This window comes from Saimiri boliviensis, chromosome 3 (assembly GCF_048565385.1).
Source record: "Saimiri boliviensis isolate mSaiBol1 chromosome 3, mSaiBol1.pri, whole genome shotgun sequence".
Taxonomy (NCBI): Eukaryota; Metazoa; Chordata; class Mammalia; order Primates; family Cebidae; genus Saimiri; species Saimiri boliviensis.
Window position 1 is genome coordinate 170288162 of NC_133451.1, and position 72089 is coordinate 170360250.

Here is a 72089-nt window from a genome sequence, read left to right on the forward strand (position 1 = left end):
TCTGTTCTTTCCTGGGCCATAATTGTGATTACACACTCATTACTTCCTTTAACGTAAATACATTCACTTTCATATACCAGTTTGAACATCAATAATGTCTCATACTAGTCTACGCTCCTCTAAACCATTTTGCTATCTCTATGTATCCCATAACACCATGTTGTAAACTTCAAATACATACAATTCAGTTTTTTTTCTTTTTAATAAAAATAAACATAGGTAATCAAGGCAATTCTGGGTCTCTCAATTGCATTAAATTTATTGGGCTTGCATGCCGGCAAATTGTGTCAGCCTTAAGGATGAACATCAGGTTTGGCTGCATCTGAGTCTCTTTTTGTTGTACTATGCCCGTGATTCTTAAACTGAGATTATTCTCTTGGGTGCTCAAACTCTCCTGAAAATTGTTTAAGTTACTTAATTTAAATTAAAAACTAATAAAATTGCCACTGATACTGCCACAAAACATCACCACACATGCCTGTATTGGTCTTTAAGTTTGCTTTGGTTAAACATAAATCCAAATATAATTTAAGTATGATGATGATTTTTTCTTTTTTTTTTTTTTTTTTTTTTTTTTTTTTTTTTTTTTTTTTTTTTTTTTTTTTTGAGACGGAGTTTCGCTCTTGTTATCCAGGCTGGAGTGCAATGGCGCGATCTCGGCTCACCACAACCTCCACCTCCTGGGTTCAGGCAATTCTCCTGCCTCAGCCTCCTGAGTAGCTGGGATTACAGGCACGTGCCACCATGCCCAGCTAACTTTTTTGTATTTTTAGTAAAGACGGGGTTTCACCACGTTGACCAGGATGGTCTCGATCTCTTGATCTCGTGATCCACCCGCCTCGGCCTCCCAAAGTGCTGGGATTACATGTGTGAGCCACTGAGCCCGGCCTGATGATTTTTTCTATTTCAAGTGCTAAAAAGCAGTGGAAAAAATGAGCTTTCACGTAACATATGAATGTTGTATGGTGAACTTAAAAGGATCCAGATTATATCATTCAGTACTCTCTTAATTTTGAAACAAAAGACATTACAATTTTTTATTGTGCTGTTTTGTAACAGTTTGTTGTAAGTAATTGAAATGTGATCAGTAAAGTGAAAAAATTTAATTTAGACTTCTAGCAATAATTGAATTAGACTTAATGCATACTTCAATTATAATGAAACACTAATTATTTCTTGAGTAGAATAGAGAGCTTGAAAAAATTATTAAGAATAATGAAGTTCAGAGCCAAAATCATTGATGCTGCTTTGCAAGCATGCAGACGGTTAAATGATTTTGCTAGTACAGTTCGCATCCTAGAGGCTGTTAAGGACAAAGCAGGACCTCATAAGGAAATCTACCTGTATGTCATCCAGGAACTTAGACCAACTTTAAATGAACTGGGAATTGCCACTCCGGAGGAACTGGGCCTTGACAAAGTGTAAACCCGATGGATGGGCTTCCCAGAGATTTATTGATATTGCTACTTGAGTGTAAACAGTCACCTGGAAATACTGATGATAACATATTACCTCATTTGAACAAGTTTTCCTTTATTGAGTACCAAGCCATGTAATGGTAAGCTGTACTTTAATAGAAGAGAAATGAGTTCGAACTTAAAAAAAAAAAAAAAAAAAAAAAAAGAATAATTAAGTTGATGATACATTTATCATCAAAATAGAATTTGAGCACTGATAACTTAAAATGTATTTTGGTTAGGAGTGTTTTCTTATTTCACCTAATTAGCAAATAAACATAGACTTCATTAATATTTCATAAAGCATTTCATGACTTTAAGAGGAGAGGTGCTATTTTCTACCTTCCTTCTCTCTGGGCTGTATTTCAGATCATGTAGTTGTCATAAGCCTTTTGAATAGTGAGAGCAAAGGTGACAAGTACTGTAACAGAAGCAAAATAGAAATAAGGTCCACCTAGGCACTGAGGCTCACAGCTGTAATCCCAGTACTTTGGGAAACCAAGGCAGGCGGATCACGAGATTAGGAGTTCAAGACCAGCCTGACCAACATAGTGAAACCCTGTCTCTACTAAAAATACAAAACTTAGCCTGGTGTGGTGGTGCATGCCTGTAATCTCAGCTACTCAGGAAGCTTAGGCAAGAGAATTGCTTGAACCCAGGAGGTAGAGGTTGCAGTGAGCCGAAGATCTGGTCACTGCCTCCAGCCTGGGTGACACAGGGAGACTCTGTCTCAAAAAAAAAAAAAAAAAAAAAAAAAAAAAACAAGGAAAGAAAGAAAAGAAAAGAAATAGAAATGGTCTGGATCTCCAACATAGTGAAGTTTCCATATACACACTCGCAAGCTTATGCATAACCTTGTAACATGTGAGAGAAATAAAGTTCTTTCTTACTTTGACCATCCATTGGGGTCCCATCCAAAGGATCCCCAACTATTTCCTAATTTGATATGCTGTTGTAAAAATGGTCACAGCCTTAAGAGGCTGTGAAGTCACATATACTTCATGTTGGAAAGTAACAACACTTGTTTGCTGTGGGAAAACCATTGAAAATGTTTGTATAAACAACTTTTACACACTTTACTATCTCCAAATTTGGAATTCCTCTAATATATGATAGATTTTTACAATTATATTCAGCCAGGGGCAGAGTCTTGGCATAGTCAACAGAAATCACTTCATAATATTCAGTTAGTCTTAGATTTCCATTAGCTGACCTATGAAGAGGGAGTAGTTGACTCAGAGAGGCTGCTATGACAGAAAAGATATTCACTGTGAGATTAGTGGCATCTCAACTAGTAGCTCCTGAATATTTGGGACTGTTGTAGAGGACGATAGTTGTCCTCATTAACTCTATTACTTTTCACTCATCACAGTAACAATTCTAGATAGCAACATCTTTCAGCTTATAAGATGAACATAATAGGTAAGGCAGATGAGTGTGTTAGTTGGCTTACTCTGAAACTGCTATTTGATAGAAAGATAAACCATTGAGCTTAAACTTTGGTTATTCTAAAGTCTGTACCAGAGCAAAGAAACTATAGCCTAACTAAGCATACTTCAAAATGGATTCAAACATTACTTAAAGTGGACTATAAGAAAATCTATTTTTTTTTTAGGATTAGTATAAGTGTTTCATGTAACATAAGATGTTTAAAAGTAAGTTAAAAAGAATAATATAATCTCTGCATATACCAATTTTATTATTACTATGGTAAATTCTCTGATAATTAAATGCATTTATAAACCCATTCAAAAGTGGGCAAATAATATGAACAGGCACTTCTCAAAAGAAGATATATATAAGGCCAACAAACGTATGAAAAAATGCTTATCATTACTGGTCATTAGAGAAATGCAAATCAAAACCACAATGAAATGCCATCTCAAGCCAGTTAGAATGGTGATCATTAAAAAATCTGGAGACAACAGATGCTGGAGAGGATGCGAAAAAATAGAAAGACTTTTACACTATTGGTGGAGCATAAATTAGTTCAACCATTGTAGAAGACAGTGTGGCAATCCCTCAAGGACCCAGAAATAGAAATTCCATTTGACCCAGCAACCCCATTACTGGGTATGTACCCAAAGGATCATAAATCATTCTGTTATAAAGACACATGCACATGCATGTTCATTGAGTCACTGTTTACAATAGTAAAGACTTGTAACCAACCCAAATGCCCATCAATGATAGACTGGGCAAGGAAAATGTGGCACATATACACCATGGAATACTATGCAGCCATAAAAAATGATGAGTCTGTGTCCTTTGTAGGGACATGAATGTATATGGAAACCATCAATCTCAGAAAACTGACACAAGAACAGAAAATCAAAGACCACATGTTCTCACTCATAGGCGGGTGTTGAACAGTGAGAACACATGGACACAGGAAGGGGATCATCACACACTGGGGTCCATTGGGGTGGGTTGGGGAAGGATGGCATGGGGAGAAATGCCAGATAGAGGTGACAGAGGGATGAAAACAGCAAACCATATTGCCATGTATGTACCTATGCAACAATCCTGCATGATCTGCACATGTACCCCAGAACCTAAAGTACAATTTAAAAAAAGAAATAATTAAGCAGTGTATCAGTCTGTTCTCAAGCTGCTAATAAAGATATACACAGACTGGGTAATTATAAAGGAAAAGATTTAATTGGCACACAGTTCAACATGGTGTGGGAGACTTCAGGAAATTTACAATATGGCAGAAGTGGAAGCACACACTTCCTTCTTCATTTGTCAGCAGGAAGGAGAAAAATGAGAGCTAAGCAAAAGAGTAAACCCCTTACAAAACCATCAGCTCTCGGAAAACTTACTCACTATCATGAGAATAACATGGCAGGAATCACCCCCATGATTCAATTTTCTCCAACCAGGTCCCTTCCATGACACATAAGGATTATGGGAACTACAATTCAAGATGACATTTGTGTGGGGACGCAGCCAAACCATATTGAACACATGTTGTGATTCTGGGACCAACTTGTCTACTTAAGGATCTGATGATATTTCTAGTATAAATATCAACTTTGATAGGCTTATTCATCTTACTATTTCAAACAAAATTGGCTTTTTGAAAAATGATGAATGTGAGACTTTTTGGTTCCTACATTTAATTCGTGCACTCTGATCTATTTTACATGTGGTCAAAAATCATAGACTAATAGCACTAAAAACACCTTGTAAATGAATGTTGTTTATTACTTTGATAGGAACAAAACTATACATAAACCAATGCATAAGGTCAGCAGGAGTTTGTTATTATTTCCTTAGAACTAGTATATGTATATTATTTGAGAATTATTTCTGGGTAAAGTAATCCAAGTTTATTCAACATATGTTTTCTAGGTTGTTGTCATGAAAGAGATATACTGAAAAGAAAATTGGAAATTACGATACAAACAAAAGGATAATTTGATTTATTGATGTCATGACACTGCTATAGGTCATAAAGTTTATGACCTTGCAGAATACATTTCTCAGAAATTTGTGGCAACAATTGTAGAAGATAAAAGATATGTCTTCTAGATTAGTTAATTTATGTTTCCAATAAATCCTGGTTAATAACATATGCCTATAATTACAGTCATAAAAATGACTTTATGGGATAAATGCTAGCATTAAAGACTGGTCAAGAAAAAAAGTAGAAGAAAGTTTTAAAAATGTGGACACATTTGTTTAAATTGATAATATTTTATTTGAGATTGGCATATGAGAAGCTCTAGAGAAAGAGATACTGCAGAGATGTGACACAACAACAGACTCGGTTGATCTACTCCATGTGTAATTCAGGAATGTTGCTGTGTGAATAAACAAATATTAGCCAATAAAATGGAATATTCATCTGAACAGAGCCATCAAAATATAAACGTTACTAATTTCAGGATATTAAATTAACAACAGTTGTTTCAACATTGTGTGACAAAATGGAATAAATTCAAAGGAAGTTGTTGCTTCATTCAGAAGTATTATGGTTCTCGTCGGTATATAATTTCACTTAATTTAAATATTTATTTAATTTAAAATTTGAAGTTGGGCTTTATATGATAGAACATAAGTCTGATAAAGTTGATTGATTTTATAGTAAAGATTGGCTTTGCAAATTAGATTGAAGAGCCAAATCTTCTTATGCATTATTTAAGTAAAATCTATTTGGCTATGATTTTGCTAAAAATAAATATAAAGAATCAGTCTGAGTTCCCACTAGCTGATTAATGGATAAAGAAAATATGATATATATGTATATGTTATGTTATGTATATATATCAAAATGTTATATATACATATGCATATATATATAGATACACATACACATATGATATATATACACACACCATAGAGTTCTACTCAGCCATAAAAAGGAATAAAATGATGGCATTTGTAGCAACCTGTATGGAATTCAAGACTATTATCCTAAGTGAAGTAACTGAGGAATGGAAAATCAAACATTCTATGTTCTCACTCATATGTGTGAGCTAAGCTATGAGAATACAAAGGCATAAGAATAATACATTGGACTTGGGAACTCTAGTGAAAGTTGGGGGTGAGTGCATAAAAACTACACACTGGGTACAGTGTACACTGCTCAGGTGATGGGTGCACCAAAATTTCGGAAATCACCACTAAAGAACTTATTCATGTAACCAAACACCACCTATTCCCCAAAACCTATTGAAATAATAATAATAATAATAATAATAATAATTTAAAAATTTTAAAATGAAAAGTAAAAATAAATAAATACACCTCTTATCTCCAAAGGAAGGAAATCCTTTATTTGTTACAATATGTATAAACCTGTTGAACACTACGTAAAGTGAGATAAGACAGGTACAGTAAAACAAATACTGCTTTATCTCTCTTATATGTGGAATCTAAAAATGATGAACTCATGAGATGGTTGCCAGGGACTTTGGATAGTAAAAATGGGGAAATTTTGATCAAAGGGTACAAATTTTCAATTTTGCAATATGAATACATTCTTGAGATCTAATGTACAGGATGATGACTATAGCTATTAATACTGTATTGTATCATAAATTTGCTAACAGATTAGATCTCAAATGTTCTCACCACAATGAAAATAACCATATCATGCAATGGATATGTTAATAAGCTTGATGGTGACAATCATTTTACAATATGTATTTACAACATGTTATATACCTTAAATACGTACAATGTGTATTTGTTAATTATACCTCAATAAAGCTGGGAAAATGTCTAACAGAAAAAGTCACACGCAAAAATATGCACTAATCAAGGTCTCCAAATCTCTCTCTGGATTTTCTTGGAAAGAGGGTGTTACTCATAGAATGGCAACAGTATCCAGCACTTATTTTACTTTTTGTAGAGACAGTGTCTCACTGTGTTGCTCAGGCTGGTCCTGAGATTCTGAACTTAAATGACGCTATTGCTTTGGCCTTGCAAGTCACTGGGATTATAGGCCTGAGCCACGATGTCTGGCCATGATGTGCTATATGATATTGCTATACATAGTGATGCACTTTTTGATATTGAGTTATGCACTGATAAGTACAATTAATTAGTTATTCTAATCTGAAACAAATATATTGAATGTCATTTGATAAAAGTTAACCTTTATTCCTACTCTGTACTTTTGATTACATAATCTCCATGACCAGAATCTATACTCCATTAAGCTCCATATGAAAAAAGACTGCCTAGTATAAAGAGACTTTTTACTTTAGCATCAGGAACAGAATCTCATATGTTTAAGCACTCAAAAAAAGAGTATTAAATAATTTACCACTTTTCTATGATGCTGAATTTGACCTGGCATTATTTTGTTTTGCTTTCAATATGCAATTTTAAATAGTTGAGATTTTTTGGTACTCTCTTTTGTTTGAATTTTTATATTTGCTAGTTAAAATAAAGTAATTGTGATAGATTTATCTTCTCTTTAGATTATATGGCTTGATAATGTAGTATTTTCTGAAACTTTAGAGGTTTTACTAATAAAATTATTTGGATTTGAAAATTTTTCTAACTTTTCAGGTATTTTTAAAAATAAATATTTATGGAGATATACTTGACATGTAATATATAGTATATACTTACGTGTGCTTGAATAGACATTCTTTTCTCTTTTTTTTTTCCTTTCTTTTTTTTTTACTTTAAGTTCTGGGGTACATGTGCAGAATGTGCAGGTTTGTTACACAGGTATACATGTGCCATGGTGGTTTGCGGCATTCATCACCCTGTCATCTACATTAGGTATTTCTCTTAATGCTATTCCTCCCCTAATCCCCACCCCCTGCTATCCCTCCACTATCCCGCCACCCCCCAACAGGCCCCAGTTTGTGATATTCCCCTCCCTGTGTCCATGTGTTCTCATTTATAAGTGAGAACATGCAGTGTTTGGTTTTCTCTTCTTGTGTCAGTTTGCTGAGAATGAAGATTTCCAGCTTTGTCTATGTCCCTGCAAAGGACATGGACTCACATTATTTTTTATATATTATTATATTTTAAGTTCTGGGGTACATGTGCAGATCTTGCAGAATTGTTATATAGGTATACATATGCCATGGTGGTTGGCTGCCTCCAGTCCAATGTATTATTCTTATGCAAGGGGTGCTCTGTTGTAGGAAATGAAAGATAACGTAGCTACTGTGAAACACAGTTTGGAAATTCCTCTAAGAATTAAAAATAGAACCCATAGAATTGAGCAATTTTACTCATCTGCACAAAATGAATTGAAAATAGGATACTCAAACAGATATTTTGTACACTCAAGTTTATAACAGCATTATTCACAATAGCTAAAAGGTGAAAGCAACCCAACTGTCCATTAGTGAATGAATAAATAAACAAAATATAATATATACATTCAGTGGAATATTAGCCAATCTTTAAAAGGAAGGAAAATCTGGCCTATGCTACAATATGGATGGACTCTGAATACATTATGCTAAGTGAAATAAGCCAGTCACTAAAGAATAAATATAATTATACTTACAAGAGTTGCCTAAAATAATCAAATGCATAGAAGCAGAAAGTAGGAATTACTGTTTATTGAGTAGTTTCAGTTTGGCAAGATGAGAAAAGTTCCAGTGATGACGGTTGATAGAAATAATTGCACAGTGTGATGTACTTAAAACCACTAAATTGTAGTCCTATAAATGTTTACAATGGTAAATTTTCTATTATATATATTTTACCTCAATTTTTACAAATCTAAAAAATTGCATAGGAGGCTGGATGTGGTGGCTCATGCCTGTAAACCCAGCACTTTGGGAGGCCAAGGTTGTCAGATCACTTAAGGTCAGGAATTCGAGTCCTGCCTGGCCAACATGGTGAAACCCTGTCTCTACTAAAAACACAAAAATTATCTGGGCCCGGTGGCACATGCCTAAAGTCCCAGCTGCTCAGGAGTCTGGGGCAGAAGAATCATTTGAACACTGGAGGAGGATGTTTCAGTGAGCTGAGATCCTGCCACTGCACTCCATCCTCGGTGACAGAGCCTTAAAAAAAAAAAAAATTATAAAGGAAAGAAATATCTATAATTATAGCTAAAATACATATGTCCAAACTTGTTAAACTTTAGTACTATATGAAAAAAGCTATTTCAACTAAATTTGTTATGTTTTTGCACTTTCTTTCAGGCATAATTACATTGTATTGATCAAGAACTATAGAGCTATGTCTCACAGAGGAACTTTTCAATGCTCATGACTTTTAGCATATATGTAATACATACCGTTTTATATTTCTAAGAATTTTTTTCATCATGCAGTCTATTGTCTGTCTTGCTTCACCAACTGGGTTATATTTTTCCTACTAATAAGAATTAGTTTTGATTCTTCTATGCATGCAGAGAGTGGTATAGTGATATTCATGGTATAGACAAGGAAAATGAATACATATGGATTCATTCCAATCAGGTTTATCCTTAACTCTTTAGAATTATCAAATTCCAAATTAACTAATAATATTAAACACCATATATACAAGAGAGAAAGACTCAAAACTGTTTAAGATTATTTATTAAAAAAACAGTGACAGATGCTGATAACACTTTTTAAAAGTCATCTGAATTTGCAAGGAGCTCTGATATTCTGACAAGATAATGGGAAGGGGTGAAGAAGTTTTATTCTCTATGTGTATTTTACCTTATCTTTTATTTTTCTGTTTTTGTCATAGTTTTTTCTTATGAGATTATGGCTGAAAAGCTCTTCATCCTGAATTATTACTGGCAACTGCTTTTCAATACCAGTTTAGGCCTGTAATATTACAAAGGAAAATTTCATGGATCTTTTGGTAACTATGTTTTTAATGAGTATGTGTAATGGTATATGTCCTCAGAGACAAATGCAAAGACAAAAAAATTAACTCAAGAGCATAATATATAGTCACCAACTTTCAAGCACAGACTACATTTGCCACACTGATTGTTATATGTTTCTAATCCTTATCTAACTTAATACTTGCATGGAATAGGAATTATTATCTTTATTCTAGGGATGAAGAAATAGAAATTCAGGAACATATTTTTTAAATACATGCAATTTTTGTACCTTATACATCAAGTAAACATTTTTTAAAAAAAGATTATTGTTGTTGCTTATTTTTGTTAATGCAAACTATTTGATCTCTGCACCACATTCACTGCTTCTCACAGTGTTTGTGTGTGTGCACATTGATGACATTTTTTAAAGATATTATTTGAGCATGTTCTCAAATATTTTCTAGAAATTTTAGATCAATAAAGAATTGGCAAAATCAAACAGTTATATTTTTTTCTTAAATCTGTCTTATTTATACTAGTCTTTAGCTTCAAACCTTAACTTGGAGAAAGTTACTCTTTTAAGAAAAAAGTGCTTTTAATGTCAGTAGGCAACATGCAACGGGCTTGTATTCACTTCATGCAACTTTTTATTTAGAAATGAAAACTTGTGTTCCCCAAAGAAATGGCTCACTTTCCGTATCTAGTATTACATTTTTGTGATTTACTGGGATATTAACATGGAAATAGTGATGCTAAACAATAGTTTCAATAGCTTTAAAAGTGTAATGGGAATCATGATTTCATAAGAAGAAAATTAGTTATGTAGGTAACATTATTGTATAATTTCCCACAGGATTTCTACATTGGGATAGGTTTTATTATATCCTAAAACAAGTTTCCTACTTTCACTCTAGATATAAAGTAATGCTGAATATAACAATATCATAAGGCAGCGCACAGTGTGAGCAAAGACATCTGTTAATGGTACCATGAATAGTTATGAACTGAGGTGCTCAAATGGCTTTGCCAGCAAAGCATTGCCTCTTAATTTATTTTTATAGCAAATGGAAGCCTCATTTTTCATGGTTGGGTAGTTTGCATTCAAATGTACCAATAACTTCAAATGCAATCACTTCTACACAGCATGTTTTATTGTAGAACATAAGCTGGAATTGCTAATGGTTTGTTGATGGGTAGACATCTTCTCCATCAGCACTTTGTCTCATTCTGCATTTTGCTGTTTTGAAAATTACTTTAAGTAATGTGTATTTTATTCATAGTAATATTTTAAAACATAGATTTTTATATGAAGAGTTAATATAATTCCAAATTGTGTAAATATGAAAAAATGTAAATATTTTCCTCTTCAAACCATAGAATTGTTTAACATATATTCCATGATACTGATACTGAAAGTTAGCTAAAAAAAAAAAAAAAAAAAAAAAAAAAAGGTAAATGTTTTTCTCTTAGAACCATGGAATTGTTTAAAACATATTCCATTATATTGATACTGAAACTTAGCTGAAAGGAGGTTTACATCAAAAGATGTATGTATTTGCTATGAACTGAAATGTGTCCCCTCACCCACAATTCATATATTGGAAGCTCTAACCTCAAATGTGACTATTTGGATGTGGGACCTATATGGAAGTAATTAAAGCTAAATAAGGCCATAAGACTGGGGCTATAATCTGCTAGGATTAGTGATTTTGTAAGAAGAGACCTCAGAGAACTAGATCTTGTCTGCTCATTCTCTCTCTCTCTCCCTCTCTTCCTTGCCCCCCTCTCTCTTGCTCCCTCTTTTTTTTCTCTTCTCTGTGTGGACACACGAAGAAGAGGTAATATGAGCACACAGCTAAATGACAGCCACCTGCTAGCTAAGAGAAGAGATCTCAAAATAAACCTGCCTTGCCCGTACCTTGACCTTGGACTTCCCAGCCTTCAGAACCGTGAGAAATACATTTCTCCTCTTTAAGACCTCCGTCTGTGACATTTTGTTATGACAAACTGAGCAGACTAAAGCTGTATTAAACTATTTTCAAAATTAAGCTTTAATAAACAGGAATTCAGCTATAAATCTAAAAATCTATGGAAATGACAACTTCGTTCATAAAACAGTTATAGATGACTGGACAACTACTACAACTATTACCAAAGTTGCAAATTTAAAGTATTTCAATAAGCCACTTCTTCCACCACTTTGAATAACTATTTAAAAGATATTATTTTAAGTATACACATATTTATATTTATTCTTGAGTCAGAAATAGAAAAACAAAATTGTATTTTTTCCAGAAGTAATTAAATTTATTGTGGATTATAATTTTTTAAGTTGCTAACAATGCTCTGCAACCTCTGAAAAAGCAACTAAAATTTTGTTACCAAATCAGCAATCTTGAGATTCCATCTTTGATACAGTAAGGAAAGGACACTAAAGGACTTTCATCTACTTTCTACTATGTAGAAAGGATAGAATGATGTTAAATTTATTGAAATGAATGTCCTCTGTGAACATGATACCAGTAATGTCAACCGCAATATTATGGTAAGAAAATATACTTACATTCACATTAAATATCTTGTTAGTAAAGGAATTGGTAAAATTAACATGTATTTCACTAGGCTTTCCCTTTTTGAAATATAACTATATTTATTAACTTATGTTGTAGTTACACACAGTATTGGTTTTCTTATGTATTTATTAATGTATTTTGATTTTTAATTGCTATATCATAATTATACATATTCATGGGGTACATATGATGTTTTGATACATATAATGTATAGTGATCAGGTGGGATAATTAACATACCCATCATCACAAACATTTTTTATTTCTTTGTTTTAGGAACATTTTATATCCTTCTTCTATCCAAAACAATAAATATATTCTTGTTAACTGCATTCATTTTACAGTGATAAAGGATGCTAGAATTTATTCCTTCTATCTAGCAGTAATTTTGCATTCTTTAACAAATGTCTTCTTATTTTCCTTTCCCTATTCTTTAGTGTTCTCTGTTCTACTTTCGACTTCCATGGTATGAAAGCTTTTTAGCTTCCAGGTATGAGTGAGAACAGGTGTTTAGCTTTCTCTTCCTGGCTTATTTTACTTAACATAATGTTCTCCAGTTCCATCTATGTTTTCACAAATGACAGAATTTTCAGGTGATTTTTATCCTAAACATGTAAATAATGACTCCCAGTCAAATATTATTTGTTTGTCTAAATAACTGTATATTAAAAAATAATTGACTATAGTGTAACAAATCATTGAATTATTTTGTCTATGAATCTATAACAATGACAATACTATGAATACACATTTGAGTATATTTAAACACGAGTTATTGCATTTTATAACCTTCAAAGTTGTAAACAGCAATGGTTTAATCAAAACTAAACAAGATAGAATTATTGAATAAAATTATAACAAGTATGACGTGATGATAGGAGACATGTATTTAGTCAGCAACAAAATCAGCATTGCAATTTTCGGGGAAAAAGAGGTAGGTTGAATCTACAGCTCAAGAAGATGATAGAAAATAACAATAACACCTACTACCATTATGTTTTACCTATTTTTTCATTTGCAATTTGCTATAATTTTAAATCTTATTTATTTATATATAGGCATACATTTAATTTCTCAAAAATTCATGACAGTTATCATCATTAATCACACTCTAATTCCTAAATTTTACCTTCTTTGGAGAGAGCAGGTTTGGAAGTGAAAATTTCCCATCCAATGCAATACATTTGGAAAAAGATGATGAAACTAGAATTTCAGCTCAGATTGGCTTTTAGCAAACAGTACTGAGAATCATGTATGGTAATTTTTAGTATTTGGTCACAAACTTTCTATATTAAATGTATTTCTTTTATATCTCACAATTCTAAACTTATCATTTTTGTTCACTTACAACAAATAAAACCCAAAAAAGACAACAAATACTAAGATTTGTGAAAAATTATGTTTGAAGAAAATAGTCAACATTATCTTTACTGACATGTCTTGGAATATGTACTCAAAGGTTTAGAAACGATTTTATAAGCTGCTAACTCATTCATAGATATCTCATCAGACTTACGACTGGCATTCTTATCAAAGAAAAATTTACACTATATAACATTAATTAGTTTGAAGTGAACGATTAAATGGCATTTGCTAGATTCAGTGTTTTGGAAACTCTATCACACCAAAAATAAACCTATACCCAATAAGCAGTTTCTTTTTTTTTTTTTTTTTTTTTCTTGAGACAGAGTTTTGCTCTTGTTACCCAGGCTGGAGTGCAATCGAGCGATCTCGGCTCACCGCAACCTCCGCCTCCTGGGTTCAGGCAATTCTCCTGCCTCAGCCTCCTGAGTAGCTGGGATTACAGGCACGCACCACCATGCTCAGCTAATTTTTTGTATTTTTAGTAGAGACGGGGTTTCACCATGTTGACCAGGATGGTCTCGATCTCTTGACCTCGTGATCCACCCGCCTCGGCCTCCCAAAGTGCTGGGATTACAGGCTTGAGCCACCGTGCCCGGCCAATAAGCAGTTTCTAAACCAAGCTCTCTTTCCAGCTACTGGCAAAGCCAATGTACCTATTCTAGTCATTTCACATAAGTGGATTCATACAATAGATGACCTTTTGTGTCCAGTGCCTCTCATTTAGAATAATGCTTTTGAAGTTCATCAATGCTCAAGAATATATCAGTACCTCATTCCTTTTTTATGAAGGAATAATATTTGATTGCATAGATTCATCACAATTTATTTATATATTCATTTATGAACATTTGAGATGGTTCCTCTTTTTTTAAATTAAACATTAATGAATACAAATCTGTTTGTGTACCTCTTCAATTCTTTTGGATAAATATCTAGGAACAAAACAAATAGATCATGTGGTCATTGTATCTTTAACTTTCACAGGGACCACCAAACTCTTTTCCACAATTGTTACACAATTTCACATTCTCATCAGAAATGTGCAAGGATTTTAATTTTTTTAGATTATTGCTAACACTTTTTACCTTCTATATTTTAGTATAGTTATCCTAGTGAGTGTGAAATGGTATCTTACTGTGATTTGCATTTGTGTTTCTCAGACAAATGATGTCATCTTTTCATAGTTTTGGCAACCCTTTATATTTCTTCTTTTGAGAAATGTCTATTCAAGTCTTTTATCATTAAAAGTTGGGTTATTTGTCTTTATGTGAATACGTTGAAAGCATTCTTCATTTATTATGAGTATTAGACCCTTATGTGATATAACAATTACAAAATTTTTTCCCAGTCTGCAGTTTGTCATTTTACTTTTCAAAAATAATTTCAAATTTATTTTAGATATGAGGAGTATATTTGGAGGTTTGTTATATGGGTATATTACGTGATGCTGAAGTTTGGGGTACAGATCATGTCTCTCAAGTAGTGAGAATAGTACCTAATAGGCAGTTTTCAAACCACACTCCCATCTCTCCCTCCTGCCTCTAGTAGCCTGAAGCGCCTGTTGTTCCCATATTTATGACCATGTATGTTCAATGTGTATATCCCACTGATAAGTAAGAACATTCACTATTTGGTTTTCTGTACCTCCATTAATTTACATAGAATAATGGCCTCCAACTGTATCCATGATGCTGCAAAGGATATGTTTTTATCCTTTTTATGGCTGTGTAGTATTCTACACATTGTTACAGAATATATATAACACGTTTCTTTATCGAGTCTACCATTCATGCGCACTTGGATTGATTCCATGTTGCTGCTATTGTAAATAGTGCAGTAATGAACATACACGTATATGTGCCTCTTTGGTAGAATGATTCATTTTCCTTTGGGTATATACCCAGTAATGGATCTAATGGGTTGAAAATAGTTATTTTAATTTCTTTGAGAAATCTCCAAACTACTCTCCACAGTGGCTGAACTAACTTGCATCACACCAACTATGTATATAAGCATTCCCTGTTCTCTCAGCCATCATCCGCATCTGTTGTTTTTTGACAGTTTAATAATACTCATTCTGACTGGTATGAGATGGTATTTCATTGTGGTTTTGATTTGCATTTCTCTGATGACTACTAATAATGATGAACATTTTAAAAATATATTTGTTGGTTGCTTGTATGTCTTTTTCTCATAATTTTTTTTATATTCTCTGCCCATTTTCTAATGGGGTCATTTGTTTTTGCCTCTTGATTTCTTTAAGTTCCTTACAGGTTATAGATATTAGGCTTTGGTTGGGTGGATGATTTGCAATTGCTTTCCCTTTCTGTAGGTTTTATGTTTTCCCTGTTGAGAGTTTCTTTTGCTGTGCAGAAGCTCTTTGATTTAATTGGGTCCCAACTGTCAATTGTTTGTTTTTGTTTCAATTGCTTTTTAGCACTTAGCCAAAATTTTTTTGTGAAAGGTAAATGTTAAAATGGGTAGTCTCGAGGTTTTCTTCTAGGATTTTTATAGTTTTTGTATTAAATTTAAATATTTAATCCATCTTGAGTTAAATTTTTCATGTGGTAAAATGTGTCTACTTTGATTTATCTGCGTATGGCTAGTTATCCCTTCACTATTTATTGACTAGGGAGTCCTTTGCCTATTGCTTGTTTTTCTCAGCTTTATTAATTAACAGATGTTTGTGGGTATATGGCTTTATTTCTGAGTTTTCCATTCTGTTCCTTTGGTCTCTATGTCTGTTTTTGCAACAATATCATCCTTTGGGGAGAGTATAGTTGTATTACATAGTTTGACATTGGGCAGTGCGAGGCCTCTACCTATGCACTTTTTGCTCATGGTAGCCTTGGCTATTTGAGCACTTTTAGTTCCATATATGTTTTTTATAGTGTTTTCTATTTCTGTGAAAAGTGATGATAGTTTGATAGAAATACCATAGAATCTGTAACTTGTTTCTGGACATACGAAATAAATTATAACGATATTGATTGTTCAATTCATGAAAATATTTTTTTTTATTTGTATCATTGCTGATTTCTCTCAGGAGTGTTTTGTAGTTCTGCTGGTAAGATATTTCACCTCCTTGGTTAACTGTATTCTTACATATTTCAATTTCTTTGTGGCTATTGGAAATGGGATTATCTTCTTGATTTGACTCAGCCTTGACAACATTGGTGTATAGAAATGCTACTGATTTATTTTTCATTGATTTGTAGCCCAAAACCTTACTAGAATTGTTTTTCAGTTCTAGCAGCCTTTTTGGCAGAATATTTCGGGTTTTATAGGTAAAAATATAAAGTCTGTGAGAAAAGATAGTTTGACTTCTTCTTTTCCTATTTTGATACCTTTCGTCTCTGTCTCTTGCCTGACTTATCTGGCTAGGACTTGCAGTATTATGTTAAATAGTGGTGATTAGAGTGAGCATCCTTGTCTTGTTCCAGTTCTAAAAGGGAATAGTTCTAGCCTTTGCCCATTCAGTATGATATTGGTTGTGGGTTTTTCACATATGGGTCCTACTTTAAGGTATTTTGTTTGTCTGGAGAAGTCTTATTTTTTCTTCATGTTTGAAGGATATTTGTACTGCATATACTATTCTAGGGTGACATTTTTCCTTCAGACTTTAAATATGTCATGCCACTATCTCCTAGCCTATAAGATTTCCACTAAAATGTCTACTTCCAGATTTATTGGAGCTGCCTTGTATATTGTATGTTTCTTTTCTTTTGCTGCTTTTAAAATTCATTTTCTATCCTTGTTCTTTGGGAATTTGGTTATTAATGTCTTGAGACAGTCTTTTTTGAATTAAATTTGCTTGGTGTTCTATACCCTGTTTGTACTTGGATATGGATATCTTTTTTTTTTTTTTTTTTTTTTTTTTTTTTTTTTTTTTAGGTTTAGGAAGTTCTCTGTTATCCCTTAGAATAATCTTTCTACCCTTATCTTTTCTCCTACCTCTTCTGTTGGGCCAGTCATTCTTAGATTTGCCAATTTCAGGTCATTTTCTAGATTGTAGGTGTGTTTCATTCTTTTCTATACTTTTGCTTTTGTCTCCTCTGACTGTATTATCTAATAGCCCATCTTTGGGCTTATTATTATAATTAGTGCTTGTTCAAGTCTGCTATGAAGAGACTCTACTGTGTTATTCATTATGTCAAATGCATTTTTTAACTTCAGAATTTCTGTTGATTATTTTTTAATTATTTCAATGTCTTTGTTAAATTTATCTGGTAGAATTATGAATTCCTTCTCTGTGTTATCTTGAATTTCTCTGAGTTTCTTTAAAACAGCTATTTTGAATTCTCCGTCTGAAAGATCAAATATCTCTCTCCACCAGACTGGTCCCTGGTGCCTTATTTAGTTTGGTAAGGCCTTCTTTACATGCATGGTCATGATGCTTGTGGATGTCTACTGGTGTCTAGGCATTGGGGAGTTACATGTTTATCATAGTCTTTGCAGTCTGGGGTTATTTTTATCCCCCAATCCATCTTGGGATGTCTTTCCAGGTATTTGAAAGGACTGGGCGTTGTAATCTAAGCTGTATCTGCATTGGGGAACACCTAAATGCCAGTAACATTGTGGCTTTTGCAGGCATATACTGTAACGCCTTGGTGGTCTTGGATAAGATCTGGAAAACTTATCTGGATTACCAAAGACTCTTGTTCTCTACCTTTACTTTCCCCCAAACTGTGTGTCTCTCCTTGTGTTGTCTAGAATTGAGGGTGGAGTGACACAAGCACCCCTGTGGCCACCACCACTGAGCCTTCAGGCACGTGGGGTTTACTGGCAGGCTACCTCCAATGTTCACTCAAGTACCAACAATTCTCTGGTTAGCCTGTGATGAATGCTGCTAGGCATGAGACTCACCTTTCAGGAGAATGGAATCCCCTCTGGGCCAGGACAGGTCCAGAAGTGCCATCTAATAGCCAAGGCCTAAAATTTGGGCACCCCAAGAGCCCACTTAGTGCTCTCCCTTTCGTGGCTGACCTGGTACCTATGTTGCAAAGCGAAGACCTCTTCACTTTTCCCTGTGCTTTTTTCAAGTGGAAGAAGTCTCTCACCATAGCCACTACAACTTGGATAGAATGTTCTGGATCTCAGCTGAAGCAAACACATCTCGGAGTTTACCTAAAGCCCATGGCATATTGTTGCTGTTATTTAGGGCCCATGGTCCCTTTAGTCAGCAGGTATTGTATTCTGCCAGGAATGCATCTTCTTTTCAAGGCAGTGGATACCCTTCTCGTCCAGGGTGTGTCTAGAAACGTCTAGGTACTAGCCTGAAATGGGGGTCTCATGACTCTACCTGGTTCCCGGTCCTGGTAGGTACCCTATCCTTGATTGAATACGAGAGTTGATATCCAAGATGCAAGGCAAAGTTATCTTTATTCTTCCATCTCCTCTTCTCAAGCTGAAGGCAGAGGTCTCTTCTGGAGTTGTGAACTGTGCTACCTGGGGTTGGGAAATGGGTGCCACATACAGTCCCACAGTCACTCCAGCTGTTGTCTTGGTGGATGACCTCAGACCAACTGGCTCCAAGGCCAGCCCAGCAATAGGACTTTCCTAGGAGTTATAGCCCTCATGGCCTGGACTGCTTTTTGAATTTAATTAGAGCCCCAGAGTGCATTAGCCACGGTGGTGAAGCTTCCCAAAACTCATATTCAGACCACTGGGATAGGCAATTCTCTGGTTGGGGCTCAGCTATGTGAAGCCCAGTTTCATTTTCTGCTGTGGCTGGGCAGTGCTGGTTTCAATGCCTAATCTCACAATTGCTGTGTTCTCCCTCTCCCAAGTTCATAGATTCTCTCTCTGCCCCACACAACTGCTGTGGGAGCATGAGAGATGGGTGTTGTCAGCAACACAAGAGTGTGTTATCTACCTGCTTCAGTGCTTCTTTCAGTGATACAAAGTAAAAATTGGATACGGTGAGTTTTCACTTGATTTGGGGTTTATATAAAAGTTATTTTGTTGTTTAGATGGTTGTTAATTGGGTGTTTCTGTGGGAGAAACAATTGTGAAGCCTTGCATTTTGTCATCTCACTTCATCCTTTTTCTTTTTTTTAAAGAAAAACAAGAGACGTTCTCAAATTTAGTCAAGTGTGAATCAAAGACGTCTTGTCAAATAAAAAACTAAGACAAAAATTAATTTGAATTTACGGTCATGTGTTCTTTCTAGTTCTATAATGTACTTTCAGTACTTCTAATTTATCTACTTATTTATGCATATGTAAAATTCAATCATTAAAAAAACTTCAAGGGGATAATTACAGCATTCATAATACCAATTTCTAAATAAAATAATTGTCTTTGGCTTATTCTGGTGATATTCAACTAAAATTGCATTGCCATTAGGCATTACTTTCGAAATAATTATATGTATAACATACTATTATAAAGCATGTGTATGACTGGTTAGATAATACTAGTTACTATTTTCCAATTTGTATAAAATAAACAATGCTTGTTGAATTTATAATATTCAATTTAAAAATTAGGTTTTAGGAATTCTGTTTGTGTTTTATGAATATAAAACTGCAGAGTTAAACAGTAATTATATGCAAACATATTAATATTAACCAACCATTAATACAAAATATTTTTTGCCATTTGAGATTAATTTTTCTATACAAAAATATATTTACATTAACAATAATGGAAACTCTTTAACAATCTTAAACTTTATGTCATGTTAGTGATGGGCAGTAAACTGACATCATTTTAACAAACAGTCGATTAAGTAGGGATAGAGATTACTGTCTCCCTGGTTTCTCCAGGAGACCACATCTAACACTGAGGAGGTGTGGGTATTTTCTTTTGCAATATAACAACTTTGCTTTTTGTTTTACCATCTACTCCAGAGAGATAAATTTACATAATTGGAAAAAATAATGTTAATAATTATTACGACATAAATGTTATTACAAGGTTTTCAAGGAATTGTAATATTGGCAGCACAAGTTCAGCAAAGTCAGCTGATGCTATATAGTTTCCAACTGTTTAATGAACCTGAGAAAACATTAAATGAAACTATGTTAGGTACATAATTTAGTTCCAATTATTTTTTCTATGCATAAGCACATAAGTTTATCAATAAAAATCTTGCCTAATACAGTTTCATTGTCATTTATATGCCAAAACATTTGAAATATATAAAGTTTTTACTTGAAATACATTGTTGCAGAAAGAGGAGCATGTAAGAAAACACGAGTTTTGTCTGAAAGTCAAGGAATAATAGAAATAGAAATTATGACATTATGTTTTGCATATTTCTATCAATGGCATCCAAAGAAAGAAAAAAAAATCAAGAATCAAAGCATGGTCTATGCTAATTTTGAATGCTGCTGAGAACCAAGCAATTTGTATTGCCTTTAGTAAATTCAAGGACATTGAGAATTCTGTCAAAAATTATGATATGTAAAATATGTAGGGAATAAGAAACTAGAAGCCATAAGAAACACTTTTTTTAAAAAAAATCTTATGTTCTATGTATGTTTCTAGACTACTTAATCAAAAACAAAAGCTTTTTGTTTCGTATTGTCAGAGGTTTTATGACATATTTTTTATCTGACCCTAAATAGTCATACAATTGTTTGAACTCTGCTTTATTAATGATGCTTAGCATTTGCCCAAAAATATAAAAATATGTGTGGGATGCCATTATTTAGCAGCTACAATCCATTTTGCTGCTGTCAGATTCTCTCTTCTGGCATATGCTCATAGTAGAAGGCTGATGTTTATAACATTTAGCTTAATTTCTATCAAGACCTTGATGTGAAAGGTTTAGCAAGACTTAGATGGAACTACCAGTTGGGTTCTGTAGATGTGTATCTCTGGTCTTTCCAAGACATTGTTGCAAAACTAATTATTTTCTTCTTCTTTTTTTTAGCAGTAATAAGGTCTCACTATGTTGTCCAGGCTGGTCATGAACTCCAGTACACAAGTGATCCTCCTACTTCTGCCTCCTAATGTGCTAGGATGACAGGCATGAGCCACCACACTCTGCCCAAAACTAATTATTCTCAAAAACTCTACCAAAATTGTTCCTGTTCTTATACTTGAACCAATTTAAGGTTGTTATGAGAGGTTGTTTTTTCTGAGAGAGATAAAGTTCTGTTCAGACAAAAGAGACAAAGATTCCAGCTGCCACTGAAAACAACCTCATGCAGAAGGTGGATCATTCATTTTCTGATTCTGATATGGTATAGACAGTGTCTACTGGTGACAAACAGAATAGAGTTAAATCAAAATACCTTTTTTAAAAACCTTTTTTTGTTGTTGTTGACATCTTTATTATTTCTGATTCAAAGTATAAAGTGACTCACCCAGGATTATGGTTTTAAATTCAACCCATATTACTGGTAGTGGATTGTCAGACATTAGCTTCTTATGAGCTCCTCTTTTCAGAGCTATTATCAAGTTTTGGGGATATTAAACTTTTAATGTGTAAGGTTAAAGCATCTCTCATACATCTGTTATGATGAGCCATAGATGTCAATTCTTTTGAGATGGTAAAAGCAATGCATTTGGGGCTTAAAAATACTATCTAAAGAAAATGTATGAATGAAATAATTTTACTGTAAATATTTATATAAGCTAAAGCTAGATACAGCAGACCTATACACAACAAATTACTTTCTAATTGTACAATTAAGTCAATTCAGTCATATTGAGGAAACCAATATTAACTGATGAAAATATGTATTCCAAATCTACTGCCACCAGAGTGACATCAGCAAACATGATGAGATAGGCAGCTACTATGATTCATCAGTTCAAAAAGACATCAACAAATCTTGCAAAAAGTGTCAGAATCAGCTTTGCCAGAATTCTGGAAAAAAGCCAAGGGCTAATACTAATCCAAAGAACACTGAAACAATAAAAAGAGCCTTTAAAATACACACACACACACACACACACACACACACGCACACAAGATTTGAGACATTTTTATTTGCACTGGCTCCACCTTCCTCCTCTGCTTGGCACTGTCTTGAGCAGCCTGCATTCCTAGTTTGGGAATCTAGTCCCTGGATCTGAAGGCAACTGAGGATATATTATTTGCAAGCCATATTGCCCATTTTAATGTGTCTGGGACTACTTGGAGAATTTAAGTAAGGAGAAAATATCTGAAAACTACCAATCTGACGACAGATTAATGACCACAATAGGAGTTCAAATATCTCTGTAGGAGAAAATTTAATAAGCTTATTTAAAAATGGACAAAAGACATAAATAGACATTTCTCAAAAGAAGACAAGCAAATGTCAAACCGGCATAAGAAAAGGTGCTCAACATTACTGATCATTCAAGAAATGCGAATCAAAATTGGAACGAGATATCTTACCCCAATTAAAATGACTTTTATCCAAAAGATAGGCGATAACGAATGCTGAAGAGAATGTGGAGAAAAGGGAACACTTGTACATTGTTGGTAGGAACGTATATTAATACAACCACTACAGAGAACACTATGGATGTTCCTCAAATACTAAAAATAGAGCTACCATATGATCCAGCAATCCCAATGCTGTATATATACCCACAGAAAGGGAAAACAGTATATTAAAGAGATATCTCCACTCTCATATTTATTACAAAACAAGTCAGAATAGCCAATATTTGGAAGCAACTTAAGTGTCTATCAGTGGATGAATGGGGGCATGGGGAGAAATGCCCGATATAGGTGAGGGGGAGGAAGGCAGCAAATCACACTGCCACGAGTGTACCTATGCAACAGTCTTGCATGTTCTTCACATGTACCCCAAAACCTAAAATGCAATAAAAATAATAAGCAAAAACATAGAAACAATATATTGAATAATAAAAAAAAAAAAGAAATTCTGGTAGAGAAATACATTGAAGCGCTATTCAGCTACAGAAAGGGAGATCATTACGTAAAATAAGCCAGGTACAGAAAGCAAACTTTGTATGTTCTCTCTTATTTGTGGGACCTAAAACTGAAAGAATTAAACTCACGGAGACAGAGAGTACTAAGAGAAGCATGGTTCCTAAAGACTGAGAGAGGTAGTGGGTAGTGGCAAGGGGAAGTGAGGATGGTTAATGAGTAAGAAAACAAAAAGTAGGAAGAACAAATAAAACAGTATTTGATACCACAATAGGGCGAGTATAGTCAGAAATAATTTAATTGTATGTTTAAACAATAACTAAAATAATATAATTGGATCATTTGCAACACAAAGACAAATATTGAAGGTATAGATACCTTATTTATCATGATATGATTCTTACTCATTGCATACCTACATCAAAATACCTTATACATCGTAAAATACCTCATAAAAGTACACACATATTATATACCTTCAAAAATTAAAAAAAAAAAAATTAAAAAGAAAGACCACAAATGGATTAATTAGTGTATTAGGTTTCTCCAGAAGGACAGAACTAATAGGATATATGTATATATGAAAGAGAGCTTGTTAAAGAGAAATTGGCTTACAGGATCACAAGGCAAAGTCCCACCATACGCTGTTCGTTAGCTGAGGACAAAAGAAGCCAGTAGTGGCTCAGTTCATTACAGAAGCATCAAAAGTAGGGAAGCCAACAGTCCAGCCTTCAGTCCACGGCCAAAGGCCTGAGAGTCGTCCTCCTGGCAAACCACTGGTTTAAGTCCAAGAGTCCAAAGGCCAAAGAACATAGAGTCTGATTTCCAAAGGCAGGAAGAATGGAAGAAAATACCCAGCACGGGAGAAAGGTGAAAGCCAGAAGACTCAGCAAGCCAGCTTATCCCTCCTCTTTCTTCCTGCTTTGTTCTAGCTGCCCTGGCAGCCAATTGGTTAGTGCCCACCCACACTGAGAGTGGTTCTCCTCTCCCAGTCCACTAGCTCAACGTTAACCTCCTCCGGCAACACCTCAGAGACACATCGAAAAGTATTACCTTACTAGCTATCTAAGCGTCCTTCACTCCAATCAAGTTGACACATAATATGGACCATCACAATTAGAAACAAAAGGTGTCAGTTTAGACATTAAAAAACTGTAGATTGACCCTGTCTTTTCTTTACTATTTTCTGAACTTTGCTCCTTTCTTCCATACGTTACTTGGCAACTTTTCAATTCCTGCATCTGGCAAGAATATCTGCTGCAAGTGACAACACTGGAAATGTTGAATTCTCACATTATTTGACAGTGCTTATATATAATGTAATGTCTAAGTAATTAAACAGAAACATTCTGGTCCTGGGACGTTGTGCTTTATGGCTTATGAACTGAGCCTAAGATCTATCAGAAGATTTTATAGTTTTTCTAGAGGTTTCTTATTTTGATGAAAATTGAATCATAGTGATACTTTTCAAAAGGTCAATAAATTTAGTGTTGAATATGCCAAAAGAAATAAAATATAAGTTTTTTAAGAATGTAAGGTTTGATATCTTGGCTCATACATACTGCTTATGGAAGGTTTTCTTAGGTAAGGATCAGCCATTATTATTCTGTTGCAAAATGTTAGTTCTATTGTAATCATAGCTTATCAGTAAGAGTAATAGTCTTGTATTCTAATGGCACATATTCAAGCATTTAAAAAAACACGTTAATTCTAAACACAAAAGAAAATAATGTAGTGAAATGTAAGAAAATGTAATTCAATTCAGTACGTTTAAATAGTAGCCTTAGGAATTCAAAATAAAAAAATATGACTTTTACTATTATTGAATGTCCGTTTTTATCACACTTTGCGAGTTTCATTCAATAGGAAAACTTCTCCATTGTTTCTTCCTCAGAAATAAATAAAAATAGCAAGCAATACTTTAAGAAGCCAGATTTTTTCTATGATCTATTTTCTTTCTTTCTTTCTTTTTTTTTTTTTTTTTCTTAATTGTACTTTGGACCCTCGGGGACATGTGCACATCCTGCATCCTGTGGGACTGTGGCATAGATACATACATGCCATGCTGGTTTGCTTTCTCCATCCCCTCCCCCCACCTCAGTCGCCTACTTCAGCTATTTCTCCTGGGGTTATCCCTTCCTATCCCCTCTGCCCCACTGCTGTAGTTCCCCTCCCCACGACCCCTCACCTAGTCTAGTGAGTGTTGTTCTCTTCCCTGTGCCCAAGTGTTCTCATTGTTCATCACCCACCTACGAGTGAAAACATGCTGTGTTTGGTCTTCCGTTCTTGTGTCAGTTTGCTGAGAATGATGGTTTCTAGACTGACCCATGTCTCTACAAAGGATAGGAACTCCTTGTTTTTTATGGCTGCATAGAATTCCATGGTGTATATGTGCCACATTTTCTTCTTCCAGTCTATCCTTGATGGGCATTTGGGTTGGTTACAGGTCCTTTCTATTGTAAACTGCGCTGCAACGAACATACATGTTCACGTGTCTTTAAAATAGAACGATTTATAATCCTTTCAGTATATACTCAGTAATGGGATTATTGGGTCAAATGGAATTTCTATTTCTAGATCCTTGAGGAATCTTCCATAATGGTTGAACTAATTTACACTCCTACCAACTGTGTAAAAGAGTTCCTTTTCCTCCACATCCTCCCCAGCATCTGTTGTCTCCAGATTTTTTAATGATCGCCATTATAATTGGAGTAAGACGATGTCTCAATGTGGTTTTGATTTGTATTTCTCTAATGACCAAAGATAATGAGCATTTTTTCATATGTTTGTTGAATATGTCTTCTTTTGAAAAGTGTCTGTTCATACCCTTCCATCTACTTTTTAATGGGCTTATTTTTTTTTTTTTTTCTTGTAAATCTGCTTTAGTTCTTTGTAGATTCTGAATATTAGCCCTTTGTCAGATGGGTAGATTGCAAAAATTTTTTTCCATTCTGTTGGTTGCTGGTTCACTTTAATTATTGTTTCTTTTGCTATGCAGAAGCTCTGGAGTTTAATTATGTAGCATTTGTCTATTTTGGCTTTTGTTACCAATGCTTTTGGTGTTTCAGTCGTGAAGTCCTTGCCTATGCCTATGTCCTGATTGGTTTTGCCTAGGTTTTCTTCTAGGTCTTTTTATGTTGTTAGGCCTCATGTTTAAGTCTTTAATCCATCTGGAGTTAATCTTAGTGTAAGGTGTCAGGAAGTGATCCAGTTTCTGCTTTCTGCACTTGGCTAGCCAGTTTTCCCAACACCATTTATTAAACAGGGCGTCCGTTGCCCATTGCTTTTTTTTGTCAGGTTTGTCAAAGATCAAATGATTGTAGATGTGCAGCATGACTTCTGAGACCTCTGTTCTGTTCCATTGGTCTGTATCTCTGTTTTGGTACCAGTACCATGCTGTTTTGATTAATGTAGCCTTGTAGTATGGTAGCGTGATGCCTCCAGCTTTGTTCTTTTTGCTTGTCTTGGCTATGTGGGCTCTCTTTTGGTTCCATTTGAAGTTTAAATTGATTTTTTTTTTCCACTTCTGTGAAGAAGGTCAAAGGTACCTTGATGGGGATAGCATTGAATCTATAAATTACTTTGGACAGTGTGGTCATTTTCATGATATTGCTTCTTCCTAACCATGAGCATGGAATGTTTTTCCATCTATTTGTGTCCTCTCTTATTTCCTTGAGCAGTGGTTTGTGGTTCTTGAAGAGATCTTTTACATCTTTTGTTATTTGTATTTCTAGATATTTTATTCTCTTTGTAGCAATTGTAAATGGGAGATGATTCATGATTTCACTCTGTTTATCTGTTACTGGTTTATAGGAATGCTTGTGATTTTGCACATTGATTTTGTGTTATGAGACTTTGCCAAAGCTACTTGCCAGCTTAAGGAGGTTTTGGGCTGAGACTGTGGGGTCTTCTAAATATACGATCATGCTGTTTGCAGATAGAGACAATTTGACTTCTTTTCCTAATTGAATGTGCTTTATTTCTTTTTCTTGCCTAATTGCTCCAGCTAGAACTTCCAATATTATATTGAATAGGATTAGTGAGAGACAGCATCTTTGTCTAGTGCCAGTTTTTAAAGGGAATGCTTCTAGTTTTTGCCTGTTCAGTATGATATTGGCTGTGGGTTTGCCATAAATAGCTTTTATAGTTTTGAGATATGTTCCATCGATACCTAGTTTATTGAGAGTTTTCAGCATAAAGGGCTGTTGAATTTTGTCGAAGGCCTTCTCTGCATCTATTGAGATGATCACGTGGCTTTTGTCTTTGGTTCTGTTTATGTGGTAGGTTACATTTATAGATTTGCGTATGTTGAACCAGCCTTGTTTGAGAAGTATATATTAACAAGAATACCTCAAGTATGTATTTTTAAAATTTCTGTCATAGAATTTACGGAATACTTGTCAATGTGTCTGTTAACAAGCACTTCATTTAATTTCTACCTTGTCAATTTTGTGCTTGAAAATTTTTAAATTTGAAAATAGATACAGCTTGCGACAGTATTTGGTAATGATCAAGGATGGATTTAAGTGCCTACCAAAATGCAAAGCATAGCATGAAATCATCTAATTTTTATCTTAATATTTAATCAATGAGTTTTCAGAGTTGTAATTAATGTTTTTCCAAACTAGAACAAGATTAGTTCACACTTTAGTGCAATAAATAAATAGGTGATAGAAATATATCCAGTAAAAGTAAATAAGTGTATAGTACGCTTACAGAGAAGCCTCAAAAAGACAGGGTAGCAGAAGTCTGTCAAAAGAAACATAAACTTTTTTGAGATCGTCTTTATTTCATTTTTATAAATGATAATTGCAAACAAGACAGATCTAAAGATAGAACCAGGTTGGTGCTGTGAAAATAGATAATTAATGGAGCAATAAATATAAGTTTCATGTACTACTCAATACCCTCATCCTTTCCTGGCATCTCCCTATTTCCAACTACTTTGGCTCTTTCAGTTAGTGGATAATGACTACAGTGTCATCAGATCATTCTTTTCACTCCAGACCAAAGAAAGACAAGCAGTTGGCTTGTTGGGCCAGACTCTCTGGGAATGTAGAATATCATGCATGTGTGCTAACCACATATTATCTTTATTTTAATGCAATATCCCCCCAAACAAGCTGTACCTATTACTGATGGAAGAATACAATTAGCATAAAGGAAGATCGGAGGTTGAAGAAATGGTTAACAGTAAGGACACCAGAATGTATTTGTCATTAGCAATTTTCAGCCACAAAGAAGCAGAAACAGGTAAGAAAAATAAGGGCATGCTGAGACGTGTTAGATTGTGTTAAAAAGGACACTGTGTTAGAAAGGGGAAGATTCTGTCAACAAAGAGATTTAGAAGTAAATCACAGATTTAGATTAAGGTTAGAGGTAAGTAAAGTCAAGAGCCAGTTTATACACTGTAGACAGTAGAGTTGGCTGTCTACAAAGATCAAGTTTAAAGGTAATGTAAATAAGAGAAAGAAACCCATAAGAGATGATTGATATTTAGGCTACATTTAAAAATTGTAGAGATAGAAGGCATGTAAGTTTAAGGCATGAGAAGGTTAGCTGAAATGGAAATGAAATGAGATCTAAGTTTTTAAAAATGTTCAGTTTAGTGTTAAAAATTATTTCAAACCTTAGACATATTTATGAGATTATTGTTCACTGTAGTTCAGAGTATGACATTTTAATAGTAAAGTAATTTAAAATTCTTTAGCAGAAGTTAACATGTGAATTTTTGTCTGGTAGAGATTCAAATAACAGTGAAAGCCTAATATTGTGATTTGTTACACTTTTGCACACTCACTAATTTTGCATCCAACCAGTAATCTCCTAAAATAAACTGGTTAAATTGCCTATATATGCTAAGCTTTTCAAATGCATTTTAATTGTAATAGCTAATTTATTCATTATTAATAGCATAAGTAAATTATCTGACACACGTTCATTTTAGATTTGGTTGCAACAAATTAACTAAATCAATTCAGTCTCTATCAAGCTTTATATTTGAAAAGGGAAGAATCAGAAGAACAGAATGATGGTCTTCACTCTCCTGTAGGAGAGATTAGATATAATCTGTGAGGCTTTATGCAGTATGCAAATTCTAATGAATGGAATATATGGAAACACATATAATCTGTATTTTTTTTTCTTAAAAAAATATACATTTTCCTCTCAGTCAGCATAATCCATGTTTCACTTTAAAGTTGTCTCAGGTAGAATGAATCTTATTTCACTCAATATTCACTTACCAGTGTTATAGTAATACATTAGGTTAAAAAGAGGCCTTTTAGTAATCAAGGAATATTTTTATTAAATAGTAATTAATATCTTTATAACTCTGAATTACTATGTTACTCAAGTATGAGGCCCACATCATGCTGATACCAAAGAAATATAAACTACCATAAACAATACTATAAACTCCTCTATGCAAATAAACTAGAAAATCTAGAAGAAATGAATAAAATCCAGGACACATACACCTTCTGAAGACTAAACCAAGAAATTGAAACCCTGAATAGACCAATAGCAAGTTCTGAAATTGAGGTAGTAATTAATAACCTATCAATCAAAAAATCCCAGGACGAGACTGATTCACAGCTGAATTCTACCAGAGGTACAAAGGGGAGCTGGTACCATTTCTTCTGAAACTATTTCAAACGAAGTAGTTTCATTTACCCTGCCTGTTAATAAGATTTATTAAGAAATGATCTAGAATTCTCCCTACTTATTGACAACACCTGATCTAGAGTAAATCCCTGCTTCCTTAGGCCTTCCCCAAAATTACCCAACCAAAGTCCCAAGCTTATATGAGATTCTTTCTAATAACCTCTTAATGTGACCCATTGCTTTCCATTTGGTGAGTGTTTTTTCTTACTCAGTGAGTCATATAACCCAGTTGATCAACTACAAATGTATTCCTGGGGATATTCAGGTGAAGGTTGTTGGCAAGGCATATTTAAAAATTAAATAAATAAATAAAAATATATATATATATATAATAAAATAAATACAGAGACATATAGACTGTATCTTTATATCTATCACTTATTTTCATACTAATCTATAGTTCTGTGTAACTAGCTATATAGCAACTTTTTGAAGATAAAAGAAAATAATATTTTCTATATTAGCAGTTTGGTAGATTTTGCATAGGTCAGTGTTTGGTTCTTTGAAGTTCTGTGTGGAATAAAGAACACTGAACCTTTCACATTTAAATAGCATGTCTCTTTTGAATGCTCTTTTGAATGCTTGGCTGAGCATAACAATAATACTTCATGTTACAGTTAAATTTACCTAAACTTGAAGACTTTGGTCCTCTCAAATAGGATATGTGGGCAAAGGGTAGCAATATCATTTATGCTAATATAATCATAATTGAGAATAAATTGTGAGCAAGGTAGAGTGGGTAATTTAGTTATCACTCCTTAACAACAGCTAAAGAAATGGAGTAAATTATTCCTTTAAGAAGAATGAGGATGGATTATGCATTAACCCCATTCTATGAAAGAGTACAATATTTTTTATAAATAATTCACTCATGTATGTAATAATTGGAGCACTATTTATGAAGCAGTTACTATTAACCTCCCTTTTTCTTTTACAAATAAGACAGTTTAAACTATTAATACATTGATATAATTATTCAGAACTTGTGCATATAACTAGAGTAGGTTCTGAAGTTATTAAAATTTACAAAGTTATTAGTAAAGTATTTGAACAAAAGAGTATTTTTTGTTGTTTGTTTGTTCGTTTTACTGGTCCTGGTCAAAATCTATGTTGAGTTATAAAAATAAGGTAGGTGAAAAGAATTTAGAAATACTGATTCTAAAATTGCTATTTTCATTGCATTTCAATCAAATAATCCAATTGTGGCGCTATCATGTATAAGGTCTAGTTCTGGAGAGCTTATGTTTGTAGGCAGTATCAAGTTTATTCACCACTTTAAATAATAAAAGCATTTTTCAATTTAATAAAGCCATTTTAATCAGAGTTTTGAAGAAAAAATACTAGGAAAAAGATCAATTTTAATATTATGCCTACTATTTCCTAACTACCATTTGTATTATACCAACCATTTCATATTTACCATTATAAATCTACATTTAATTTTACTATATCATGAAAGTATGAGGGGATAATATTAAATTACACAATTATCACTATAGGAAAGATATATATATATATATATATATTTTTTTTTTTTTTTTGAGATGCAATTTTGCTATTGTTACACAGGCTGGAGTGCAATGGCACGGTCTCGGCTCACCGCAACCTCCGCCTCCTGGGTTCAGGCAATTCTCCTACCTCAGCCTCCTGAGTAGCTGGGATTACAGGCACAAACAAGATAATTTTTTTCTTAAAATTTAAAATGTATGGAATATGCATTTACCTGTGTAACAAATTTTTGAAAATATTTAGTATCATAATAAGGGGCCACACATTTTATATCTTGAAATTTAAAATTGGAAAATTCTGATTTCCTAAGTCAAAATGTTAAGTTTAAGATATTAAGATATTATTATACGTATGTGGCCGGGCTCGGTGGCTCATGTCTGTAATCCCAGAACTTTGAGATGCCGAGGTGGGCAGATCACTTGAGGATAGGAGTTCAAGAGCTGCCTGGCCAACATGGCAAAAACCTGTTTCTACTAAAAACATAAAAATTAGCTAAGAGTGGTGGTGTGTGCCTGTAGTTCTAGCTACTCAGGAGGCTAAGGTGGAAGAATCACTTAAACCCAGGAGGAGGAGGCTGCAGTGAGCTGAAATCATGCCACAACACTCCAGCCTAAGCAACAGAGCAAGATTCTGTCTCTAAAAAGAAAAAAAAAAAAAAAGACGTTATTATATGTAGTGAATTTGTACAAGCATCAAATAACCGTTTCACTATACATATATATTTTCTTTTAAGAATGTATTTCCTTTCAGCTTTTCCTCTTTTTTCAAAGCCAGTACTTTCTCTTTGCCAAATATTCTGAGCAATTCAGATGTAAATAGCTAAATGTGAAACCTCAAGACAATTTGTAGAGAAAGCAACGTATTTCATTATTTCATAAGTGAAATAATTTAGTTTCCAAATTTTTCAAATTTCACAGAAAAGGTTGATTGTTATAACACATGCATATGTTATAACATGTTGATTATTATAACATGAATGTGTCATAACATGTTGATTGTTATAACACAAACATGATTTCTCAAAGAAATAATGCTACTCATTAAGAGTAGACAATTTCTGTATCACTTTATAATTTGCTTGCTTCACTCCTCAGTACAAAATTATCGGAACTATAAAAGAAAATTAATTCAAACCTAATAATATTTGCATGCAATAACTAGTCAAAATCTTCTTGATACAGAGTTATAAATGTGTTAGTCAATTTTATAGCACTTAATAAAAGCAAACTGGTATATTTGTTTCCATTATTATCATGAAAATGCATTGCTATGAATAGTGGTGCCCTGTGAACACCTTCTGCATGCCACTTAAACATACCTTCAATATCTGTAATCAATATATCTCATTGTATGGAATCACATATTAAGGGTAGTAGTAAAGTATGCAATCAGTTATTATCTTTTCCTTTTCTTTATTGTTGCAATGAATGATGAAAACCTTAAACTAACATACCTTATCTAGATTACTACGGTTTTCTTATTTTTCTTTTTAATGAGACCCACACTGATGCTGTTGGTGTCACTGTGATTTATGAGAACTTGAGAAAACCGTTAGTAAGCAGGCTTGTTGTTTTGAAATTTCTCCAAGATTTCTAGACTTGTAATCATAACTGAAGTTAGTGAAGAAAAAAATTAATTGCTCTATTTAAAAGTGCTATTTAGGGGCTTACAAAACTGGAACATTGATATGTGAGATCGTCACTTAACAAACTGGAATGATTAATTTGATATGCAATTGCTCCAAATCTACATTTTCTCTTCCTCAGAATGCCAGATGGATTCTGAAAACCACAAAATGTTGCTAGCTCACCTGTGCTACCTGCTCTTTTTATCCTTCTAATTTTCAGGGATGCTTCTGTTGGCATGGTAGGTATGTTCTCTGTTCACTGTCAAATATACATCTGTCTTTAGAGGTAACATATTTATTTTTCTATAAATACATGAGGAAATTCTGCTTGTTGTTCCATTTAGTAAATAAATGTTGAAAAGATCTACAAGATAAATACAGTCAGTTAGCAAAAATTGGTCAGGAAGTTTATATAAGAAGCTGTTAACTATGAATATGGAAAATATTGTTCATTGTATGTGTGGGAAGAATGGGTTGAAAAGTTAAAGAGTACTTTTACATTCTAAGTTTTACATATGTTACATATATTTAAATAAAACAATATAGGCATATATATATATGCCAACAAGAATATATTTGAGTTTATTTATATATTATATATATAAAATAAAAGAATATTATACCTAAGCAAGATAAAATCATATCAAAAAAGGAGAAAAATAAAGAATAGCAAGCAATTCTTTTGCCTACAGTCATTTGTTCTGTTTGAAATTTTACTTTCTAGTTATTTTAGATTTTCACATCCTATGGTATATAATTTACCAGATAAAAACATATTTTTGACTTTAGCTTATATCTAACAAAAATATGTATGTACAGCTCTTCCTATTAAAAAAAGTTTAGTAGAAATGACAGCATACCATTTCAATCATATAAATTGTTTCTTCTTATCCATTTTTAAGCCTTCCAAAATGAAAATGCTGCCCAATTACAAATTCATTGAATACTGTGTAGTTTTTGAAAGCTGTTGTTAGACTGAAACATAGAGTACTTGGAAATTTTTGTTTTTATTCTTTAGAGAATAGATTAATTACCTTTTTCTAATTGGTTTCTTAAAGAAGAATTATAATTTTCTAACACTGAAAGTGCTATTTTTTCAGAAACGGTGGAAGAGCATTCCCTTCAAAAGTTACAGGAGATACAGGTAGTTAAATAGCTTTGCTCCTTATCAAATGTTGACTGGGAAGCATAAATAAATGACTCAACCATAACACCTTATTATCAGTTTAAATATAATAGTAATAACAACAGTTGACATTTATTGAGTGTGTCAGAGATACATTATCTGCCTTAATGATTAAAATTTGCCATAAGGGAAATAGTTACTATCCTTATTTTACAGACAGAGAGCATAAAGCATCCAGATACTAAACAGGTTATCCTTTTATTTATGTACCTGACTCTTATATCTGCAATTTTATTATAATGTATTAGTCTTGTTATAAATAATTTAGGTTTTAAAGACCCATGATATGACAAACTGCTTTAGACATTTTTAAAACTATAAGGAGCACACGTCTTTCCTTCAAGATTTATTTTTCATACAGAAATTATTCATAATCTGGAGTTTCTGGAGTAACAATTTTATTACTAGAGTATCACATTATATTTTTTTCCAAAAAATATTTGTACTTATATATGTATATTTTATTTATTGTTCTTAAGTGCATATTTTTAACCTCGTCATTAACAAATTGCCCAAACAGTCTTACTCCACCAGAATCCTGGTCTACGGAGTTAAAGATGTTTAATGCTTACTTCTAGCTCAGGTTTCCTCAGCTTGTTTAATGAAGAATATAGCTGCCCTGTTTTCCACTCTCCAATACATGCACATGAAGCAAATAATGTCCCAGGTATAACTTTCAAATAGGATACATTTATTATGTGTTGTTTTTAAAATGGATTTTGGTTGAGACTAGTGTTTAGGTATTGGAACTGACAGTAGCATTTCTCACTTTGTAGAATGGGATTTACTTACTGCCAAGTACGCAACTACCACCACTACTGCTGCTACTGGCATAGATTTATTATTATTGTTATTACTATACTTTAAGTTCTGGGGTACACGTGCAGATGGTGCAGGTTTGTTGCATAGGTATACACCTGCCCTGGTGGTGGTTTGCTGCATCTATCGCCCCATCATCTACCTTAGGCATTTCTCCTGTTATCCTTACCCAATTCTCCCACCCTCCGCTACTCCTCTCCTAGCCCCCCATCCCCCAATAGGCCCTGGTGTATTATGTTCCCCACCTTGTGTCCATGTGTTCTCATTGTTCAACACTCATTTATGAGTGTGAACAGGTGATGTTTAATTTTCTGTTCTTGTGTCAGTTTGCTGAGAATGATGGTTTCCAGTTTCATCCATGACCCTGCAAAGGACAGGAACTCATGTTTTTATATGGTTGCATAGTATTCCATGTGTATATGTGTTACATTTTCTTTATCCAGTCTATCATTGGTGGCCATTTAGGTTGGTTCCAAGTCTTTGCTATTGTGAACAGTGCCTCAATAAACATATGTGTGCATTTGTCTTTATAATACAATGATTTATAAACCTTTGGGTATATACCCAGTAATGAGATTGCTGGGTCAAATGGTATTTCTATTTCTAGATCCTTGAGGAACTGCCACACTGTCTTCCAAAATGGTGAATTAATTTACACTGCAACCAACAGTGTAAAAGCTTTCCTATTTCTCCACTTCCTCTCCAGCATCTCTTGTCTCCAGATTTTTTAATGATCACCATTCTAACAGGCATGAGATGGTATCTCAATGTGGTTTTGATTTGCATTTCTCTAATGACCAGTGATGATGAGCTTTTTCACATGTTTGTTGGCTACATAAATGTCTTCTTTTGAAAATTCTTAACAATAAATTAGTATATTTGGTAGCATTTTTAAAAGATGACTTATTCTCTCTGCAGGAACAGTGTGAACTTGAAAAAGAGCACTAAATAAAAGACTAGGCCAATTAAATTTTTTTCCTACCTGCATTACTTATTAGTTACATTGATTTTATTAATAAACTTGGATTACATTAGCTAATATGTGTTCTCACCATTTACAGAGATGATTAACATAACATAAATTTATTAATATCATGTAGCAAGTCAGTTGCAGTTATTATCGCTGCATCTACATATTTGAAATCTGAAGTTCAGAGACTTTATATGGTTTTAAAATAGTTGAATCCAGGCATAACTCCAGGACTTTTGGCTGCAGATATAGCACTCTCCTTGTCCATAACACAGTTTTCTTAATTATATGGGGTTGGAGCTGATAATCAAATGAAATATATTTAGATGTTTCAGATAAACTCTTAAATAGTAGACAGAATAATTTATTTTTGTAGTTAGTCAATTCCTAAAGAATTATTGCATTTATTTTTAACTTCATGTGTGCACTAATTTTTAAAACTAAGATTACATTCCTTGTAAAAATAAAAATCAAACCAGAACAGAAAGCTTAAAAAGAATCCTCATTCCTATTTATTTCTTTACTCCTTGGAGAATCTACTGTTAATCTACAATCACACATATATACAAGACACATGCCAGTGTATCTGCTATGTAGACTTTGTTACTGAAATATTAACAGCTGAAATGACCTGTTTAGGGACAACACACTAATATTTGTGTTAAGGTATTTATTTTTATAACCCAATCTGGTTTAGTATTCTGAAGATGTGATGGAAAATATTATGTACCAACTTGAAGGGTATTTTTGGATAGGTTTAGCATAATTTAATGAACTTTGAGTAAGCAGATTGTCCTCCATAATGTGGGTGGGCCTCAACCAAACAGTTGAAAATTTGAATACAACAGGAGGGGATTCTCCAACAGACTGCCCTCAGACTTTATCTGCACCATCAACTCTTCTGGGTCTCTGCTTGTCAATCTTCAGACTAGAACTGCAGCATTGGCTTTCCTGGGTCTGCAGCCTGGTGGCCTGCATAGAAGATTTCAGACTCATCAACCTCCATAATTACATGAGCCAATTTTTTATGGTAAGTATTCTTCTGTATATACACACATCCTATTGATTCTGTTTCTCTGGAAAACCTTGGCTAAAACAAACTGTAAAATTTGTATTTTTAAATAACCTCTCTTAAAATAAGTTTATTCTAAAACTTCCTCCCTACCTGTTTTAAGTTTGACCTAAAAATTTCTCCATATATAGTAAAATGTAACCTAATTAAATATGTAAATAGGCTATAATCTACAATTATATCCATCATAGAGTTTTGTCCCATCACAGCTGAGCAACTCTTCAAATCCTGTTTGATAAAGGCAAATGCTTAGTTCTAACCAGTCCAGCTGTCTGTGTAGCTCACTTCCATTTTTGGTATGTCACATTCCTTTTTCTGTTATCTGACCATGTGGTAGCCCTAGACTCAGTCTGAAACTCTTCTGGCTCTGTTGGCTGCTGGATTGAAAAACTGTTCTCTGCTCAATTTAACTCTGCTAAATTTAATTTGCCTAAAAGGTTTTTTTTTTTTTTTTTTTTAATATCTTCAGTACTTCACAAGCAATAAATATTTATTATGGAAGTAATATCCTGTAAGTCTTATGTAATTTGAAATATACTGTAAGATAAAAATTCTGAAAATCACCTACATATTTCTACCCTGCTTCAAATCTCAAGTCTTAACTGAAGATTTCGAAATCACAGAGGCATTCTATTTTTGGTAAAGTTTTTCTTTTTTAAAATAAAAGAAAAAAATGAACTAGAATGATTTATAGAGCATGTGGCATTATTATTAGAGACTGCTGTTTTCTTAAGATTACCATTTTTATTAAAACATTTTTCTATAATTTTCTAAAAAGTTACACCCCTTTTTCTGCAAGTAAAGGGTTCTATTTATTTCTATATATGTATTTTTGTTTTTATCTTTTTTTTTTACCCCTTAATAGTTTAAAGAAGAATGTCACCAAATCACCACAAAATTTTTCTTTTTTAAAAGGCTATAAGCATAAATGTTACTTATTCTTCTAAGCCGATCACAAGTTTTGAGCACAATCTCTTGGAGATAGGTATAATTAAAAGTAAAACAAAATGAGAAACCCTAAGAGATTCAAGGATCTTAAGGATAATTTTTAAACTATAGAAAGTAGTTTTGTTTTTTGAAAGTAATTACATTATTTCCACAGGATTTCTTAAAAAAGAAATTATATATATTATGTATATATATATATATATACATACACATATTAAAAAATATTTTTAATATACCCCATATTATATTTCTGTCAAATGTAATTTAACTATTATTATAAAAGTAACACTGACAAAATAATTATCATAATGGTAGAAACAAAGTGCATCTCTATCATTTTTTCAATTAGATTAGCATAGAGCCAGACCCATTCATCACTTTAGGGAGAACAAGCCTGGGTCTTCTCTGCAAGAACTTGACTTGCCTTTATTCCTGGTTTCTGGGAGGGAGCTTCTAAATGCTTATAATTTCCCCCGTGATAGAAGTGTATCTGATCTTCACGATGGGACCTTGAAACCAAACCTGAGTTTATGCCAGTGAGATGAGTAACGGTGGGTCTCTTGGTAGTTTAAGCAAACAAGATATCTCAGGATGGGGACTAGCCATGTCCAAAAGACCAACATGTAATTAACAGTTGGTGGATTTGCATCACTTACTATAAGCTTGCCTTCCAGGAAGGTGATGGGGCCTGGAGATTGAGTTCAGTCATTGGTTGATTAATCATGGATATTTAATGAACATGCCTCTTGGGAGAGCTTTGCTGGTTAGCAATACTCTGCATATTGCTGCACATTAATATACTGGAAGGATGATGTGTCCTATCGCTGAAGGGAGAGGACACGAAAGCTTTGCACTTGGACCCCACTTGACCTCATTGTTTACATTATTTGGCTGGTTCTGACACGTATCGTTTTTGCTATAATAAAGATATAATCAATAGACTGAAACAGGAAAGATCCCCTTGTCCTCCTCGCAGGGTGTGTGATGGGCATGGCTTGTTTCTTCAGTGCTCTGCTGCTCCAACCTCCAGGGCAGCATACAGAGGGAGTGTGGGGCTCCAACCCCACGGCAGTGTCCAGGGGTGGATGCTTACAGCTGAAGCCCCAGTGGACGTGTGTTCCTGTGGGCGTGTGGTACAGGGTGTTCTTTTAGTTTAACCATCCCTAGGCGGCTTGTGTTAGCTCAATTGGACCCTCCCTTATCTCAAGTACAGAGGGCGTTCGGTATCCTGGAATTCTTGCCTTGCTGTACCGGGAAGAATGGGATCACACGTGGGCTTGGAGAATAATTGCAAAGTTTTACTGAGTGGAAGTAGTTCTCAGCAGATGGGGAGTCAGAAGGGAAATAGTTCCCCTAGAGTCCGTGGCTGGGGCTCTCCTTTGACTGCCCCCGCCAAAATTCTGCCTCGTTCGATGGCCTGCCTGTATGCATGTATCTGTCATGTGCTCTTCCACTGTCATGCGCCCCTCAACGTTCTCTCGTTTCCTTGTTTCTTCTTCTGCCAGTGTGTTCTGCTCCAGGTCCAGCCACTTGTGTGTCTGCCTCCTAGGGTCTTGGGAATTTTTATAGGCATAAGTTGGGGGCGTGGCAGGCGAGGGTGGTCTTGAGAAATGATTTAGGAGCAAAGGCAGGAGTGCCTGTCCTCATCCAGGTCAGTGGGCACAGGCCCAGTGATGGGGCCCTCGCCGGGCACCCACCCTTCTACTCCCAGCACTTCCCTGACCCACTTCCGTGTCAATAGCACTTTCCTGAGTTCTGTCAGTTTCTAGTGAAATTTTGTACTTGAGAAGTCAATGAGGAGCCCTAGATTTGTAGTGAGTTCATCAGAGGCTTGGGAACCCCTGAACTTGCCCCAATAGCTGAATTAAAAAAAAAAAAAAAAAGTAATCTTGTTGGGGACTGTACACTTAACCTGCAGAGTCTCCTGGTAGTGTCAGAAGTCACTGCAGCTACCATGCCATTCTCCGTATATTCCTTTATATATTGTCAATCTGTGGTCAGGCACAAGTTTCTTGGCATAAAACATATTTGCATTGTCGAATCCAAGGCATTTAGTTCAACAGTGTATAATCTTGTATTTGATTACCATGACTGCTAGTTTGGATAACGTGTTCTTAAGAGGCAATACAGTCAGTCAAGTAAAGTTTCATTTTTTACATAGCATTAAGTACTCTTGTCTTTTCCTGTTTAGTAAACTGCCCAAAATCTAGCAATTACTAAACCCACTCTAACTGACTAAATACTAGAGTCAGAATCAGTTAGATATTTCTGTAGCTGAATTTACATTGCTACAACATGAAGGTGTAATTTAATTCACTTGGTCAGGCTCCATTAAAGAACTGAAAGACACAGTGAAACAGAGACCCTAAAAGACTTTGTAGTATCATTTTTTAAATAAAGTTTCTTAGTAAAATCGAGTAATAAACTAAGCACTGGATAATAGAAATGTTAATAAATAGAACTAACCTTAGTTTCCGAAAAAAAGAAAAACTTGATTATACATTATATTATCTCTTGAATTTAAGCAATGTGTACTTTCAGATAACTGACAATACAGTTAATAATGATAATTACCATAAACACAACTTAAAAATATTTTCTTCCATCTTTTAAAAATTGTTCTAGTCCTTATTCTGCTTGCTTAATTTGTTATTGCAAGTCATCTGCTTTAATTTCATCCTAGCATGCATACTATATCTACTTCTTTAAACTCCTCTTCTATCTTTTGTTTCTAGTTATTTATTCAGGAACAAGATCTGTTCTGCAGGGTGGGGAAGATTGTCATTAACTTTGATTTTTCCCTTAGTTTGACTGAGAGCAGAAAGGATAGTAGTGTTGTCACCATGGTCATTAAGAAATAAATAAGACAACATATAAGAATGCCATCATATGTAAAGTATTAATACATTTTAAAAGTATTGCCCAAACACTCTACTGAGGGAAAGAAAAGAGCTATTGTCTCACATACCCACAAAATAAAAACACAGGGCTGGATGTTCACAAAGTATTTATATCAGAAAATCTCATTTAGGTTAATATATAACATTAACATTTGAGATTCAATGCAATTTAATGAAACAACTAGAACTTCATGACAAAGACAGTCATCTCTATTTCCGAAGCATTTAATTCAGTATTAAGAATTACTACATCTTCATATCTTCAAGACAAAACCATGTACCATTTCACAACTAATAAAAATTACAGGAAGAATCTCATCTCAGAGTAATTGATTTATATTTTTCATTCACTAGCGGTAATAAGACTTTCAGCTTTGGGCATATTTCATTGAATTAACTTTGTAGAATAAATACTGCCAGATAAAAAGCAAAGACTATTCAAATAGAAAAAGACTACTTTACTAGAAGTATAGGAATCTCCTGCATTGCCTAATGAAGGACATTAGACCCATATGCAGGTTCTGGAATTGAACTAATGGAGTCATAGGCAAACATAATTTTGCTGATTAATCTTATGTTCTCCACAAGCATTTCGAGTTCTATTGGTTGAATTTTTGTTATTATAAAATAGGGAGGCCATACATGGTGGCTTATGCCTGTAATCACAGCACTTTGGGAGGTCGAGGCGGGTGGATCACGAAGTCAAAAGATCGAGATCATCCTGGTCAACATGGTGAAACCCTGTCTCTATTAAAAATACAACAATTAGCTGGGTGTGGTGGCACACACCTGTAGTAGTCCCAGCTACTCAGGAGGCTGAGGCTGGGAGACAGAGGTTGCCGTGAGCCGAAATCACTCCACTACACTCCAGTCTGGAGACAGAGCTGGACTTCGTCTCAGAAAATAAATGTAAAGCAAAGGAGCTCATATTCAAGCTCTGCAAAGTGTGAACATCAAAGTAAATACACAATAAAAAGATGTTTATTGCCTTCCTCAAGTACACTGTTACATATACATTGTCTTACTAAATGCCAAATATATTTTAATAGCAAAATATACATAGTCACCATTTTCTTTATAATAGTAGAATAAGTATGCTACCTTTATACAGTTAAGCCTCTCAATAAATTGTATAATTTAAAATACTACCTGAAGGTAATTTTACAAAGGAGAGGAGTTAATTATACTTGTCTATATGGTTTTAATTATATATATGTGCATATATATTTATATATGTGTATATATGTTTTTATGTATGTGTGTGTATATATATATTTAAACTCTTAGAGAGCTTGACTGTGGACATACCTTTAATATTTCATTGATAACTTACCTAAGTTAGAGAGATAATTATTAAGGTAACAGAGAAACAAATCCTAAATGTTTGACTCAATGGTAAGCATCTATGCCAACTGTAAATACAAGAGCATTGATGAGTAAGTTAAGCACATATTATACCAAAAAAGTGTGATTATAGGTCAATCACTTTGAATATTGAATTTTTATCAAGAAAATATTAAAAGTTTATACTTAAGTTGTTTAATGAAAAAAGTATTACCTTTAAAGAATAAATTGATCACAGTATATACAAAATCATATTTTTTTATTATTTATGGATGTTTTATAGTATATATGTTTTGCATCATATACATTTATATTCTGAAAATATATTTGGAACACATGCCTGTAGATTACATTTAGTTAGTAAATGAACAGTGCTATTGATTAGAGAAACATTTATAATGTGATTTTAAAACTTCATTCTCTGCATACATTTTAAACTCTAAATTAGTATTGATTTTTCATAAGCAAAAGGAGAGCCATCACATTTCCCTGCACTCCCATGCTGAATGACATTAAATTTGTTCTCTTATTTTATAGCATTGCGACTATAATAATTAATTATTTATTTTTTCCTGACAATTTCTAACTGAGAGAGTGAATGTTGAATGTTCTCACCACAAAAGTAATCATGAGGTAAGGAACATTTTAATTAACTAGATTTAATGATTCCATTTTATGTATATATATATATATATATATATATATATATATATATATATACATGAAAACATCATGTTGTACACAAAGCAATGTAATCGGTCAATAGAAAATTAGTAAGTAAATAAATTTGAAAACAAAAATTTAATTTTCTGAAACGCAGTATACTCCACATACTTACGCTACCGTCAATCACATCACTATGACAGTACAGTGAAAACTTTCATTTTAGCAAGCTAAATAGTAAAACAAGGATTATTCAGAAAAGATGACCAGGTACCAGTAGTCTCCTTTAAGAGAACTAAATTAATGGAGTTACAGGCAAATATAATTCTACTGATTAATCTTATGCTCTCCACAGCATTTCAGAGTTCTATTGGTTGAATTTTTGTTATTACCAAAACAGATCAAAGGAGCTAATATTCAAGCTTCCGTACAGTGTGAACAACGCAAAAATAAATGTACAATAAAAAGACGTTTCTTGGCTTCCTCAAATACATAGACATATATGCACTGTTCAACTAAATGTCAAATACAGTGTATTGTCCATTGCAGGAAAAGCTTTCTCTACTGAGATTCACCTCACCTATTTGCCCTTTTGAGGATAGGATGCCCTAAAACTGATGATAGCATATCAGAAAAAGAAAATTTATATTTTCAAGAAAACAAGTTCATATGTGTAAATCCTTAAATCATATCTAACAGCAAAGTACTCCTGATTAGAATATACAAAGAGGAGAACAGCATCATGGGAAAAAAGGGTACAGGAGATAAAAATGCGAGATGGGAGAAAGAATGAAAAAGATGGTCGCCAGCCATTTCGAAGTTTTATCCAGTAAAACTGAAATTGCATGCACAACTCGATAACAAGAATGATTAAAACCTACTCACAATGATGATGTTGAAAGAGCACCAATTGAGTTACACAACATCTTTCAGAAATTCACATGCAAGCACACAGAGTTCATTTTTATTACCTAAAAAATTATTCTTTGGATGCATAAGAAAACATATACACAATGGAATTTTTAATGAAAAATTTTTTATTGCAGAATTTTAAAATCAAGTGGACACATTACTTTAATATGACTAGTCAGCAATTTAACACCGGTTTTGTTTCTCAGCTTAGCTTCCTCATTTCATGCCTGACATCTCTTTGTTAAACAAAACCATCTGTAGATACTTTACACATTTATGCAGAAAAGGAAAGCCTCTGGCTTTGCAAGTTTTGAATTTTGTTACTTCGATTTACTTTATTTAAGTAAATGTTGCATTACAGTAAAAGTGGCCTGCATAACGCTTTTTCTTTAATCTGAACTCTTGGCCTATTCTGTATACATCTGTATTCAAGGACACATCAGCTTTAGCAACAACAGCATTCCATGTTTTTACCTCTGCTTTTAATTTTTATTTCCTAAGTAATATTTTATTTCTTGAGATGTTGCTATTTATTATATAATCAAATCCTTTGCAATTTTCATGACTTATGCTGTCTATTGCAAACATTGTAGAGAAAATGAGGCTTAAGGCACATAAAAGCAAATTAGACACTGCAGTTTCCTTCTTTCTAAAGTGTCAGGCATATGTGTTTTCAGGCTGAGAAGCATTAGGTCCCTGGGTACTTAGAGCAATGTAAATGAGGGGAATTATTCAGGAGATTACTGAAGAGGATTAGTGGTAAAATTAAGCAGAACTGTGTGCCTCTGTACCTGCTTGATTACTCTGCACTTTCAACTGCCTGAATAACAAAGATAACCTTGTCTCTGCTTTTCGCCTCATGAAGCGATTGAGTGATTCAGAGTTCTTATTTTTAAACCTTTAGCAAAGTAACGAAGTGTGATGGCTTTATGAGTTTTTCTTAGGAAATGAAGAAAAATCATTATCAAACAGAATCATTATGTGTATGCCTGACACAACATTGTCAGCGTTTTTAATATAATTCGTTACCAGTTTGATAAACTCATTTCTAAAAGCACATAAAATATTAATCACATTTAATAAAGTTTCTTTTAATTCCATTATCTGCAAATACTTTCTGATGTTCTAGTTTTGTAAAATTGTCCGATGTTTTCTTTTGTAGACTACTTTTGGCAATTGTCTCTAAAAGAATGCTATAATATTTGCTAACAAAACCAAGCCTCTGGTTGCATGAGATGATAAAATGAACCAGAACTGGTTAACAAAAAAAAAGTTAATATGCCAAAAGCAAATTGACAGAGTACAAAGGTCTTGCTGTCCTGATGACTGAATTGCATCAACACAGACTTTCTTTACTGTGGTAATTTCCATATGACTAAGATAGTTGAAATGCATGGGTTCATTTGCATCTTGCATTAAGTATAATGAAGGCCTACCAAGGCAGTTGTACCAAGACATTCATTCAAGGAACTACCAGTTAGCAACTTTCACATTAACTCATTATCCAGATGTCTGTGTTTGTAAAATAGAGAATGCATAGTTAAAAGTTGATTTATTAAAAACCATACAAACTAAACATTACAGAGAAAAAAAATGCATCCTATATGTCTGAGTAAAAAAAGAAAATCCTAAGATAGACCATTAGAATTTTTGAAATTGGACTATTTGGGTTTTAATTGTACCACCAAAAATGTATAAATAATCGTACTGTCAATATTACACTGTACGACGATTACAAATAAGTATTATTTGACATTATTTCTTTACTAACTTGTTTTATCATCTTTACTGTATGGAAAAATCACTCCTATTATTTTATCCAGCTAGATGACTCAGAAAGGAGAGCATATGGACCTTCTAAGTTCATCTATATGGACATTTGTAAACTTTTTGAGAGCTAACAATTATTTTAAAATTGTTTTAGAGAGCAATAACTATTGCAAATCCTTTACAGGTCGTATCTATTTCAGATTGGTTCAGTTTCACATATTTAAAAATCATTCTGGAAAGGTTTAATATCCCTAAAGACCAGGAAAGCAAGCCATCATGTAGGCCTCCCAGGGCTTGTTCAAGTAAGTGGGATACTTTCAGATGTCTGCCTCATAATTTGTAAGGCTTGGCTCTTGTCCTCATGACCATAAAAGTTTACTGTCTTCTAGTATCATAATTGTATTCCAAATGGGAAGAAGGAGGAAGAAAAATAAAAAATGATGCATGCCAACTGACTCTACCACCTTCCTATCACCTACCTTTATGGAGCTTTTTGGGGAATGAACCACCATTCAGTGGTTTCTGCTTAAATCTATGTCAGTAGTCGTATCTACATTAATTTCTTACCATAAAGTGAAGACTAGGAATTTTTTTTTTTTCTGCTGGCCACATTGCTGCTTCCATCCAAGTTACAGTTCTTTTTTTCAGAGGGACGAATAAAAAAATGGGTAGTTTCTTACCTACAATGATAGTGATGTTCAGTAAATATTTCAGTAAATGAATTTTGAAAGCGATTTATTTATAATGTAATACTTCTCTGACTAGCATGCCACTTTGACTATTTTGGTTTATATTTTGCTCCATTCTCTTTTATTAAGACCATGTAGGAATATATATTTGACACATATAAAACACAATATAATACAATCTCATGTTTATGTTTTCATTTGAAAGTATGATTTTTGCTGCTGTATCTATTAATATCACAAAAAACCTTATTAGTTCCAGTTGCTGATTTTAACAAATTAATGCAAATATAAATCAAATCTATATTTAATAAACTAGATTTCCTTTTCCAATATGGTAGGTTAGACGCTTTTAGCATGCCTCAGACACTTGGAAATAGCAAGATTGTGCATCAAGATCAATTTTGTGAGCTTTAATTCAACAAGGAAAACAAGAATCCACAATAAATCATGAAGGACACTCCTGATCCCAGAGAGGAGAATGTCTGCAAATAGTGCCCATCGCAGTGTCTGGCTCATGAAAGTTAGTAAAGCTCACGAATGTGAGAGAGGCAGAGTCTCCGTCTGTGACTCATCTTTCACTGGAGAGCCAATCAACCCAGACCAAGAGAGAACAGTTTGTTTCTCTCAAGCCCGGGTGCTAACTTAGGGAGAGGATTGGAGACTCTGTGAGGGATAAAGCTATCAGACACTTTCCTAGGCCCAGGACTGACAGCAGGATGCCATTTTTAATCTAGATGTACACAAAGTCAGCCATTCTTTGGGGACCTCAGGAATTTCAGTCTTGAGTCAGAGATTGACACACCTGCTCTGAAACACAGGCAGGTACTCATCAGCCAGAAACGTGGAAAATGGCTAAGCAGTAGGTTCTGGAATTGTGCTCTCCCCCCATGTAAGCCTGGGGTGGCAGGAAAGCTGCTACAACTGCAGTTTCTTCTGGGCAGCAAGACTTGCCGTAGGGACTGGCTAGGTGACCCATAACCAGTCTGCATGTGCCATTTCTGTGTGCTTCCCTGAGGTTGTGGTGCAGCAGGGTCCTATCCACTCCATGCTCAGGCAGATCTCCAGGTATTCAGAGCACCTCTTTGCCTGGTTTAGCAGCATGAGTTTCCCATACCTCTTATGCAGAGATTCTAGTGCAGGTGGGCCCTAGCTGCTCCATGTTCAGGCAGATCTCCTGGAACTAGGAGCACTTGCTTCTCTAGATCAGCATCCTATCTCACTCAACCCTTTCTTTCTACCATAAAGACCCATGCACATGTATGCTTATCACAACACTGTTAACAATAGTAAAAATATAGAATCACCTAAATGCCAATGAACAGTAGACTGGATAAAGAAAATGTGTCATATATACATGATGGAATACTACACAGCCATGGAATATAATGAAATCATGTTCATTACAGTAACATGTACGCAGCTGGAGGCCTTCAGAAAATTAACACAGTAACAGAAAACAATATGCTGCATGTTCTCACTTATAAAGATGGGAATTAAACAGTGGGACACATGGACATAAAGATAACAACAATAGAATCTGGGTACTACCAGAGGAGGGGGGCAAGAAAAGCAAAACCAAGTATTAGGTACATAGTTCAATAGGTACTTAAGCTGAGTACCTAGGAGATGAGATCATTTTTAATCCAAACCTCAGTAACACACAGCATACAAACTTGCACATATCTATTGTCTTTTACTTTTAAAAGACTCTAAAGTGAAAATTGGAAGACAGTAGGAAAGAAACTGAACATTTTTTTCTGGAGAAAGTATATTTTAATTAAAATCTGCATTCTGCAAAGCACAATCCTTGCCTAACCTGCGTTTACAGAGATTTGATCTCTATGTCATATTCATATTTAGAATTGGTCTTTTAAAATTGTTGTTATCAGAGCTAGCTTATAAAAATGAAGATAATTTTACAAGTCCTATCTTGCCTGGAATAGAATCTCATTCTGGAGAGATTGAACCATTAAAATCATGTTTCTGGTGAGTTACAGAGTGTTATTAGTCAGGGTTCTCCATAGGAACACAACTAATAGGATATATGTATATATGAAAGGGAATTTATTAAGGAAAATTGACTCACATGATCACAAGGTGAAGTCCCCCAAGAAGATGTCTGCAAGCTGAGGAACAAGCAAGCTAGTAGTGGCTCAGTCTGAGTCCCAAAGCGTCAAAGTCAGGAAGCCAATAATACAGCCTTCGTTCTGTCATGGAAGACCCAAGAGCTCCTAGGAAATACCACTTGTGTAAGTCCAAGAGTCCAAATGGAGAAGAATCTGGGTCTGATATTCAAGGGCAGGAAGCATCTAGTATGAGAGAAGGATGAAAGCCAGAAGACTTGGCAAATCAGCTTATCCCACCTTCTTTCACTTGCTTTGTTCTAGCTGTGCTGGCAGCCAGTTGGGTGATGCCCACCCACATTGGGGATGGGTGTACCTCTCCAAGTCCACTCACTCAAGCATTAATCTTATCTGGCAACAACCTCACAGACACATCTAGAAATAATACTTTACCAGCCATCTAAGTATCCTTCAATCCAATCTTGTTGATACCTAATATTAACCATCACAAGTCCACCTCTTGTCGACTTGAACCAGTACACATTTCTTGAAATAATGCTTAATCTCTAAATAAGTAAAATAATGTGATCATAGTTATGCCTAGCATAATACAGCTATCCTTCATACAAGCAGAAGTGAACAAATATTTAACCTAAATTTTATTATATAAAGCTAACAACGCTTAAATGCTGATATAAAGTCAATAAATCTTATCTCACATGACAAAAGAAAAAGAAAGCAAATAAAATGAAGACATTTTGTTAGTATAAGAGTAAACATGTACGCACATATTCTTAACAAAATAAGGGGGAAATACGCATGAGAATTACAGTCTTCATTTCTACAGCTGGTCATGTAGTCTTAGCTGGTATTGATAACTATCTTCTGCTACCCATTCTGTATTCCCTTTACCTTCCTCAAGCACATCAGCTGGTCACAGGTTGTCACTTGGTGAAGTTACCCAAATCTTCATTTCTGAAGGGTCTGGGCTATTTGTAGTCCTTCCTAGACTGGGTTGTTGTAGTTTCTCATTGACCTTGATCATAGGGCATAGTAATGCTAAGAGGTGCCCTAAGGTATCTCCTGTAGCCCCTAGATACATTTCCTTACCTCCATTGTGGATTAGTAGACTGATTTCATCTTGATAGTCTGGATCAATCACCCCAGCCACCACTCTAACTCCCTTCTTAGCCTGTTGGCTTGGAAGTAGGAGGAGCCCAAAGTGTCCAGGTGGCAATCTTTACTTCTAGTTTAATGGAATCATTGTTTTGTCTTCTGCAGTAGCATTCCTACCTCTGGAAGTAAGATGTCTAGACAAGCTGACTGCAGCAACAGCAAGCAAACATTTTGCTAGTGGGTCATTATGGGTGATCATGAGTGGTGTCACTTCCACTTCTACCCTTTGATTTCTGAGCTTGTAAATCCTGGCTATGGGGAAAACAGTATGCTATATTGGATGCTGAGTGAGAGCATACACAGCTTTCTGGAGAACTTTGCCACAGCCCTGCAAAGTATTATCACCTAGTTGGCCTTCATTGCATTCTATCAATTCATCTGCTTTAAGATGATGAGAAACACAGAAATAAAGAGTACAACTATTAGATCATTCTTTGAACAGGAATAGCAACCAGCATTAGTTAATTTACATCTAACATTATTAGTCTCCGTGCTAAGAAGATAGCATATTTTGATAAATATGTGGTGTAATTGTGAAACAAACCAAAGATGTTTGATAAAATTCAACAGCAGTTTTTATTTTTAAATGTATTTTCATAATAAGATGTAATATTTGTCAGTATAATACAGAATGTCTATTTTAAAGTAAGAACCAACATTGTACCTAATGTTAAATTTAACTTGAAACATTGAGTCTTATCTTAGTTCACTTTTTCTGCTAGACAGATCATAGTCTGGACATCGTATAAGCACCAGAAATTTACTTATCACATTTCTGGATGCTGGAAAGTCCAAGATCAAGATGTCTCCAAATTTGGTGTCTGGCGAAGGCCTGCTTTCTGGTTCATAGACAGAAACTTCTCTCTGTGTCCTCACGTGGCAAAAGGACATAGTCTCTCTCCCGGGCCTCTTTCATAAGGATAGTAACCCCATTCGGGGGGGGCTCCATCCTCATGACCTAATCAACTCCCAAAGGCCCCTCCTCCTAACACCATCACCTTGAGGATGAGGATTTCAGCTTATGAATTTTGGGGAAAACACAAATACTGAGACCATAGGCGCTCTCAATGATGACTGTTATATTTTAACTGTGTTAAAATTACAACATTATTATTTTTGAAAACTAAAAGGCAATAGAGAATGATAGAGAAGAAATAGAAAATTATAGAGAATAATAGTAAAACAATATATAATGATACAGATTAAAAAGTAAAAATCTCTTACTATCCTGCCACTACAGCCTATACACATTCATACATATAAACACACATTAAATCGTATCTACCAGTGGTCACTACTGTTTACAGTTTGGATTGGATTAGCTCATTTGATCTTTTTTCCCCTTCCTTTCATTCCTTTCTTCTTTCATTTTTATAACCAAATGCCTATGCTTTTACGTATACATACACTTATTCAATATACACATATGTAAAATTTACATTATGCTTTATACATTGACACAATATGTTTATTTTTATTCAAATCAGCTCATGCTGCACTTGTGTTTCTGCAAAATATTTTTGCATCTGACAATACAGTAAGGGCAAGATCGCATATCAACACATAAAGATATTCGTCATTTTTTCATATTCATTTTTTTATTCATCAAAAGTGTTTATTGAACATCAGTGTGTTTTATTCTATTTGTAAGGTACTGGAGATACATCAGTGAACAAAATAGAAAATGAACATAGTGATTGAAAGTTTCTTATTTTATAAAGGAAATAAGGAAATCCTAATGGAATTTTGGGAGAAAAAAAAGTGAGAGCATGAAAATATGGCTATCAGGGAATAGAATGCATGGTGGAGGGAGACATGATCAAAACCCAAGGATCAGGAGAGCTGAGACACAACAGACATGGGGGAGACTAGTGCAAGGTAAGAACAGAGAGAGGGAGAATCTAGATCATTTCAGCCTTTTTTAGTTATAGTAAAGATGTCGGGTGTTATGCTGAGTGTCATGAAAAACCACTAGAAAATCTGAGCAGAGTGAAGCTCTGATATGGATGCTATTTTGACAATAGATTCCAGGACTGCAAGATTAGTAATAAGAAGATAAGGTTGTAGGAGCTTTTGTAACAACAGGGAAAGATGTCATAAGAAATTGGACTAGAATAAACACAGTGGATATAATAAAAACGGTTCAGTTATGGAGAGATTTCAAAATTGACAGCTGACAGGATTTGTGGAGAGCTTGAATGTGGGTTCTGAGAGAAAAATAAGAGTAAACTATCAAACTATTTTTAATGGATGTTAATTCTCTTCAAGTCATCTTTAGCTTGAATTAATGAATGGCTATATTTTTGTTTATTTTTATTATGATGATAAATTTGACTGAGAAATATTAATCTTGAATAATAGTTACAGTTCTCAAATATGGAGAAGGGAGGTTGGTCTGTGGTTTTCTGTGACAGAGAAATAGCATTCCAATTTTGTGGTCATTAGTTTGGTGGAGACTTAAAGTGTCTTTCAAAGACCTTTTTTGTTCTTATTTTCTGTGATCTGACATTTGAAATAGCATTGGAGTGGTGAGTTACTTACAGTTTTAGTAGCAGTTAAAAATGAAATTGAAGAATTTATACTTTCAGAAAAAGGGAACTTTTGAAAGCTTTCTTTCTATTTCTCCTATGAAAAAAAATCCATTTAAGTCTATTGCTTCCTTTTTCAATTGTCTTAATATATGTTTTCTAGTAAACCTCCTTTATAATTAAATATATTGATATAGCACTATGCAAAGTTATCTTTTAAAAATTGTTTTAAAACTTTCACTGAATGTTAATTCTCCAATTTATTAGTTCACAGATAATTATATTTTTCCCTTTTTTATTAAATGAGCTATTGTTATACCTATATGTATTCAAAGACCAAATTCTTGAGCTTATTTTGCAGTAACTGTTTTTCTGTTTACATATCCTATACATTATTTTCTGATTTAGTGATTTATTCCGCTTATTTTTCTAAGTTTATTGTTCTTTTTATTCTAAACTCCTTTTGACCTTAGATTGTATAGGTCCTCTGTTTTGAAGTATCTGTCATTGCAGTAGAGAATTCTTATTTCTTATGTTCTTTCTTCTTTATGTACAAGTACTGAAAAAATCAAAATGGCATAGGCATCAATTAATCAGAAAAGGCACTTGTACAATCAAAATGAGGTTTTCCCAGTGTGTGGTAGTGGATTATGAGCATTGCTTATGGTTGCTTTGGATAACCTGAAGTCCAAGAAATTTTGTGAAGACTTCTCTCAAGGTTATAAAATCCACATATTTTATACTATAATATGAACTCTTTCAACATATTAATTAACTTATCAAAAGTTTGCTTGACTATTTTACAGAAACATTTGTTTTATTGCTTCTTCACTTGGATTAATTAGAAATATATATTCATCTTTACCCTCTATATTTATTATTTTTCATATTTTATCATAATTAATTTGGGATTTCATTTTAATTTTGTTATGACTTATGTTTTTAGCAACACCCATTTTATGTCTTTATGTGTATGTGTGTCTGTCTGTCTGTATGTGGGTTATACCTACACATATATACTATATATAAATTAATATATGTTATTAATTTATATTAACACATATGTACACACATGTGTGTATATATACATATGTAAATTATGCACACATATACACACACACATATATAAATAAATTAAACTACACATTTGCTATTGCTAGAAAGATTGCCATTTTTGTATTGGTTTTATTTTAATTTACTTCCTGGTTTCCTTCACCTAATAGTTTTCCTCATTTGTCACCCTATTATATTTTTCCTGAGCTCTTATATCTATATTTTGAATTTGATAATATTTGAGTAAAATCTTCAATTTCAAAAGCAGTAGATTTTAATTTTGACTTGCAATGTATTTAGTATTGTGTTTTATGCATTTCTTCACCACCAATTTGAGTGCAATGTTTCTTTTTTATTTTTAAATCATGCTGTATAATTTACTTAATTATGGAATGGTTCTTTTTGGTTTACTGGTAATTTTTGAATTTGTAATTGATACATCCTAATTGCAAATATTTATGAGGTATCATGTGATGCTTTGACACATGTATACATTGTGCAGTAATCAAATCAGGGTAATTAGCATATCCATCATCTGAAACATTTATCATTTCTTATAACTAGAACATTCAAAAACCTCTCCTAGGTATTTTGAAATATGCACTAGATTATTGTTAACTCTAGTCATTCTCTTGTGAAATAGAACACCAGTACATATTCCTCCTATCTAACCATAGCTTTGTACCTACTGACCAATCTTCCTCCTCTTCCAACCAACCTTCCTATCCTCTGCTAATTGTTATTTTACACTCTAATTCTATGAAAAAAACTTTTTAGATTTCACATATGAGTGATATCATGTGGTATTTGTCTGTGCCTATCTTATTTCATTTAGTATAATGTCCTCCAAGTTTATGCACATTGTCGCAAATGACAGGATTTTATAATTTCCTATGGCTGAATGGTATTCTATGTAGATGGTACATAGAATGATATTCTATGTAGACATATCATATTTTCTTTATCCACTTATCTGTTGATGAATAAGTTGATTACATTTGGTATTCTGAGAAATGTCTATTCAGATATTTTGCTCATATTTTCCATATTTTATTAATGATCATACAATTGTAATCCTTTATTCTGTTGATGTGATATCTCATATTTATTGATTTGCATATGTTGAACCATCAATGTATTTCTGGTATAAATTTCACTTGATTATAGTAAATAATGCTTTTGATGTTCTGGTGGATTCAGTTTGACAGTATTTTATTGAGGATTTTTACACCTATGTTCATCAGGGATATTGGCCGGTAGTTTTCTGTTTTTGTTGTGTCTTTATCTGGCTTGCTAACAAACTCATGCTGGCCTCAGAATGAGCTTGGAAAAATTTACTCCTCTTCAATTTGTGGAAAAATTTGAGAAGCATTGGAATTCTTCTTTTATCTTTGGTAGAAATCATCAATGAAGCCATCTGATCATGAACTTTTCATTGATGGGTGATATTGTTTGATATTGTTTGTGTCCCTACCTAAGTCTCATCTTGAATTCACACTTGTTGTGTAAGGGACCTGATGAGAGGTAATTAAATCATGGGGGCAAGTCTTTCCTATGCTTTTCTTGTGATAGTAAGTAAGTCTCAAGAGATCTGGTTGTTTTTAAAAAGAGGAGTTCCCCTGCACAAGTTCTCTCTCTTTGCCTGCTGCCATCCATGTAAGATGTGACGTCCTCCTCCTTGCCTTCTGCCATGATTGTGAGGCTTCCCCAGACACGTGGGACTGTAAGTCCAGTTAAAACTATTTCATCTGTAATTTGCCTAGTGTTGGGTATGTCTTTATCAGCAATGTGAAAACGAACTAATATAGTGAGATATTCTGTAATTGATTCACTGCCATTACCCATTATTGGTCTGTTCAGATTTCTTATTTATTCATATTTAAACTTGGTAAGTTTTATGTGTCCAGTAATTTATCTGTTCTTTAGTCATTCAGTTGTTTTTGTGTACAGTTGTTAATAATGGTCCTTAATGATATGTTCTGTCTCTGCAGTATCTAATGTAATGTCTTCTTTTTTGTCTCTGATTTCATTTATTTGGGTGTTCTCTCTTTTTTCTTGCTTAGTTGAGCCAAAACTTTGTAAATTTTGTGTGTCAATTCAAAAGTCAACTCTTAGTTTATTTTCATAAAGATTTTATCCCCATTTTATTTATTTTTGCCTTGATCTTTATTTTTTTCCTTCTAGTAATTTTGGGTTTATTTATTTTTGTTTTTCTAGTTCTTTGAGGTATGATATTAGAATGTTTATTTGAAATGTTTCAATTTTTTTTCCTGATGTAGTCATTAATGGCAAATAACTTTCCTCCTAGTACTGCTTTGGCTATATCTCATTAGTTATTGTATGCTGCATTTCCATTATATGTCTCAAAAAATTTTTAAACTCTCTTCTTACTTTCTTCATTGACCCGCTGGTTGTTTAGGAATGTGTTTCTCATTTTTCATGTATTTATATAGTTTTCTAAAATTTCTTTATTGTTGACTTCTAGTTTTCTTGCATGTAGTCAGAAAAAATATTGTATATAAAATCAAATTTTGGAAAATGTTTGAGATGTGCTTTGTGGCCTACCATATGATTTCTGCTGAGGAATATTCTGTGTGCTATTCAAAATAATATATATTCCAACTGTTGGTTGGAATATTCTGTAGATGTCTATTACATTAACTGGATCTAAAATGCAGTCTAACTCTACTGTGTCTCTGTTAATTTCCTATCTAGATAATTTGACCATTACTGAAAGTAGGATGTTAAAGTCCCATAACATTTCCTTTATATATTTAGGTGTTCTGATGTTGGGCACATATATATTTACAATTATTATATTATCTTGTTAAATTGATCTTTTGATAATTATATAATAACCTTCTTTGTCTCTTTTAACTGCTTTTGATTTAAAGTTTATTCCATCAACTTTGGGCACAGTGGCTCACACCTGTAATCAGAGCACAGTGGGAGACTAAGGTGAGAGGATCATTTGAGCTGAGGAGGTTGAAACTAGCCTGGACTAGATAGAGAGATCTCATCTCTACTAAAAATAGAAAAATTAGTCAGATTTGGTAGAATGTGATTGTATTTTCAGCTTCTCAAGAGGCTGACGTGGGAGGATAACCTTAGCCCAGGAGTTCACGGTTGCAGTGAGCCATGATTGTCCCAATGTGTTCCAGCCTTAATGACAGAGCAAAACCCAGACTCAAAAAAGAAAGTCTGTTTTATGAGATTTTAGGACAACAAGTACTACTCTTTTCACTTTAAGTTTTCATGAACTATCTTTTTCTACCCATTGGCTTTGTCAATATGTTTCTTTGATGAAGCATTGCATTTCTTGTTATCAATGTAGCATTGAATCTTCTTTTTTAATCTATTAAGTCACTGTCTTTTAAATAGATAATTTAATCCACTTCCGTTTAAGGTAACTATTAGTAAAGAAGGCCTTACTACAGTGATTTCCCGACTTGATTTTTAGAATTTTTTTTGTAGTTTTGTGGGTTTTTTTTTTTCTATTATCTCTCTTACTGTCTTTCTTTATTGCTATATGATTTTCTTAAGTTTTAATTTACTGCTTTTATATTTTTGATGTATCTATTATAGGCTTTTACTTTGTAGCCACCATGAGGCTCACAAAATACATATTGTAATTATGGCAAGTTATTTTAAGTTGGTAACTACAGAAATTTAATCATAAAAATAAGGAAATAAAAAAAGCAAAACTCAAAAGTACCAAACTTTATACTTTAACTCCATTCATCCCCATATTTGGAACTTTTGTTGTTTCATTTTGTATATTTTTATATTTCTTAGCTCCTTATAAATTAATGCTATTAATTTAAATACTTTTCTTCTTTACTCTTTATATTAAAGATATAAGTGATTTATGCACCACATTTACAATATTAGAGTATTCGGAGTTGTTTGGTGTGCATACTCTCACCAGTGAGTTTTATAACTTCTATTTTGTTGTTGTTGCATGTTAGCATCTTTTTTAGTTTAAAGAACTTTCTTTGGCATTTCTTTTAAGATAGATCTGGTAGTGATAAATTCAGATTTTGTTTTTCCTGGAAAATCTTTATCACTGATTTATTTCTGAAGGATATAAAAAGAAAGGATATGAGAAAAAGCTATCTAAAGGAAGGTTTTTCTGGATGCAGTATTCCTTGTTGCAGTTTTTATTTTCCTCATTGCTTTAAGCATATAATCCTTATCACTACAGAAAGTAAGGTTTTTGCTGTTAAGTCTACTACTCCCTATGTGTTATTTGATTCTTTTAACTTGACTTTTAAAAAATCCTTTCTCTTTAACCTTTAAGAACTTGATTCAAGTATTTTTTTGGGATAGACATTTTTGTTTTAAAAATGATTGGCGACCTTTGACCTTCATCTACCTGGATACTTTTATTTTTTTTCCAGATTTTGCAAAGTTGTCTGCTATTGTCTCTTTGAATAGTCTTTCTACATGTTTGGAATTCCTCAGTCCCTCTTTAACCCCAATAACTTGAGTATTTACTCTTGATGTTGTCTCACATAAGTTTTCTGTGTTTCTTTTAATTTTCTTTTATTTATCCTATGATTGCATATTTTCAAACAACTTATCTTTGAGCTCACAATTTTTCTACTGTTTGGTTGATTCTGCTGTTGAAGCCCCCACTATTAAATTTTTTATTCTTTTCATTGTAGTTTTCAGCTCCAAGTTTCAGCTCCAAATTTCAGCTCCAAATTTTAATCTGTTAAATTTCTCTGAGAAACCACTGAATTGCTTCTTTGGTGATTTTCCTTAAAAGAGTTTTTTTTTTTTTTTTTTTTTTTTTTTTTCCTGGCAGATCATACATCTTGATTGCTTTAGGGTGGATCTTTTGTGCATCATTTTATTTGTTCAGTAAACTTGTATTTCTCTCAAAGATTATGGTTGAACAACAAAATTTATGAACTGGAGAATTAGGTATTTGTTTCAATTCTCACTGTCTGGCTTTGTTTATGCCTGTCTTTCCAGAGATTCTAAACAGGGTGATTATTACATTCTCTGAGCCCCTGGTCACTCCTGCTGGTTTAGCACAAGATGACATCCTAAGTTCCTAAATAATTTTGTCTGTCCTACTTGGTCTGAGTTTCCACTCGAGGCCATTGCAGGTACGGAGAGTTCAACCATGGTCTCTGTCCTGTACTCAGGTTCTGCAGATCTATGGTGCTGGGATTTTCCATGTAGTCCAAGCCTTTGACTCCAAGGCAACGTTTTGTCTCTCATTCCCCCAAGTGAACAATGTCTCTTTCTGAGCTACTCTGCCTTGGATTGGAGAAGTATGGGCTGGGCAGTCTCATGGCCACCACAACCACTCTAATACTAGGCCCACCTGAATCCCACAGCTACAGAGACCAAAGCAGCACAGAGTAATTTTCAAGACCCATGCCATTAACCACGTGCCTGATGCTGAGGTTTACTTGTGATTTGAGACTGCAGCAGATGATCAGCAGTAATGTGAGTCAGAAAGAGTATATTGCAGCAGGGCCACCATTCTCTATTTCGAACTGAGGTAGGGATAGGATTTCTGTCCACAGACATGTGTCTTGAATCACTAGCTGTCATTTTCTGCCCGATGTTGGATTTCATTGTGATGGGTCTGGCACTGAGTTCAAAGTCAAAGTCCTGCAGTCACTTTCTTCTCTTTCCCCTAAGTGGAATGGTTCTCTTTCATTGCTGTAATGTTTGGAGTGGGGCAAACAATGATCAATGCAAGGTAGCTTTGTCCCTCTACATTCTTCAGTGTGTCTTTTCTTATAATTATTCCAATAACAAGTACAGTGATCTCTTACCTATTTTGGAGACTCTGGTGAAGATACTTTTATTTATGGATAGTTCTGGTTGAGTTTCTATAAGGAAGGGAACACTGAAAGGTCTTATTCTGTAATTTTGCTTTTCTTCTTCCCCAATTTAGCTGCTGGCAGGTGTTCCATGCAGAGAATGGAATATATAGATCTACACTAGCAAGAATTTTTCCTCAATTATAATATGTGATTTATGTCATTGATTGTGATAATAGTGGTGTGCTTGTGTGTGCATCTGTGCATGCATGTGTGTGTTTGTGTCATAGAGAGAAAAAGAGATTTTTAATGTTACTTTTTCTAAATTAACAGACATCTGGAGCTACAGACTGAATACCATTCATAATTAAACTCTTTAGCATGTCTTTACTTTCAAATTGCTACCTACAAAAATAATACCATTATGGATTTTCAGAACTTTCACAAATTTTATTGTTATAATTATTATTTATAAAATGTGACTTTTATAAATTTCTTAAATCCAATTTATTGCAAGATTGTGTAATATCTTTCAGGATATTCTGAAGTAATTTTTAATGAATTTTCTATTCCTTTTGAGTTATCAACTTTCTCTCTGGTCATATTTTTGTTTTCTTTCTTTCACGTTTACCATGTGATTCTGTAGCTCTTATAAACACAAAGTCAAACAAAGTCATTCTCAACTCCTCTCTCCTTTGCTTTCCTCTTGTATGGGTTCTAGAAAGTGAAAGTATTTGACTTTGAAGCATTCCTTTCAGCTAGTGCTGGCCTCATGTCACAGATCTTGCCAGGTGATGTAGGAAGAAATCTCTGCGGGAGCTTTTTCTAGATGATTAAAAGAAACTAGGCACCTTTCCCCCCATTCTTTCTTTCTGCCTGGACAACTGTTGTTCCTGGAGCTGCATTGCCACCATGAGGCCACAAGGGAAAAGTGTAAAATGACAGGTGCTTTAGAAAAAATAAGAATTCTAAGTCTTTAATAATGTGCTCGGAAATCTGTACCTTCCTGAAAGAACTGTCTTCTTACATTATTTTCTGTGGCTAAAAATAATTCTGTCTCTATTACATCAGTGATCGATGGCTTTTCTGTGACCTGAAGTTATAGAGAGGTTTACTGTTTGATGCACAAAATTTTCTGGGAAACAACTCTATTTTCAGCTCTAAATACTTTTCTAGCCTAAAAATTAACCAACCTTGTACTTCTTTTGTGTTCTTCCTGGTACCTGGGACTGGTTATTGACCATAACTTCCTCTCATTGAATATATTCCGGATCAGTATTTCTCCCACTCTGTTCTTACAATTTTTTTTCTTTTTTTTTTTTTTTGGTTTCACATTTATTTAAAAAAAAAATGTGTTGAAGTACCATCTCTTGTGAGCTAATTTTTATTATGTTTGCTGGCCATAACGTGTGTGTGTGTGTGTGTGTGTGTGTGTGTGTGTGTGTGTGTTCCAATAATACTTTATTGCTCTTTGGGTTTTTTTTTTTGTTTGTTTGTTTGTTTTGATTCATATTCCTATATGGTATCATTTGTTACGGTATGATGAATTTCCTTTGACATTTCACATAATGCCAGTATCCTGAAAGAGTATCAATTTAGCATTCTATATTTACAAATCTTGATTTTGTTGTTGAAATATCTTTTTACTGAGTATAGAATTCTAGATTGATGTGTATTTTTTTAAACATTTTCCTCCACTCTCTTACTGTTTTCATTGTTTTGAAAAAGAATTCAGCTGTCAGCCTTATCTTTGTTTCCCTGTATTTAATGTGTGTCTATTTTCCCTGGCTGTTTCTAAGGCATTTTATCAGTTTTGAGCAATTTGATTATTTTATATCATGGTGTAGTTTTTTAAAATACATTTTTGTGCTTGGTTTTGATGAGCTTCTTTGATTGGTACATTTATAATTTTTATCAAATTTTGAAATATTTTCACTATTATTTCTTCCAATAGATTTTCCAATTAAATGGAATGTAATTACCTATATGTGCATTTGTTTGAAGTTGTCTCATAACTAACTGATGCTGTGTTCTTGCTTTGGTTCCTTTGATTCTTTAAAAAAAAAATCCTTTATCCTTATTTTTGAATAACTTCTATTAGTATATCTTTACATTTAGTATTTGTATACTTTATAAAAATTCTACCTTATTATATGGAAATTTAAGAAGGGAGCTATACTTCCAGCAGTCCTGAAATTAACATGTCACTTTTAATAATTGATTTTTGCGAATTCCATTGTAATAACATAGGAATTGGAGGAGATATGAAAAACTTTCTGTACTTTCTACCCATTTTTTCTGTAAATGTAAACTTATTTTATAAAAATCTGTTAAATTTTTAAAAAGTAGTCATACAAAGTAGTAAAAGAATGTAACGCTAGCATATTTTTGTTCAAAACAATAAGACAGTCATTTAAGTTATGTTATTTAGAGGATAGGTATAGAAAACTCTGTACTTTCTGCCTATTTTTTCATAAATATAAAACTTCTTTCAAAAATTCTATTAATTAAAAAATTAGTCATATGAAACAGTAATTTCTAATTTACTCAAAAGCAGAATGTTACCTAATTATTCTTTTGTTTATGACAATCATTTATGCTATGTTCCTCATTTTTTCTTTTCCAAAATCTTATAAAACATTAATATATAAGTAGTAATAAACAGAAAATATATATTTGACAGTCTAGACTCTTTAAATTTCTAAGAGCTATGAGGCCAATTATATTATCTGGAAAGTCAATCAGCAAGAATTGGGTGAGAAGACAGGTGTGCTAGGGAACAGGTTTGTATATTAGAAGCATAAAGACAGTTTGAAACTTGTTCGTACCAAACAAAACAACACAGGTTGAAAAATGCCAAAGACAGTGAATGTCAAAGATAGGTTTGATAAAAGACTGAGAAAAGATTAGCTGTAAATACTAGATTATACAAATTTGGCATTAGAAGAGACAAGTCAATAATTGGGGTCTTAGTGAGTTGTCAGATAAACTATTTTTTCCAATTAGAAGGTTATAGTTACTAGAATAGAAAATAGAAAGATTTTCTATTTTAATAATTTTAATACGTCACTTTTTTAGTACTTCCCATATGCTGAGTATTATTATAGTTAAATATTATATATAAATTCTCATAACACTGCCATGATAAATATACTACAATAATTCACACTTCAGTGAGCAAATACAAAAATGTTAAGGGCTTAATTTGCTTAAGTCAAAACATTTAATAAGTAGGATAAATAGATTTTAAATCTAAACAAGCTAGTAATATTATTTAATACAAATTCAGTGAATTCAATCTAGTGAATATTAGAAAGTAAAAACCAGCTTGGCTTTAAAGTAAAAAAGTAAAAAATGGAAATCTGCTTTTCCATTAATCAGGCTGGAATTACAGAGATAAAATATTTAAATAGGCTTTCACAAAAGAGGGCATTTAAATGACCATAAACATGAAAATATAGTCATCAGTGAAAGTGTAAATTTAAAAATGATAAAATATACAACATAAAGCATTGACAAGCACATGAAACAGCAGAGTATCCCATAGATCACTGTTTGGTATATAGTTGGTAGAACCATTTTGGAAAATGAGTAGTACCTACTATAGCTAAACATAGGAATAGGAATGGCCAACAGTTACACTCACATGTATATATGAATATATATACATATATACTGGAAAATGAATACTACCTACCATAGCTAAACATAGGAATATGAGTAGTACCTACTGTAGCTATGAAGAAATACCAGAGATTGGTTAATTTATAAAGGAAGGAAGTTTAATTAACCCACATTGCTGAGAAGGCCTCAGGAATCTTACAATCATGGCAGATAGCAAAAGAGAAGCAGACAGCTTCCTCACAGGATGGTTGGACAGAGAGAATGCAAGCTGAGGACATGCCAGATGCTTCTAAAACCATCATATCTCATGACACTTAATCACTATCATGAGAACATCATGAGAAAATTTCTCCTATGATCCAATTACCTCCACCTGGTACTGTCTTTGACATATGGGAATTATGGGGATTGCAATTCAAGGTGAAAATTGGATGGTAACAGAGAGGCAAACCTTATCACTGAGTTCCTCAACTCTGTCACTGTAGTGAGAGTGAGCAGTTCCAGATAATACATAAACAAACAGGTGTGTCTGTAATCTAAAAAAAAAACAGATTACAGATAAAATATTTTCTTTTTCTTTTTCTTTTTCTTTTTCTTTTTCTTTTTCTTTTTCTTTTTTTGAGACAGAGTCTGGCTCTGTTGCCCTGGCTGGAGTGAAGTGCGATGATCTCGGCTCACTGCAACCTCCACCTCTCGGTTTTAAGTGATTCTCCAGCCTCAGTCTCCCAAGTAGCTGAGATTACAGGCCTGCGCCACCATGTCACCCAGATAATTTTTGTATTTTTAGTAGAGACAGGGTGTTACCATGTTGACCAGGCCGGTCTTGAACTCCTGACCTCAAGTGGTCCACCCACCTCAGCCTACCAAAGTGCTGGAATTATAGGTGTGAGCCGCCATACCCAGCCAATATTTTCTATAAACCATAATTTTCCAATACTTGATTTATGACATGAACATAATGCAAACTCTGGATTATGTTCTGTGTGTAAAACCACATGACCGAATTTAACACATGTTTTATTTAAACTTAGAGCCCTTAAGCCCTGGTTTTCACTTTAGGTCAAATCACAGCTCACCAACTGGAAAAAAATATGTAATGGTTAAGTTAAAAAAAAAAAGTGACTAAAACAACATTTTGATTATGTGTGATCTGTATTACTATCTTGTGTTCACAAGGTAGATGAGTCAAAATTAGAAAGGAATATACATCTATTTGTGCCTAAATCAATTATGTGATAAATCAGTAAAATATTGAATTTGTCCTCTTAAATTTTCATTTGAAAATCTGGCACTAAACGACAATGCTCCTGTCCATATAAAACATTTCAAGAAGTTGTGGGTCATTAAGAATTATTCAATATTTGTATTGCATAAAATATATCAATGTTTCAGAGTGATAATAGTACTCAATTTGTGTTTTATATCAAGATATTATTTATAATGTTAATCATTTATATATAGCTGCTTAATTCAAATCATATAACTTGCTTTTAGAATTTCCAAATATTTTAAAACATATTTAAAAACTATGTAAATATCTGTTCCTAAGTATAAATGCTAAACTTAATAATTTTATGATTTATTTTTAAAAACATGCTAAGTCTGTTGAAAAGCTGTTAATTCATTTTTATTTTTTCAGTTCAAAAAGAAAAACTTGTGAAGACAAAAGTCAGTAAGAACAGGAACAAAAAGTATCTTGGAAACAACTTGCCTCTGAAGAAGCTCTTCTATTTTCATTTTTCACCATGTTGCTTAAACATTAAGGAGCCATCTGGCAGTGAAGGGGCTCTCCGCAGTCTGTATTGCAGGTACTTAATTGTCTAGGACAGTCACTTATCAATGAAATAAGCTCCTTAGTGGCCTGCAGCTTCAGTAGTTTTCTCAAATAGTGAAAAATAATTACCAGGATTCCAGTGGTAGTTGAAGTGTATTCAGCACTGTCATGGCAAGTGTCAGGTTCCAGCCCATGCTGAGGTCTCAGGGGAGTGGATAGATGGGTGGCAAATAGCTGAAAGAACACTCGGTGGAGGGCTGTAGGCAGGTGAAATATGATTTTATTCAGCAGCTCTCTCAAACTGTCCATTTTTATCTTGGCTGCCTGCTCCGGCTGCAGCCTCTCTTAGCTGCCAGCTCTGTGGCTCCTACCACTCCCACAGTTAAAGTTGCATTTCCTGGCACACTTGGTGGTTCTTGTCTCTCCACAGTCCATCTACAGGAAGGACATCTCCACTTCACAGGGTCAGAAGCTTAGCCTTTTCTCTCTGGGCACATGAAGCAGGTACAGTGTCAGTAAGGTAGTTATACCCTTCACAAACAACAGTGGCTCCAAGCCAAGTGATGAGCTTTGTGGTCAATCAATGCCTCCCCATTAACTGGACTGGAATTTGTACCATAGGCTACATCTACTCAAACATCTTCACAGTCCCTGCCAATTTCTCTCTTCTAGTACCAGTCTATGGGTATTTCATCTTGCTTAGGGTGAGAAGGGCTAGCCAGTTTATACCCCTTCTCATAGAACTTGGTATTATAGCTGGCATAGAAACTGGAATGACTAGAATCTCCAAAGCCTCCTTGATCCGTGGCCAACACTCAAAGGAAATCACCAACCACATTGATCCCATGCCAAAAAACTTAAAAACCATGAAAGAAAAAATTGACTCTTTAGCAGCCATAGTTCTCCAAAATCATTAAGTACTAAATATGTTCATGGTAGCACAGAGAGGAATTGTTTAGCCTTAGATAAAATATGTTGCTTTGGGGTTAATCAATCAGAAGTACAAGACAGCATGAGACAATTCCTAAATTGAGTCTTCAGTTTATGTAAACAAGTCTCTCAGGGTTGATTACACTGGGAAAGAATCTGAAAATGGTTTTCCTGGATTCTTCCCTTTTTAGGCTCACTTGTTAGTCACCTACTTTTACGCCTTTTTGGTTCCTGCCTTCTAAATTTAATAACCAAATTTATTTCCTCTTGCCCTCAAACCATCAAGTTCCAGATGATCTTCAGTGAGGGATGCCATCCTCTCAATATTCAGGAGCCATTCTTCTGCAGAGTACCCCTACACTGCCCATCAGTGAAACATAAAAGAGGTGACATACTGATTCTTTCTCCCTCGGACCTGGCTGGATGCCACTTTCATCAACGCATGGAACCACCTTGCCCTGACTGCTAGCAAGAGGCCAAAACCCACAGAACCACCACCACTGTCCATCTATCAGGAGGCGAGAGTTACAGAATACCTTTATCCATTTCCCAAATAATTGGATTCCGGACTCTTGAGGGGGAAAATGTTAGAGTAGGTAACTAGTAGACATGAGCAAGGCAGGAGAGGGTCCCTTCATAGGAGTGCCAGGAAACCATAAGGTAGTTGCCTCTAAGGAGGCAAGAATCAAATTTGCTGCACTGTGCCTCTAAAATAATTGGTAACAGCTAGGGCCAGGGAAAGGCAGTCTCCCAATAGACAGAAATCTGAAGCTGGTGATTGGCAGCTTCCTGATAAGATCTCAGTAGGCAGGCAACCAGGCTCAAGCATGCACACTAAAAGGAAAAATGGCGAAGTTTAACCAGTATATGACCTTTTTCAAGGAACCATTGACTGTTCAGGGAAGAACACCTGAAATGAGCATGCATGCAACTTCAGTAAACACACTGTGCACTCAGCCCCTCCTGTTTGGCGGTGGGCCACCACATGTGCAGACAGCCTGCTCCAGGGGAAGAATCATGGGAGAAGAAATGCAAACCACACAACCACGCCAATGTATAAAACTCTAAGTCAAGGTAGGGTTGACAGAGAACTTGGATCTCTCAAGTCACCTGCTTGGCCCTCTTCCAAGTGTACTTTATTTTCTTTTGTTCCTGCTCTAAAACTTTTTAATAAACGTTCATTTCTGCTCTAAAATTTGCCTTGGTCTCTTTTTCTGCCCTATGCCCCTCAGCTGAATAATTTCCTCTGAGGAGACAAGACTTGTGTTTGCTGCAGAACCATCAGATTCGCTGCTACTAACAAGATCATTTGTGATACTTAGCAGTCTCAGAGTAGCATTGTTTTGGTAGCTGATGTTTTTAGTATCTTTCTTCTTATCATCTGTAAAAGTTTAATATTGTTTTCTCTTAAATTCCATACCTCATATCTACAGAAGGGATGACAGTGTGGTTGATCTTTGGAACAAAGAAAAAAAAAATACTGTAAAACATTCATTGTGTATCCATTGTCTAAGTAATTAAACAACACTTGTGGATTTTTGTTTTCAAATATCAGTGGAAAGCCTTTTCATTTCTGTACTCGCTGATAAAGGGTGTAGGAGGTATGAGGGGTTACACTGAAATCATTAATGATAAAGTCAATCTTTGCAGCAGAGCATGCATATACTGGCTATGCATAGGAAGCCCTGTGTTCCCAGAGAACATTTAAAATGATATAAATTCATATCTATATCAAACCCCAAATCTCAATAGATCACTTATAAACTTGAAAAGCACTAACGTCATCCTCACCATAAGTAATGATAAACACCCAAATGCTGTAAGAATAATACTGAGCAATAGTGCTACTTTAAATACTGAAATGGTTTCAAAAAAGGATATCTATCAGGAAAGTGACTGACCCAACAATATAATAATACAGAATATATCTTTATCTACAATACAGATTTGAGGCAAGTTACGCTGTTGGTATTTATCCATTTATATAATAGTTTCATAAATATTAAGCTTTTGAAAACACATTGTACAAAAAGAAATATTTTTATGTTTAGCCAATATGATAGTGTCTGAATATAAAGACATGAAATATAACTTTCACAGGGACACATAACATCAAAATGGAATCTAATATATTCTATTGATTTAATATTTCAAAATATATAACAAAATCATAGCTCATGTCTCTGTGAGAAATGAATAAATACAAGAAAATGGAAAGCCTCTGCTATGCACCCAGCTAAACACTGCAATACAGTGTCCCAATTGATGCATCATCCAAAAATTCTCAGCTAGAAAATTCAGAGCCCTTTCTGAAATATCATTTTCTCTTTTTTCCTTTCTCCTTAGTTTGATTCTGAATTGCTCTTCCTAGCTGATTACTTACTAAAGACCAATGCATATCTGTTTTTTTCTGACTAACACAATGTTTAATGTACTCAGAGTGACAATGTCATCACTGGGTAGTGTTGCTTAAATATCAACTTACTCCCTTTGACCACAGACCATGTTAACTGCATTATTTTTTCACCTGAAGCCAACCTCAGCAGTAGGAAAAATATAAACTTGTATTTCATATGAATTTCATCTATCAAGTAAATAAGAGAACTAAATAAATTATTATAGAGTGAAGTTTAAAATAAAAATTGTGTTAGATTCATATATATGAGCTGTTTTAATAATTAACATTGTTCAGATACTCCAAATCTATACCTTTGCCTGGATATTTTAGAAAAAAAATGTAGAAATACTATGTAGTTTTTGACAATATACATGAGTATAATTCTTGATATAACTGATAAAATATTTAAGTAGCTCATTAACTTATGAATTACCAAGCATAAACTAAATACATTGACCTTAATTGGGCACATTAAATATGGGAATTAATGTACTACTATTTTGCTCAAGGATTTAAAGATAAAATGATTAAGAGGGTTTTTGTTAAGCAAAATAAAAATAAAGCAAAGTGTTATGAAATTGAACAATGATGTACCTAAAAACGTAAACGGATGTCAAGAAATGCTTTCACGTATCTACTAGTGATACTTTGAATTCGTTTTAGTTGTATTTACCACAACAGACAATATAGAAGCAGTTTAATCCGTAGAGTAACACAATTTACTTTTCATTTTTGAACAAATCACGTTGACAGTGCTGGAATAAGCAAGGTAGGAAAACCTGCATACATGGGGTAATTTGAAGACAGATTTTTTTCTTAAATAGCTATGTTGATATATAATTCACATATCATACATTCAGCACTTAAAGTGTAGATTCTACTGGTTTATAGTTTGTTCACAAAGTTATGCAACCAACAGCACAATCTATTTTAGAACATTTTCATCACACAAAAAAGAAACTCCATAACCATTAGTAGTCATTCCCTGTTTCTCCCCACCACCCTCAACAAACTAACCTTTCCTTCTCTACCCCTGATTTTAGGCAATCACTTATCCACTTTTGGCCTCTCTATTATTTGTCTATTGGTAATTTTTTTTTATGATAATAGAATTTAAATTTGTTTTTATTGGCAGATCTGATTGACTTTTTATATTGAAGAAAATGAAATGTTCTGGCTATCTGGAAAGAAAAAAAACAATCACAGGTCTCTTATCTATCTCTATTTTCCCTGCTCAATTACTTCTTCTAATTAGAGAATGTACATTAAGTACCAAACAATAGTCGTCTTTGTCCTTATTAGCCTAACAAACTAGCACTGTTTTATCTGCCATCTCTATAAGAACCAATGACAATATGACCCAGGAAACTTCTATGATGATTAAAAGAGCAGGAAGGAAATTCAAAAATTTATTATATGTTGTTTATTGCTACTCTAAAAATAAATTTCATTACTGCCCTGTTCTCATTTTACAGTTAGGTATATTGGTTCAGTTAGAAGTTTTACTTTTATGAAGACTACATAGTTCACCTTTACTACCAACTACTTTCATGTATTCTGACAAACACCTCAATTTAAGCATTGTTAGGAAAATTGAGGAAAGCACTATGGTTGGCCCTAAAAATGAATGGATTGAATAAACACATTTAGCCAAGTTGTTTTTTATAATATCCATCCAAGCAAAACCAAACTAAAAAAATATTCGCTTCAAGAAAAAATGAGAATATTTACCCAAAAAGTATGAAATTCCATTCTAGCTCTATTATGTTACTTTATTCTTACTGACTAATTTCTCTGACACATATTTAGCATGAAGTAAACAAGACTTTATTCTCAAAAATAAATGCCTGTGTTAGAACATTTAAAAAAATGTGTGTGTGTGTGTGTGTATGTTATACATACATACATACATATACATATATATATATATATATATATATATATATATACACAAACAGTGAAAATTAATACAAATTGAAGAAATGCCCAGAGATGCAATCAGATTCAAGTTCATATAAGTAATACAGTAGAAGAGTTAACACCTGGTAACCAAGAATGGAAACTACCACAGGGAATCTATGTTAAACATGGCAAAACAAGATTTTCAGAATCTATCCTTAGCATTAAATTATAATAAAATAATTTTATATTGCATTTTAAATGTGTAACTATTGATCCTTCAAATATATTTTGAGAAGCTACTAAATTTTAGCATATAGAAGATAATAAAAGAATAAAATTTCATTTATCAGAGAATTTGCAGACTTTTCAAATTAAAGAAAAAATATAAACAAATATCTACAATTTATTGTATGATGAATGACAATAAGAACTTTAAGGATAAAAAAATTAAAGAAAGGCATAGGAGGTTCTGAGAATGAAAATGTTATAGTTATATACTGGGTAGTCAGGAAAGTGTCAATAAGGAAATTGTTGAATAGAATCACAAGGTAACCAAGAGAGTGAGCTATAAGCAAATCCAATATAAAGCATTCATGAATGTTATCTTAGGCAGAAACATAAAAATATTTCATTTGTGTTTATCAATACCATCTCCTTTAGGGATTTTGTTCTAGAAACATTTTAAAAAGTCATCAGTCAATAGGTGTTAGTTACAGCTTTTTTAAGTAGGTCTCTGAAATAACAATACAATGCTGCTATAGGAGATACCAAAAGACATTTTAAAAGTGACATGTGGTCACTCTGTTTAACAAGAAAGATATATTTCGCTCTTAGTTTCAGATATTATTCAATGAAAATTTGACAACTCTGTTCTCTGCAGTCAGCAATAAACAATGCTAATTATCAAGCCAACTAATATAATAACCATGTAGATCAGCAAGCACTTTAATATGCCTTTTTTTTTTTTTTTTACTGTTAATGGATCCTGAATGATATCCAGATTTTAACAGATCAGTTGATGAAATGTAATTAGATCTCCTCTCCATTATGACTCTTGGAATTCATTGAAATAAATATTTTTAATGCATAGACCCTGAGTTTCCAAGTATTAAAAAAAAAGATGGGGAGACTGTCAAGCAAAAGAGAGAAATGTGTTTATTTTTTGACAAAACCACCCATAATTTCTTATACAGAAAAATCTCATTAAGATAATGGTAGCATTTAAACCAATGCAGAGGCTGTATAGACTGTGGCATTATTTATTTAAAGTTCAAAACATGTATTGGTGGTATTAATGCCATGGATATATATATATATATATATATAATATATAATATATAATATATATTATATAAATATTATATATATATAAACTTAATAACTGTTATGGGAAGTACTATAAGACAATTTAAAAATATTTGTTATTTCTTATTTCCTAATACGGAGAAAAGTGAATGAAATTGTGGAAGGCTACATAGGAATCTTCCCTGGTCTCAGAATTGTTTCTACTCTTGAAAAATCTGAAGCAAATATGGAAAATATCTAAAGCAACCAATGGAATTGAATTGTGTTTGAGTATACCTATGTCTGCAATGTTATTCTTTGTACTTAAAAAAAAAATCAGTAGAAAGAATCTAACATGTAAAAATGCACATAACATTAATACAAATATTTTCTTTCCTAATTATTATTATTTTTAAAGGATGTTACTCTCTAAAATCAAGTTATTGTTAATATTGGTATTACGGTCACTGAATCTCTCTATTCCTGGCTAGAAATAAGAGTTTTAAAATTGCAATATTTAAATTAGAGTTCAATTCAGCAACACTCTCCAACATTTCCAATGAATTACTATTGAAAATATAATTTTTAAATGGGTGAGTCATCTTGTTTTGTTTTTGTTGTTGTTTTGTTGCTGTTTAGGTGGAATTTAAGTATATTAAGACACACAGGTTGTAAGATTTTGGTTTGGTATACACCACCACAAATATCATCACTACTATCAAATGAGAATATATTCATCATTCCCCAGAAAGTTCCCTCATGACCCTTTCCAGCAAATTGTATCTTAAGAGAGAGAGAGAGAGAGAGAGAGAGAGAGAGAGAAAGAGAGAGTGTGTGTGTGTGTGTGTGTGAGAGAGAGAGAGAGAGAGAGAGGGAGAAAGGGAGAGAGAGAGAGAGAGAAATCAGGTGTTACAGCATATCCGCTGTTGTGATTTTTTTCAAGATTTTCTTGGCTGTTCTACATATTTGTTTCTCTATGTAAATTGTTCAGTTAGCTTCTCAAG